A 71,334-nucleotide genomic window follows, 5' to 3' on the forward strand; every position below is an offset into this window, starting at 1 on the left:
TGCCATGTTTATTGACTAACAATACATGATCGTTATATGTATGGTGAACCCCTTGAAAAAGGGATTTACTATAATACCTGTTATAATTACTTTAATACATGTATATGATATGTGTAGCCTAAGTGTTTGATAAAAAGCCTGAATGTGAAAATGATTATTTAAAAGCTTGTAATGAGGGTGTTGAGATGAGATTCTCAACTCCTTGCTTATAGAATCCTTCGTATAACCTATTTTACTACTATGTGAATTAAGGATGAAATGCTATTGTACGATACATGTGTAGTATGTATTTTGTTGAATTGCTTAGGGTAAGATTTTTATTTAATTTTAGCTTTCACATGCCGTCCTTAGTTAATACTTCGTATTCTGTTATTTGTATTGTGTTTGGGGCTACGATGTTGCCCACACAATCGGTAATGATTTTCGAGTTAGTGGCTGAGGATTGTTTCGCCACACAGGGCATGTTCGATGAATCCGAGCTGTACGTTGGATGTCGACAGTGGTTAGGCCACACGGAGTGCTAACGCACTTCATGTCGATCATCTCGATGTGCGCCGGTACCAGTCGAGCTCGTTAAGTAACTTGATTGACCCGATGTATGTTCACCATGTATGGACGCTACTGCTTGAATCTAAGGTATCAAACTCACCAGTGAAAATCTGTTTAACCTTGGTACCTTGATCCGCTAAGACTCATGAGCCAAGCATGGTGGTAGGGACACTGTGGTCGAGCTGTCAGCCTACGCTGGGGTGACGAGCCTCCCCGTAGTCTCCAATGAGCAACCCAAACTTGTGAGCCGAATACGGTTGTATGAGACACTATATTCGAGCTGTCGGCTTACACTGGCGCAGCCTAGATATGGTCTCCAGTCGAGTTGGTGACGAGCCTTTGAAAATAGACTTGCATTTGGTAGGGCGTTGGTGGAGTGACCTCGAGCATACTCTGAGACTGCGTTGAGGCAATGAGTCTTTTCGTAGCAACTAGAGTATAAACTAGGCCTACTTTGATCAGGTGACGAGTCCTTTGTAGTGACCTAGAATCGCAACATCGTATGAGATTTACTAGGACTGACGACCCTAAAATGGATCATTATTTGAGAATTGATATAAGGGAGGTACCTTAGCTTCCCAACCTTGCTGTATGAATAAACCTAACTAAGAATTTGAATAACACAAATCATGCATTGCATTGCACGGTGCTTTGGCGAGGAAGTGCACGTTTACTAGGAGTGGTGCATGCCGCGATCGTTAGATGTTGTCGTAAGAGGGAGTGCAAGCGAGGGCATGCATCATTATAACATACCATACTTGCATTAACAAGAATACTTAGGACATGAGTGTTTTACTGCTTGACTGAATTGATAACATGTTAACCTTTGCTTCATGATTCTACTGAGTTGATCACTCACTCCCATGTTCTGGGACGGTGCTTTAAACACCAACCAAACCGTGTTGTAGATGCAGATTATGGCGATGCTCACGAGGTAAGCCGGACTTCTACGATAACGAGGAGGAGTTCTCCTACATGTAGTTGTTAGGCGGGTTTATATAGACCGCTCTGATCGACGGGGATTATTGGGTTGTTGACTAGATGACATTACACATTTTGTATATTTTGGGAACTTTACATGTAACTATGATCATACTCAGGAGACTTACAATCGCTTATATACTTTATATACTTATCACAGTCTTCCGCTTGCGTAATTAATTGTCTCTGGAGTATAATATGTTGTTTGGTATAATCTCACTCATGTTTAAGGCAATAATACAGACAATATTTAATCATCATTATCTATGTTGCATAAGTGATGTTTTGGAACTCGGGACTTGGGCTCCTGCTCGATCCCCGATTTTTAGGGCGTTATAGTATACCACTTGGATGAAGGGTCACTCTTAAGTTTCAGCCTTATAAAAAACTCAAGTGAGCCTCACCAAGTGGTTTTAGGTATTCCAGGAATAATTTTGTATAACTTTAAGGGAGCGTTTGGTGCACGGTATTAGATGAGTATAGATAGGATAGAATTACATTTGGTCCCATGCAATTCCATCTAGTATATGCATATGGAGAAGATGAAAAATGTTGGGATTAGGTGGGATGGAATTGCATTTAGTCCCATGGAATTGCAATTGGTCACTGGATTTCTGTGGATTTTAAAATCCACTACACATGTCGGCCCCACATTAATGCATGCATTTATCCATGCCATCTATCTATATACACTGTTTACAAGTGACATTATGATTATATAACATTCATAGTGAATTTGGTCCATTAATTACATTTCCATGGTCCATTAAACATGATTTTGCTTAATCTAATGTTTTCTGATAGCAAAATTTTTATCTCAAACATGGGATTGGATGGCTACAATACCACGATATTTCCATACATACAATCATTGCACAATAATGATGTCGATCCCATCCCAATACAATTCAATACCATTCAATACAAGGACCAAACACGGCCACAGCTAAAGTTCGGGTTATGGCTGATTTTTGGGATATTAAGGGACCCACCAAATGTACGATATGGATGTCCGACATAGGTGGATCCACAAAGCTAAACCTCATGCGAACTTCCCCGAGTTGGAACTCGTATTACCATTTTAACATTCCAAATTTGATACTCTGGCCTATGATGCTTGATACGCAGGCACACAGAAAACGTACATGTGGATTGAACTAAATGAACTTAAACAGTATAAATTATGGAACCACTATAACTTAATTAGTCAAACTATCAAAAACAGCCTGGTTTAATGGTCCTATAAATGTCTACCAATCTCATAAATAGACTATCAAATAAGTGTTATTTTTGGTTTGCAGCGCATCTAAACGTAGAACCATAACCTGAGCAGTTAAATTTGAATCACTCATGTGCTACGTGTACAATTTCTCAGCACCTGCGTATCATTCATCATATTCTGCATAGTATCAAAGATTTCGCTCATTTCATTATTACTAGAAAAAATTAGCATGGTAGACGAGTCAGCATGATGCCTTTTTTTTTTTGGCCACCCGGAAACCTATCTTACCAAAGGACTTTAGTCATTTGAAGAAAATACCCTGCTTGTTAGGTAAGCGGTTAAAAAAAGTAAGAGTATTTTTATCTTTTAAAGTTTGTCCTTATGAACAGAGGCCGGCTTTGGTTTTTAAAGATATTTTTGAATCTAATAAAAAAAGGTGAGTAATACGTTGGGTCTATACAAGACAAAATCCCTTATTACTAAGAGATAAAAAAATCCCAACAAATCAATAGAATAGAATTTAAACCGTCCTTATAGCGAAGCCCACTCTAGGAAAATTATTGACCTAATATTGTAGTGAATTGATAGTTTACGTGGACGATTAGTAGACATATAATTATTGAAAAAAAAGCAAAATTTCCAACCACCCGAATTCAATGGAAAGGTCTATTAATTAGAGGTTGGGTTTTTCCAATCACTATAATTTTTTGTACAGTGGGTCCCACAAAACGGACGGTTTAATTTAATATAAGCCACATGGGAAATTTATAAGTGCACGTGGATTGAACATAATTCTTCCAGGCAACCAGAACGTTCTCTGGTCAACACACTTATACGCGGTTTCTCCCATGGCATTGATAGAATTATAGATAAAAGAGAAACACATTAATACTCTGGCAGAGTACGATGGATGATACACTGGCAGTTAGATGTTGCATGAGTGGCATACAATTAACGAAAATTAAGTGTTCAAAAATTTGGAAATAGCTTCAATGTCTCATGAACCAAAAATAAAACTTATTTGATAAGCTAACTATCAGATTAATGCACATTTATTGGACGGTTCAAACAAGTATCCACGGATTAGAGGTTATAACCATCCAAAATATCTGAATTTGAATTTGAAATTGTAACTTTGGAACAGTTGTTTTCGCAAGTTAGTCAGTTTAATTGAAGTTAATATATGCCACGTGTGTAATTACTGATTGCCTGCATGTCAAGCACCACCAAGAAAATCAGGGCCTACGCATCCATGAATGAGGAGCGGATTAGGGGCTGCCCCGGCCTCACCCAGCACGGTGCAGTCCTGAATGTGAGGCCCACCATGATGTTTATATTGTATATCCCTGCTGTCCATGCCAAAAATGATTCACATAAAAACGTGCACCACACACACACACGCTCTCTCTCTCTATATATACAGAGAGAGAGGGAAAGACATGCTCATCCGTCCACCTATGCCCATGCGCACCTTTACACACATGTCATGGGCATCTAATTCGAACGGTCCATATGTTGCGGAATCCCATAAAATCTCAAATGACAAATTTTCACCCTGATCTAAAATTCCTATGAGTCATAGCAAAGAAAAATTTAAACCTAGGGAGGAAACTGTTTTCATTTTTCATGGCCAACCAAAGTTTTGAATCAAAGTAAAAATTGGGTCGGGGGTCTCATGAGGTGCTGCTTCACGTGAACCGTTCAGATTTTGGAGTCACATCATCGTATGATAACTTCTCATATAGATGTGCTGCTACAAGTGGTGGGTTCATATTTTGGAGTCACACACACACACACACTTCAATCAGGTCAATGTGATCTTATTATTAGGTAGGATGGAAAATGAACATTAAGATGGGCATTATGGTGGGCTTGAGAAGTTTTTAATGTTGGCCATTTAACTACCACTATTTCTTATGGTATGGCCCACTGGAGATTTTAATCTACTTTAGTTTTTGCCTCATGCTTTAGAATGATCTTTTAAAACCGATACACGGTGTGGATATATGGTACATCAATTAAGGTGAGCCCTGTGCTTAGGACCACACCATGGATATATGAGAAAGCTTCGATAGAAAGGTACCAAAGACAACGGAAAGTGGTGGTTAGTCTGGTGAAAGAAGCTTCAAAAAAGAAAATTTTGACAGTGGTAGTTAGTACAAGACAACGGAAAGTGGTGGTTAGTCTAGTGAAAGAAGCTTCGAAAAAGAAAATTTTGTCAACGGTAGTTAGTACCGTGGAAAAAGTTTCTAAGAAAAAAAATTTCGGAGGTGGTGAGTCTTATCAAGAAAGCTTTCTAGTGAAGAAAGAAATTGCTCGATTTCTCCTTTTAAAAAAATAAAAAATTTCAAGTAAAGAAATAGGGGCATTATTATTCCCAATAAAATCTCAAAAGTTGCACTTGCAAGGTGTGATGGATGATACTAAGTCACTTAAAAACTACACATGTGACAGATGAGTAGTCAGATAAAACTAGTCAAATAATAGTTGCAACTTAGATTTATCATGAACAAAAAATTACTTTATTTCCTACTAAGCTTGGTTTGCGTTTACAAAATCAAAATTATTTAACAGTACTCATCTCCACGACAATTGATTGCATGCTGACCCTACCAGTACCAACGTTACTACTGGTTCTTTGACCATGTACTTGATCATGATGTATGTCTTATCCATGTCGTCAATCCTCTTTTTTATCCATGTTGTCCATCCTCTTTTTTTTTTTTTTTTCTTTTGTCTTGGTTTTCAATTTATTTCAACACATGAGATAACAAAAAGCATATCCAAATCTTGGGTGGAACTCACCACGGGAAATGATGGTGATTGAAAACTGTATATCATTAAAACCTTCTTAGACCCCGCAAAAGTTTTGGAACAATTTGATATTTGTGTTTTACCTTAATCGAGGTCTATGTGGCCCAATTTATGGGTTGGATGTCATATGGCAAATAAAAATAAACAATCGGCCTTAGGAAGTTTTCAAGGGTCGATGATTAATCATCGCTATTTCCTAAGGTGTGGTCTACCTGAGATTTGATTCTACCTCTTTTTCTGGGCTCATGCTCTAAAATGATATGTAAAATTGGATGAACCTTATGACCACTAGCAACGTTGGTACTAACAGGGTCTATATCCAATCTGCCTTTCACTAAAAAGTGTCCACCAATTCAGCGGCTAGGATTACTTAACTCGTCTTGACTTGAATTAATATTAGTCACGTGCATAATTGTTGAGTTTCAAAGTGATCTGGTATCATACAACTCTTGGTAAAATAATGTTTGGGTTGTCATATCAATCATATAAAATGTTGTATTTGTTTTATACCATTTGAAAAGCATCGATGGAGATTCCCTACACCTTGCAGGTGACAATGATTTAGAGGTATCTTAGGCCATCTAAACTAGAGGTCCCATTGTAGAGAATAATATATTGTTAGGAAACTCCATAATTTTTCATTTCATGTGTAAATTAATGAGACTACCAATATAAAATATATAAAATATTCAGTGGTTGATAATTACTTTCAATATATATATATATATATATATATATATATATATATATATATATATATATATATATAGGAAAAGGTACTATACGCTCCACCTCACGATTAGCTCCCATGAAACCGAGCTGTGTGGGCTCCACCGTGATGTGTGTCAACCATCAACATCGTGCATTTGATGGGTACCCTCTAAATTATGAGATATCCCAAAAATCAGCCGTATACTAAACTCAGGTGGACCATCCCATCTAAAATCATGTGAAACACCGTTAAAACATATAAAAGTACTTGGTGGGGCCCACCTGAGTTTTGAATGCTTCTGAAACTTGGTCTGAGCCCTCATGAAAGTGGGACACACATAATGGATGGGCTGGATTTGCAAACCACATCTCGATGGGCCCAAAAAACTGATTATGAATATTTTAATGGTGTATGGCCCTCTCCACTTCTGTATGTGGTGTGGACTACACAAGTCACGGATTGACTTATTTTTGAGACCCAGGCCCACGATGGAATAGTGCATCTGACTTATGGGTTAGATGTTTGAAAAGCATCACAGTGGGGCCCACACAGCTCGACCTCATGGGACGGTCTTGTAAGGTCGAGCGTGTAGTACATTTTCCATATATATATATATCATTAATTATTTAAAATGTAAAAGGTAAAATTTTTATAAGAGAAACCCTCCATGGTAAAGGAAAAAAACCTTATAATAAAAATAATGAAAGCATAATTATTAAGAGACATCTCTTACCCGCTTAAAACTGTAACATTTAAAGGTGGATTATAAGCAACAATAAAATAAATTAAAATTTCACAAACACTTGGACAAAAAATTAAAGAAATCCATTTTGTTAAAGAAATTCCATGAGTTTCAATGTAAAGATTTAGATAGCAGAAGACTCATTGTTTTTTTTTTTTTTTTTAATTTTTATTCCTTTAAATACAAAAGTTATTCTTATTATTAATATTATTTTTTTCTTCTTTTTATCTTATAGAAAATTGAAACTCTGAGAGTTATTATAAGTCTCAATCCAAGGAAAAAAAATAATAATAATCCATTTTTATTTTGTTTTGGCAAAATACCAAAATACACTTTTACATATAAATAGATTATTTAAGTCCACACACGTGGGTCCCACTTCCATGTGAGGAGGTACCCCAGTACATATATCTAAAATTCCACTGATCCAAGTAATCATAACCCTTCCAAATAGTGTTTGGTTTAAATTTAAATTAACAAAATCATATATATATATATATATATATATATATATATATATTCTCGGTGTAAATTTTCGGTTGTACTCCATACACGGCTGGACCAGAGATTTAGACGATATGGATTTCCCCAATACCGTGAGAGGTGTAGGTTTGATGAGTAACCACTATTTTTTAAATGGTGCAAAACTAACATAGGAGTGTAAGCTACCTTTTAAGGCCTCTCCAGTCCCACTCGCTCACTCCTCTGCAGTGCCACTCCCTCACGCCTCTGCCGATTCGAATGCTGTAGAGACACACACACACACACAGAGGGGCAAAAATGAAAAAATTCATGTCAGTTTTCGCCCTTGGTTTGTATTGTATTTACCTTTTCTGCCAGGTTGAGAGGTCCCAAGCTCAGGCCAGGACAGACCCATCTGAAGGTATGCCTTATTACCTCTCTTGTTGACTTTAATTCTACTCCTTCAAACTGTGATTTCTAATTCGTTACACGTACCATCCTGGGACACGTGTGCAAGATCCAATCCATCCATCAGATGGGTACCAGTATGTAGATGCCTTGGCCCAAAAATAAGGCCAGTCCAGTAGTCAGGTGGGCCACAGTTTAGGAAAAACATGTACATCTGAGAAAGAAAAACTTTTTATCACCTTGGCCCACCTGATGAGTGGACCAGATTTATTTTTGGGCAAGAACATAAACGACGACCGGACATGCCTGATGCGTGGCTTGGATAATTAGGAAACTTACAGACTCTAATTGATTGATCTGGACCGTCCATTAGCTCGAACATGCATTTCATGCTTTTCCATTAAAAAATCGTACCGATCCAACAATCTTGATCATCTGATCTTTGGGATGATCAATATCGTTTGCATAGAATAAGTTCAATCAACAATTTGATCTATCTGTCTCTGGGCCAATCATGGATTGATTAGTATTCACTTAAGCAATCCTTACCATTCCATCCATGGATTCAAGAACAGATTGTTAGGGGTTGTTTGGATGGTGGTAAATGGTTTAAGTTGTAAATGATTTACTATTAAATCATTTACTGGCTGTAAATGATGTATAACCTGTCTGTTTGGCTTTAAGTTGTAAATAATTTACTAGTAAATCATTTACAGTGCTTGGATATCCTGTAAATGGTTTATATCCTATAATTGTGTATTCACAACTGAGATAGTTTAGAGAAGTTATTCATTAAAAAAACATTCAAATGGCATATAAGAGTGGATTTTAAAGTGGATCATTGGGTTAAGCTCATCTCACTAAAGCCTAGGGTTGATCCTCACATAAAACCAGGCAGTAGGTGAGCCATAGAAGTGTGATGAATTGATGATTGTGTGAAATCCATATAGCACATCTGTTGTGCTAGCTCATATTATGATGTCAAGCCAAAAGGAGGCATATCTAATGGTCAAGTAGGCCATAACACAGGAAAACATGGAGATGGGTTACTGACTGTTGAAACCATGACTGCCCTTCTCTCTTTCTCCCTTTGCTCGTAGCCCGCACCTTCCATACAATTTCTCCCTTTTTTCCTCCCCCTTCGATTTCTCCTACCTTTTCTTTCCGCCATCCTCTTTTTTTGTGCATTTAACATGTTACTTCCTATAATTTTTTTTAATGGCAACAAAAATTTTATTGGAAAAAAGCCAAAAACTTCAAATGAGGAAGAAAGTGATGATATGAAATCATCCCAATTTGGCCTCAATTACAGAGGATCAAAGCTCTAAAAGAAAACCCGGAATTTCTTCCCAATTGCATCCCTTGTAGTGAAGGTTTCCAGAAGCCCAAATATCCTCCTCCCTTTTGCCCTTTGGAAAATCACTTCAGCCCCTTCCGACTTCTTGTTAAAAATCCTAATATTTTGTTCTCTCTGTAGGTACTAGGGACCACAACTCTGACAAGAAAGATATGCCCCATAGGACTTTCATCATTTTTCCTCTAATTCTCCATTAACATGTTTGGGAAACTCCCTTAATGGACCTGGGTTACATTGATGAATAGTAAATATATTAAAGGAAGAAAGTGGCTTGGTATCTATATCCCATCCATCTTTTTGCCTATTTGGTTCCATTTCTCTGTAAAATACACAAATTTATCAAACCTGGCATGCAGTGGACAGTCCTTAGTTGATGGTGAGTCAATCAATCTATGACCAACAGATGGCCCACCAATACATTACTTATCATAATCCCACACCTAAGAACCATAACCATCTGCACATTGACAACAAAATAACTTAATGTAGCAAAAATTTAAGCACTTTGGGACCCTGAAATGCAACAACAAGAACCCTTCAAATTCCAATCCCTAAAGAATCCACCAATGACAATTTTGTCAGAAATGCTTCTTTGTCCACTGGATGCCTATAAAAAAAAAAAAAAAATTTGTTTGTGCAGATTGTCTTGCATGGACAGGCTGCCACGAAAGACAGACTCATCGCACATCACCTACCAAGTAACCTGATCCGTGTTCTGTATGACTTGGAAGATGAAAATCGTATGCATATTTTATATTGCCATGATTTCATTCAATGAAATTGTTATTTCGTTACTTTGTTCCAAAATTAGTTGCAGGATTCTTCTAACTAGGCGCTACTCCTGCTTCATTCATGCTTCAGAGTTTGGACTCTTGCTCCCACTCCCGCTCGCTACCTATTTCTACTTGTTTGCATTCTAAAATAGACACTTGTCCACTCCCATACCCGAATTTTTTCTGCTTTGCTTCCTGCTTTGTGCAACTACGGTTCCAAATACACTTACCAGACCTTGAAAACCTTCAATCCTTCTTCTCCAATGGCATATTGCTTAGTCAGCTCAAGGCCACTCTAATGCTACTTTGAAAGTTTTACCTTCCACTCTATGGATCTGGTTAGAGAGAAACAACCGTATATTTTGAAATCAAACCTTTGACCATGAGCCAGTCCTTTTAAAAGGAGAATGCAATGTATGTGAATTCTGTTCTTGATTTAACTAGAAGAAATCCTATTCAGAGCGTATTTAGTCATCCATCATCCCTAGTCAAACGGTAATTCCTGATGGCCCTGATTCTTTGAACTCAAACTTTGATGGTTTGGTTTCAATTATGTTGCTCATGCAGGAATCGGTGGTATCATCAGTTTTCAATTATGTCGCTCTGAAGGAAAATTTATTGCTTGTTTTAGACTTTTAGTATGAGATTATAGAGAAGGAAATGCTGTAGCAGATATTCTGGCAAAATCTGCTACTTTGCACTAATTGAACAGATTGCCGAATTCCCACCTTTTTTTACTGTTTTGTTAATGTAGATATTTCTGGTTGTATCGCTGTAAGACTTTGTTCTTAGCTAATAGAAGTTATTACACATAGACCTTTTTTTTTTTTTTTTCTTTTTTTTAAATTTTAAAAGAAAGAAAGAAAAATAGCACTAGGCTCCTATGGTAGTATGCCGCCATTTTAAAAATAGTGGTGGCCCTTCTGTATGCATGGCATAGTTGTACAACAATCCAGATTGTCCAAATCGATGGCACAATCATGGTTGGGTTATAGCCCAAAAATCACACTGAGAAGATGATAGTAATCATCTGATTTGGCCCTGGATTTGGACCATTCACTAATTTACTTTAACCACCTATTTGATGGGCATCAATTAGATGGTTAGGATTGCTTGGTTTATGTGATTTTAGAGATATGCTCCATCTACAGCGTGCCCACAATTTGGATGCATTGGATAGCGTGGTACATGAATGCCATATGTGAGGAAGATGAGTCGCCACCAAATCATAGGAGTCTATCCCCAAAAATAACAGAGGAAACATAGGATTTTTGACTTGAGGATATGCACAGGATAGTCGTTTTTAGTTTGGATTAGTGGGCCCAAGGCTAGCAATTGCTGGGTAGTGTGATGGGCTTAGAAGGCCCAGCCATTTTGGGCCATGCTTGTGCTTAACTTATAGCCCACAGGGTGGGCCTAAGCATAATATGTCTCATAGTATGTTAGCAATGAGGTTTACTAATTCTACATGCGTGTGGGAGCTTTGCGTGTCCCACCCTCAGGTAGAAGTGCCAAACTGCCAATACAAAACATATGTGTGAGATCTGAGCCTTCCATCAGGCGGGCTACACTATTAGGTCTCAGGTCCTAAGAATCAGGCCATGTGACACCTCTGGTGGTTCATAGCATAAAAAACAGATGGATGGCCAAACAAAATAGTTATTGTCAGTTTACTTTGTACATTTTTGCCCACCTGATGAGTGATATGGCCTGATTCTTGAGGCATAAGATCTAATCTTGTTTCTGTTTAGTCACTAACACCTAATAAATATTTTTGTTGGATGGCAGTGAGGGCGCTGAATGCCATATTTCAGAAATTTGGTATTTCTTCCGACCCTGCCTGGAATATTACTGGTGATCCATGCACCGGAAGCGCCATCGATTCTACAAAGGTAGACAGCACCAACATCAATCCGGCTATTAAGTGTGACTGTACGTTTGATAGCGGGACCACATGCCACTTGAAGGAATTGTACGTGCATACTCTCATTTGCTTAATTTTCCATATCGTGTCATTTAATGGTCAATGTGGATTAGGTGCTTTTAGTCTTCGTGACTGAGTGGGCTGCACTGCATCTATGCTTCAAAACAATGGTTGGGCCAGTCCACCACTGTGTGCGCCATGGTTGCCTTCGAATCTGTAGTTCTAAAACTTGTTATCTTGACTTGAATCAACTCAATTTGACAAGATTTCAAGAGTCTCTTAGGAACTCGCTTGTCAGTTTCAAATTGACGAGTCTCATGGTGACTCAAGCTGAATCACTTGGAAGTGAGTTTCAAGCTGCTAATGAAGCAAACACCTGTAATCACCGTACCGCTGACTGTGGATTTTCTTAGTTTTGCTATTTCATATTCCTTATTTATTCAATACTATTTATTTTTTTAAATATTTAATTTAATTATTGAATATGAAGTTGATTTAATTATTAAATATGAAGTTGAGTAAGATGAAGACTCGATCGAGTTGACACTGGTGGAGATCAGTTCGAGTTGAATTATCGAGCATTTGAGCTGTGGTGGAATGCGGACTGTTATCCTTCCTTTCTGAACCTTTGTTTTTTCTTTTCTTTTCTTTATTTTTTTGGCCTAAATGATGAGCACATTTGACTGATTTTAGGTCAAGGAACGTTACAGACTTATAGCGAGGCCCTGGTTGATGCACAGTGCAGATCTTGCACATATGGCATGTGTGGGGTGGATGATCAGGCACCTATCCTGTTACTAACTACTAAGCCCAAACATGCAACTGGTGAAAACCCCCCAACGCCTTTGCTTAGGTGGCTCCTAGTTTCTGGGACCAATCACAGGTTACACCACACATATGGCCCTTGTGTACAAGAGCTGGATCATTCACTTTTCAGGCCTCTACATGGATGGTCCATTGCCTGAGACATTGAATGCGGATCCTAGGTCATTTGTTTATGACTCTCCATTTTTAGTCCTCAAAGGTACTGCTATTGTGTACTTGGGGGCAAATTTACTTCTACCCAAACCATCCAAATAATGGGTGGCACTTCAGATGTAGGTCCATAATCAGATTGAATGGAATATTTTAACCGCTTAGTGACGAGCATTTGTTTCTTGAAATTGGACCATTGACTATTTTCTATTCTAATCGTCCACTTGATGGCCTCCAATTGGACAGTTATGATCATCAGTTCAATGTGCTTTTGAGTCATGACCCATCTACAGTGGTTCCAATTTTGCATTTCTTTGACTGAACTACAGATATGCCACATCACAACCCTTTTTTTTTTTGTGTGTGTGTTTATCGACTAGGGCACATGTTGTCATGTGTAGAGTTGTTGTGCACATGAGTGTGGATCATCATACTCTGCCAGCTTATCAAATTATCAACATGGTACTTGACTGCTCCGACCAATTTCACGAAGATTATGCGAAAGGTGCACATTTAGCATCATGTGCACTATACAGGTACTCCCCAGTGTGTCAGATTTCATGCATGTAGGACCCATTCTTTCATGATCCAAACTGTTGATATAATGGGCAGAAATATGGATGGGAAATGCATCGGACTCTCCCAAAATTTGAAGTTTCTGACCCTTTCATATTGTGACAAACAAAGACATGGTTGGAGATCCATGGCCATCACATGTGTCTCACTGTGAGCATTCCTGAACGCAAAAATTAGGTTAGAGCATTCATCAAGTGGGCCATGATATGTGTTGAATATAGGCCGTCAGTCATGACTTTCCTATTCTTCCATCTTCTCTTATAAGTGTCTCTCGTAGTCGTAATAAGTGGATCGGTCTAATTTTTAACTCTGGACATGTTCATGGTGGTCCCCCACTAATTGATGGTCTGGATCTCACATGCGTGTGCTTTGCTGATCGCCTCCCAAATCTCTCCTCATCATAATTACATGGTAAGCACACATGCAAACGCTATACCTTGTTGAAATCATTAGCCCCACTATGGATGGAGTATAGGCACAAAGTCATATTGATTGGATGATACTAAGCTCTGTTGAATTGGCATCATTTGTTGATTTTGAACTTTGACCATCTTTCACTTTAGCTGTTCATTTTAAGATTGTTCATTTGATTTGCTTTCTAAGTAATATCCTATCTAAAGTGACACCTGCTATTTGGCTGTTTGGATTGAACAAATATGTTTGTGACATGCACAGTGGTTGGCTGCATCCATTAGTTCATCAATCATCAGACTCTGCCAGAGTGTAATGTTTTTTTATTCTTTGGATTTCTTTCTTTCTTTTATTTTTCCTTTCATTTTTTATTTTCCAGGAAAATGTATGAGTTGAACATAAATGGGCAAATTCCAGAGGAATTATTGAATCTGACTTACGTCTATAATCTGTACGTACGGTTTCTTTACATTCCTGATTTGCAGTTTCAATCTTGAAATCGAACATCATACATGTAGCACATTGATCTAGCTGCACTTATATGTTGGACATGCAATAGTTTGATCAATGATCAGGACACTCACTTGGTGGGTTCCTCTGTGGTTGGATCACTGTCTTTGAGGCGCACGGATTGGATGATTCTGCCTTTTTGAATGATGTACCTTTTAACTATTCACTCTGATCATTGCAGATTCTTTTTTACTGTACATTTTTTAATCTACTGATTGCATGGTTAAGGTTTTCCGATCAGTTTGATTTATCTACCCTGGTCCATTACATGGTAGGACTTGCCCAATGAACTGCCAGAGTTATGGTCTATTGTGCCTCACACTTAATTTTTTTGTGCTTTCTCACATTGATAATCTCAGAGGACGGAGGCTCATTCAACTATTGCATATTGCTGGGCCCGTCCTGGATGGGCCACGGCGCAAAATTTGTACTGGTCAGGTGATTCTAACTGTCGGAGCAACGGACTTTTCCCCTGCTGAATATAAACCATGTGCTGTTGTTGTTTTTATAACAATTCATTTACTGGCCATGAACTGACAGGATTTATCTGTTGGTGCATCTTGCACCATGCCCATCCATGGTGGGGCCCATCAGATGAAATTGTTCCGGCAGCATTTGGTGGTGATTGGTGGCCCCTCTATTGGGGCAGTGGGGTCTATGAAACAGTGCCTGACTGTACCATGTAGTAAATGGTGCAGCCCCTACAATGAGAATGTGAAGTGCACTGCCACCCTTACACTTTCCAAGGTACTCATCCTCAAATGTTTTAATCTGCAGAACATTTGTAAGGAATGAGCTACTGAGATGGACCCTATCATGTAGATGCACGGGACAAAATCGAGATGGTCTACTCATCTAATTGACTGAGGTGGTTATCAGGCAGCCCACATAATGACCAGATAGGCCTCTTTTGGGCCAGGTTATTTGCATGGTGGGGCCTGTCTGATATGTGCCTTTCGTCTGTCACTTGTGTGCAATATTGGCACATGTGAGCAACATGGACCAGGAAAGCACCTCTGCCAGTGCACTTAGCAGGTCTCCCCCTATAACTCAGAAGGTCTACCAAGGTATTGGGCAGTCCAAACCGAGCACTTGACAGGCCACCTCACGGCTGGGACAGTCCTAAGAGATCATAGTCCTTGGGTGTTTTTAAGCATTATATGAATCTATCTATTTTCTTTTTCTTCTTCTTCTTCTTCTTCTTCTTCTTCTTTTTCTTTTTCTTTTTTAGCTTTTTTCTTTTTTAGTTGGAGCTGTTGCTCAAGGATTTTCTCAACTGTCCAAAATTAGTGATTGATTGGATGGTAAATGGTAATGACTAATGAGTTTCCAATTGGTGCATTGTTTGGCTATAGCTTATCTTAGAGGTGGCCCACAATTGGATGGTTAGATTCATCACCATATCAACTGATCCAATCACACCATACAAAAAATAGGCAACCATCCAAACATTTCTAAACCCATTTGCTGGCTTGGATTGGACTGATTTTTGGGGCGTCCCATATTCATGGTGGGCGACCCTGCTAGATGGATTGGACGCTGTTAACACACCACAGTGCACCCCACAGCAGCTAGTAACACAAAATTCTCATCTACAACTAGTTACTAAAGCATCTTCTTCTTCAGGAATATGGCCCGAAATTACTTAACAGGTCCATTGCCTGCATTCATCGGCAACTTAACTACCTTGCGATACTTGTAAGTTGTAAGTGACTTTGTTCTTGAAGTATTAAAAAGACAAGTTCTTATCTATAACTCAATTCTTTAGTAACTTGCCATGCATACCAGCCTTTCAAAATCTCAATTCTGGGCAAACTCCCTCCCTCCCTCCCTCCCTCCCCTAAGGCTGATATACTTGATAGGAATATGGCATGTCACCGTACAGTGGGTTTTAAGTGAACATTCCTCCATTAAAAGCTCATCACCATTGTTTCATTAATACCAATGTGGTGATTAAAGAATCCCAACGTGCTCTACTATCTCAAGATCCTTTCAAGTGTGGGCCAGCGAATCATTGCCTATACATCAAATAGAGTTAGTTTATGCACTTGATGATGTATTTATATTCATCTTCATTCTCCATGCTACTAACATTTTTTCTTCTTCGTAATCTTATCAGGACCTTTGGTATTAATAAATTATCCGGGACCATCCCAAAAGAACTTGGAAACCTTCGAAGTCTGATGTCACTGTAAGATATCCTTTGGTTTCATAGTACTTCTTTTATGACATGAAAATGGTCTAACGCTACAGGATGCATGGATTTGCTATTACTGTTACAAGGATTGCTATAATACAGCTCACCGTACAGACATGGCAAATTTGTGTGATGGTTGGGACTGTTATTGATCTTGCCGGCCATCGCATGCGTGGGTTAATAGGCCAAAAATCATAATGATTGGATGCCTCTGATCATTTGGTTGTTGTTAGTTGAAGTAGGGGATGGGGCATGTGCAACGCACATGGAGAGATTAAGGAAGAGAGAAGAGGAAAGAGATGGAGAGAGAGGCTGAGGCTACATGCAGGTGTGCAAACACAAAGTGTGAAGGATAGAAGGGTTCAACAGTGGTTGACCCATCACAACTTTTTCAGAATTTGTAGCCCACTCAAGATTTTTGATCTCCGTTGCCTTTTTGGGTGACTTCCTAACATGAGCCAGTGCAACAGATGTACCGAGTGGATGTCACAAATTCATCACGATGGGCCCTGCAGAGCCTTTGTCGCATGGCTCCTAACACAGTCTTCTGTGCAAGCTGCATGTAGAGAAGAAATGGGAATGAGCTACATTCAGGAATGAGTTAAAAAGGACACAAATACCCAGGGGTTGAAGGGCTACACAGATGACAAAACCAAAAGTTTTGTCCCTTTTCACGACTAATTATAGGGGTAAAATTGGCCAAAGGCTTCACCTGTTATATATAGCATATATGTGGACCTTTGCTCAACTGTTCCTTTTGTAGGATATTCTTTAGATGCAACCATTATCCCATCCCCTGGCTTTGGTATATGGCCTATAGACGTGGTGGCTCGCTACATCAATAATCCTAATCACCCCACTTGCTTACCATATATGATGAGGAGGGTGCTGCGGAGACTTTATATGATGCATGCTGCATAATAGCATTTCTAAGATGTCATTCCTATTGTCGTTCTTACTATTACACAGTGAGAGGAATCATAAGACGTGACCCAATGGATTTGCAAGGTTTATGCATGATTACAATTCTAATGAGTTGGGCTGATGGTTTGGTAATTCAACCGTTGGTCTCTTGCATTCCACGGTGGATGGACCATGCTTAAAAGATCTCCCAGATTGGAAGACCCTAGTCACCAGTCTTTGGACTTTCTGCATTTTGAATGTGGACCATTATAGCATTTCTCTTCTTAACAGTCAATTCGTATGCCACCAATTGAATGGCTATGATTCCCTGTTGAGGAGATTCTTGGCTCATGGTCTATCCATGGTGGGACACAATAGTTCAGGGCTCTAGTTTGTTGAACCATGGGCCCTGCTTTTCAGAAATGCAAACCCACAATAATACTATGCAAAGCCTTGGTTGTGGGACACAATGCACAATTCTCTTTTAAGATGGATCTTTGATCCATATGATTATACAACAACTAATAGGATCATTTTATAAGGTTATAAATATGCCCTTGAATTCCGTTTGATTTATCCTTTCACATTTCTAATTACTTTTTGAAGATTGCGCAATTGACCCATACCACTCATCTATGTGACATATGTGTCTGAAAATCCAATATTTGTTTACTTTCAGAAAAGCTTTGCAGGGACAGTATAACTTGGTATGGTGTTGCCTAAATGGATGTAGGACTCAGTTTATTTGATAGATCATACCCAAAACCTCCTATCAATGACTTCTATATGTTGATTGGGTGCTTTGCTGCACAATCCTTATATCCAAGTGATGCTCCCACTCCAAATCGTGCTTTGGACTCGTATGATTATGCTTGCTAACATTTTGAAACATATGCTTCTCCTCTCTTGCACCTGAATTTGTTGCTGCTTTGCTTCACACTCCATGTAACTGTATTTGGGTGTTAGATGCAACATGTAGGCAATCTCCAACATTTTAGGTGTTCCTAATGTTGGCCTATATCTTCTTTCCATTTACAAGTTTACCAATCTGTTGTTTTTGTGTGTTCAGGGGTTTGGGTAGTAATGACTTCACCGGTTCTCTTCCCACTGAGCTAGGGAATTTGGTCAGACTTGAACAACTGTAAGTTGATATTTATTTTTCTAATTTCTTTCACCATGTGTGCATTTGGATGCTCTATTATAAATTAATTCAGTAAAGTGGAAACGACCAAAGGGGGTGCGGCACCATTTTGATTCATTCTACCAAATCCCTAATCATGTTTCCATGTGTTTCAAGTTGGATTTGAAATGATTGTAATGGTTTGGTGATTTGGAGAGGCTAGTCCCTCATTATGAATGGAGCAAGGTTAGCCCCATGTTGGTCATTTCCTCTTTGTCACAATGTATCGCACCCTTGGGATACAGATACGTATCGGTTATCGCACGGGATATATCGTTTGTATCGCATAGTTTATCGCACTTTTTGGGAAACATGGGGAAACATTAGGAAAATGGTTGAATTTTTTAATGAAACTTTGGGGATTGTTAAAAAGGCCCTTAATACACACTTTTAATTCATAAAGTTTCAAAAAAGAAGTGTACATAACAGATTTCCTTTGTATAGGGTCCTAAGCTATGCGTTGTCCGATTGAACTAAGACAACTATATTCAGTATCAACCCCGTCCATCCATTTTTCCATATCATTTCAAGACATTATCCAAAAAATAAAACAGATCCAATAATTAGGTAGACCATACCATAGGAAACAATGGTGATTGACCATTAATGGGCCACAAAAGTTTTGGATCAAGCTAATAGTAGTTTTTTCTCTTCATTCAAACCATAAATTTATCTGGTAAAATGGATGGACGGAGTGGATAAAATACATGAATTATAGTGCGCCCATAAAGTTTACAAAGTACACCCCTCATTAGGGGATCCACTTCCCACCATACTAGGGTGGGGCGTTGATCGTATGCAAATTTCCTGCCATATTCCTTCGCTCAAAACTTAGGTGGGGCCCTCTGTGATGTTTATAAGAAATCTACCTCGTTCATTCATTTTTTGAGATCATTTTAGCACTTGAGAGCAAAAATGAACAGAATCCAAGACTACAGTGGGCCACACTAAAGGAAAAGGTGGGTAGGAAAATTCCTTACCGTTGAAACCTTCCTGGGTCGACAATGATGTTAACATGCCATCCATACCGTTCATAACGTTATTCCTACATGGATGAATTGAAAATACAAATATTAGTCTGATTCAAAACTTATGTGCCCCCACGAATATTTCAAGTGTGGATGTTCAATCCTCACATTTTTGGCACACTTGAGTATTAGATCCTACTCATTTTTTATTTAATGTCATAAAATGATCTCACAAAACGGATGGATGGAGTGGATTCCTCACAAACATCAATGACAGGCCCCACTAAGGTTTCAAGCGCAGAAAGGCTTTGGCAGAAAATCCTAGTATTCTGCTGACAGGGCAAGTTGTACAAATATTTCAAAGTTACATGGCCCCACAATAATGTATTTATTATATCTACACCGTTCATGCATTTGGAGAGATCATTTTAGATCATGAACCCAAAAATGAGTCATATCCAAAGCTCAAGTGGACCACACCGCAAATAGTAGTGGGGGACTGATTGTCACCATTAATATATTCGAAGGGCCCACCATAATGTTTATTTTCCATCCAATCTGTTAATTAGGTGACACGGACCTGGATGAAGAGGAAAAATAAATATTATATTATCCAAAACTTCCGTGACCACCAAAAGGGTTTCAATCGTAGACGTTCAATCTACCACTGCTGTTTGCATTGTGGTCCAATTGATCTTTGGATCTGTCTTATTTTTCGGCTCAAGCCTTAAGAAGAGCTCGCCAAATGGACGAACGGTCTGGATATAACACATAGCTTATGATGGGACCCACAGAACTTGGTGACGTCAACACACAGCTTGGTGGTGTGCGCAGTACTGGATTTTGATTAAAAAAAAAAAAAAGGGTGGGGTTGCGGATTGGCTACTGACGGGTTGAGTAGCTACTGAATCTACATTACCAAGTTCCGTGGGCCCCACTATGATGTATGTTTTGTATCCACACCGTCCATCCATTTAGAGAGAACATTTTATGCCATGAACCTAAGAATGACTAAGATTCAAAGCTCCAATGGACCCCACCACAGAAAGCGGTAGAGATAGTGACGCCCACCATTAAAAACTTCTGAGGGCCACAAAAGTTTTCGATTAAGCTGATATATATTTTTTCCCTTTTATAATATATTTTTTAACTTATTAACGGGTTGGATCTCAAATAAACATCACGGTGGACCTTAGGAAGGTTTCAACGGTGGATGTCACTTTCTCCACTGTTTTCTGTAGTGGGGTCCATTACAGATTTTTTTCTGCCTCGTTATTTGACTCATGTCCTAAAATGATATCTCCAAATGAATGGACCGTGCGGATATAACACATTCATCATAGTGGGACCCACGTAACTTGGTGACGTTACTTCAGTAGCTATCTCGCGACTCAACCTGTCAGTAGCTAATCCGCGTCAAAAAAAAGGCTCGAACGACCTTTACTTTTTAAGCAGAGAGGGTTCCGGCTTCCGGAACCCTAAAATTTCTCCCAAATCGGCAGAACCCTAAAATTTCTCCCAAATCGGCGAAGATGTCTCGGGATTTCTCTCCAAAATCGGAGATTTTATTTGTGGAAACCTAGGAATGATGCTTCAATTCGAATGGCCCGCCAAATGGAAGCTTCCGATCATGGCGATCTCTTCTACAGGTACCGAAATCCACCCTCAAATTTTTTTTCCCAATTTTTTCGGATGATGATGTCCGATATCGTCAAAATATCGTGCGATATCGACGATATATCGGCCGATATCTAGATTTTGGGTTTTTTGGTATCTTCCGGGGGTTATCGCGAGTGTATCGTCTCGCAGGGGTGCGATAACGATAATATCGGCCGATATATCGGCCGATAGTATCGATATTTCGAACACTAGCCCCATGTTGGTCATTTCCTCTTTGTCAGCTTGGGTTATCAAAATTCCTCTCTATTGAGCATGCAAATGCATGTTTCATCTCCTTCAAATCTGTTGCAGATTTCAGTTTTCCAGTCAACAAAATGAATATATTTGGTGATATTATTTATATAAATTCTCTTCTAGAGTTCTTTTGGTATGACATTCTTGTAAAGGATATGTGTGGAGGAGTACTTATTCTTCTTCTTCTCAATGATGAGACTGCAAGAATCGACTTTCTTTTTCTTAGAAACTTTCTCAAGTGGACACTGTGTAGATGCAGCGGAGTTATGTAAGCAACAGGTAGCCACACATACGCATGTTATTCTAAAATTCTGTATCTAAAACAATGTTACATGGATCACATGTCTCTCTTGTACGTGGCACATGATTGGGTATGCAGTATGCTAATTATGATGCATGCTCATGGAAATAATTAAACAGCGGAAATAAAAGGAATAAATGATCTAAAATTCTAATAGTAATCATCATAACTGAGAAAATCATAAAGGAAACATGCAATGGAGCGGGCCATCACTACAACCATGGAGTATGGAATTCAATTACTACTTAGGTTGGATCCGGCGAGGGATGAGACCTCCCGATCTTGCATGGTCACACCCAATCGATCAATGAAGATCACTAGTCCGAAGAACCAAGAAGTTTCTCGGATTAGGGATTTGAGAATTTGGGGATTTAGGGTTTAGATCGATTCTCAAGATTTTGATCGAAGAAGAATTAGCCAAAACTGAAAAATAGAAGGAAGAAAGTTATTACCTTGAGGAAGTTGGAGGGGCACAAGAAGAAATTAGAAGAAGAAGATCAAGGGGAGAGAAGAAGCACCATTAGAGAGAAGAGAGGAAGGAGGCAACCAAAGGGTTTGCTTTTCATTAATCAATAGTTGAAATTCGTGTTTAGGGCTTTACCCCACTTAAATAAGCAAATAAAGACATAAAATTACTAAAATACCCCTAGGATAAGCAAATAAAGATATAAGATTACTAAAAGACCCCTAACTAAGTCAAAAAACGCGCAAATAACATAAGTATGGAAAAGTTTGGGCAATCGGTCTTCTTTCTCCAATCTTCCTTCACATGTGTCTTCCCTAAGTGGGGTCTTCTATATGTCCAATCACATGTGAAAGGTCTTCAGCTCCTCAATATTCGCCTATCCACAAGGACGGCACTTGTGGTTGGCGCTTTCTTCGTTGGTACACCTTGAATGCACCTGTGTTCGCATCAATTCCCCTCGGGTGAGAAAAACTCGACTCCGACGAGTTGAAACTTTTGTAGCACTCGAGTAGATCTGGACCAATACCCTGCAATGCGTCGCCCGATACGTTGCCCGACAGCCACGTAGATTCAGACGATGGTTTGTTTTTCCACCTGACAAGATACCTTTGGAAACCCCCATCTCTCGTGGATACTATCTCGTCATCCAAGATTTCCTCAATTGCTTCTTTATGGGTAATGGGTGGAGGAGGGGGTGGAAGGGGTTGGGTAGCAAACTCAGAAAAAGGCCATGAAAGGGACGATGTATCAACAATGGGAGTATGGGCACGGACTAAATCTTCCACATTAAAAGTTGGATTAATGCTCATTTCAGGTGGAAGGTCAACCCGATACGCGTTGGACCCAACCTTTTGTAATATCTTGAATGGTCCAGCACTACGCGCTTGTAATTTCTTTGCAGATCCTTGAGAGAATCGCTCTGGCCTTATTCGCATCATTACAGTCTCCTTCTTGAAATTCTTGCACTCTACGATGAGAATCAGCTGAAACTTTATAATCATCATTGCTCTTATTTAACCGCTGTCTAATATGTGTATGCAAATCATGAATAAGGAGTGCGAATACATCGGCTGACTCGGAAGACCTTTGGGTAACAGACATAGGTAAGAGATCTATGGGCATTCTAGGTTTATAACCACGGACAATTTCAAAGGACTCAACCCTGTAGATCTATTAACTGACCCATTATAAGCAAGTTCAGCAGTTGGTAAAATTAGGTCCCAAGTCTTAACATGTTCACCCACTAGACAACGTAGAAGATTTCTAAGGCTACGGTTTACCACTTCAGTTTGACCATCTGTTTGTAGGTAGTAAGCAGTAGAAAATTGCAAACGAGTTCCCATAATGTGCCACAGTGTCTTCCAAAAATAGCTAGTAAATCGAACATCACAATCAGACACTATGGTTTTAGGTAACCCATGGAGACGCACCACACCATTAAAAAAGAGACGAGCAACATGAGACGCATCTGACGTCTTCGAACATGGGAGGAAATGCGCCATTTTAGAAAAACGGTCCACAACGACAAAAACGGAATCGTGCTTTTTTATAGTCTTGGGAAGCCCGAGCACGAAGTCCATACTAATGTCCTGCCACGGAGCATGTGGCACTGGCAATGGCGTGTACAACCCAGTATTTTGCTTTCTTTGCTTTGCCAGCTGACATGTTCGACACTGCCCTAAAACTTTGGCTACGTCTCGCTTGAGGCTTGGCCAATAGAAACGATCTTCCACGAGGGCAATGGTCTTATCACGACCAAAATGGCCAGCTATCCCTCCTGAATGAAGCTCCCAGATGAGGAATTCACGAAGGGACATACGGGGAATACAAAGTCTGTCTCCCTTGAAAAGAAAGCCATCTTTAAGAACATATTCACCCATAATATGCTGGTCACTAGAGAGCGACGCGTAAGTACCCCCAAAATCAGGACATATGGGGTATTCATTTTTCAGTTGCTCAAATCCGACTACCTCTACACTCAAGGAGTTGAGCAACGCCACTCTCCTACTAAGGGCATCCGCTGGTTTGTTTTCAACCCCGACCTTGTGTTTCAAAATAAACGAATATTCCTGAAGAAACGCTACCCACTTAGCATGCCTTGGGTTGAGTTTCTTCTGAGAATGCAAATATCTCAAAGCCTCATGGTCAGAAAACAAAACGAATTCTTGCGGTAAGAGGTAGTGTCGCCAATGTCTCAGAGATTGCACTACTGCATAAAATTCTTTGTCATAAGTAGAGTATTTTTATTTTGCCTCATTTAGTTTCTCACTGAAATAGGCCACTGGGTGTCCTTCTTGACTCAACACTCCACCTATACCAACACCAGACGCATCGCACGCTACTACAAAGACTTTAGAAAAGTCAGGTAGACACATGATAGGAGCTTCCACCATCTTGCCCTTAATTTCTTTAAAAGCATTGACGGCAGCTTTAGATCACACGAACTTTTCCTTTTTCATGCACTCGGTAATGGGAGCCATGATCGTGCTAAAACCCCTAATGAACCGACGATAAAAAGTTGCTAGGCCGTGAAAACTTCGCACCTTATGAATGTTCCTTGGTTCTAGCCACTCAACTATGGCCTTGACTTTTTCAGGGTCTGCGTGCATCCCTTCAGATGGCACTATAAATCCTAAGAACACAACTTGGCTAGACATGAATGCAAATTTCTTAAGATTAGCGTACAACTTTTTCTTCCTAAGGACACTACAGACCTTTTTTAAATGTTCAAGGTGTGATTCCTTAGTGGTACTATAAATAAGAATATCGTCAAAGTACACCACTAGGAATTTTTCCATGAACGGCCTCAAAGTTTGTGTCATCACCGGCATGAAAGTACTGGGTGTGTTAGTCAAGCCGAAGGGCATGACCAACCACTCATACAGCCCATCTTTCGTCTTAAACGCCGTCTTCCACTCATCTCCTGGGCGTATATGAATTTGGTGATATCCACTCTTAAGGTCTATCTTAGAGAATATAGTAGGCCTGGCCATCATGTCAAGTATATCATCAAATCTAGGTATAGGGAACCTATACTTGACAGTAATTTTGTTTATGGCACGATGTCCACACACATGCGCCACGTGTCGTCTTTCTTTGGCGTCAACAATGCAGCACGACACACGGGCTCATACTCTCTTGGATGAAACTCTTTTGCGAAGCTCATCAACTTGCTTCTTCAACTCTGCATGCGCCGGGGTTCATTCTGTAGTGAGGAAGGTTCGGTAGAGTAGACCCGGGACAAGATCAATAGCATGCCGTATGTCCCTCATAGGTGGCAACTCATTCGGTAAGTCTTCGGGAAATACATCACCGTATTCCTTTAGGACCGAGGTCACCTCACAGGGCAACTCTAATGGAACCTCAGGTGTAATTTCTCTAGCCACAAGGGCATACACCATAGAATCCTCCTTAGCCTCTTTTTCAAACTCTCTTGCGCTGATTATATGTAAAGACTTAGGTTTGGATTTCCCCATTTCTTTAGGCTCACTTGCCTTCTCATCCTTCTTCTTCCCTAGTGTATTCTCAGGTGGCATGGGATTAAGTTTGATCTTTTTACCATTATACATAAAAGTACACGCATTCGAACGGCCAAAGATCGTGACATCATTATCGAATAGCCACGGTCTACCTAGGATAACATGTCCCACATCCATAGGTAAAACATCACACCACAGGGACTCTTTGTATGACCCAAACTCAATGGGGACTAGACATTGGGTGACAGGTAGGGATGTCTTGTCAACCCAAGAAACTTTATACGGGTCTGGATGAGGTGTGGATTTCAGTTTTAAGCGATCTAAGGTGCTAGTGGAAATCACATTCTGACAACTTCCACTGTCCACTATCACCTTACAATTCTTTTCACCACACTTGGCAATAGTGTAGAAGATAGTGCTTCGACGCCAGTCAACACTACTTCTAGACTGAGCTAACACACGCCTGACTATCGCAAGCGTTGCTTCTCCATCCACTTCTTCATCAGTAAGTCCTCCTTCGGGGTGATACTCTTCAACTTCATAATCACCCTGGTCATCTCCACCCTCGTGGGACTCGCCTATAACTAAGGCTCTCCCACGGCTCTTCGTAGACACGATTAGACATGTGGCCAAGGTTGCCACACTCATAGCACCTCACTTGGCTCATGTTACTAGGACCGGCACCAAGAACCCCTTTGCCCTTGTCCTCCCTAGGCCTAGACGGAATGGTCGCTGTGCCCTAGGTTGACCACCAATATTAGGTCTAGTTCCTTGGGAACTAGATCTAGCATCTGGAGTCTCGGGACTCAAAACGACGAACGACAAGAGCCTTCAGATATTGCTCTAACTCCTGTACGACTTGATATGCTTCATCTAAGTCCGTTAAGGGCCGAGTAATAAGCTCGCGCTGAAGATCCGCACAAAGGCCCGTCTTAAAACGCGAGAGCGTTACTAGAGGGTCTTCTCGGATATCACATCGCATCACATACTCTTCAAATTTAGCGATGTAGTCAGCGGCAGGCATTGACCCTTGGCGTAAGGATTGCCATTGGTCAAGGAGCTTCTGACGGTATGAGAGAGGAAGGTACTTCTCCTTCAACTTCTCTTTCATCTCATACCAATGTGTGATAGGGGCTCTACCAACTCTCTCTATCCTACACTCGGTGTTGGTCCAGAAGAGCTTGGCTTGACCCACAAGCTTCATCTTAGCAAACTGCATTTGACAGTTTTCTGACATGCCATACCACTCAAAGTAGTGGTCCATGTCAGCAACCCAGTCAAGGAATGCCTTGGGATCCAAGCGTCCATCAAAACTCGGGGCCTCAACTCTCACACTCTTCATCGCACGCTCATCTGGATCATAACGGTCTTGATGACCACATGTGGCTCGTGCCTCTCGCACCACACCACGACCGTTACCACGATCTCTATCCTCACTACCACCACGTGTGGTAGCACGTTCTTCAATGATTCCTTCCACTTGGGAGTGCGCATCTTCCCCTACAGCGGGGTTTTCCTTTTGGGACGCCTCTAGTTGCTCCACCTTAGTCATGGTAGTGGTAATTTGGTTCTCAAGGCGGGCAAACTCACGCCTTTGACCCGCTTCTAGGGCGGTTATCTTTTGTATCAATTGAGCAAGTTGCTCAGATAACTGCTCGTTATTCATGGTAGGTTGAAGTCCGAAACCTCTACCTCTTCTCGTGGGCATACAATGAAGACTTGAACCAAACTCTACCTAACTAGACTACTAGGTGTTATGACTTTCAAGATGAATGCGATGAATGCAAAACTACTATGAACTGACACAATTAAGTTGAAACAGGAAACAACTCAAATCTGAAAATTTTCCAGATTAGGAACTTTCTAAAATTGAAAAGTTTCTAAAATTGAAAACTTTCTAAACCTGGAACTTTCCTAAGTTAAACCTAAAAATCGAAACCCTAATTTGATAACTCGATCTAGACAAAAACCATGCAAACCTGTCTCTGATACCAAATTTGACGCAGGACAGCCCTAATTATGATGCATGCTCATGGAGATAATTAAACAATGGAATAAAAGGAATAAATGATCTAAAATTCTAACAAGAATCATCATAACTGAGAAAATCATAAAGGAAACATGCAATGAAGCGGGCCATCACTACAACCATGGAGTATGGAATTCAATTACTACTTAGGTTGGATCCGTCGGAAGGATGAGACCTCCCGATCTTGCATGGTCACACCCAATCGATCAATGAAGATCACTAGTCCGAAGAACCAAGAAGTTTCTCGGATTAGGGATTTGAGAATTTGGGGATTTAGGGTTTAGATCGGTTCTCAAGATTTTGATCGAAGAAGAATTAGCCAAAACTGAAAAATAGAAGGAAGAAAGTTATTACCTTGAGGAAGTTGGAGGGGCACAAGAAGAAATTAGAAGAAGAAGATCAAGGGGAGAGAAGAAGCACCATTAGAGAGAAGAGAGGAAGGAGGCAACCAAAGGGTTTGCTTTTCATTAATCACTAGTTGAAATTCGTGTTTAGGGCTTTACCCCACTTAAATAAGCAAATAAAGACATAAAATTACTAAAATACCCATAGGATAAGCAAATAAAGATATAAGATTACTAAAAGACCCCTAACTAAGTCAAAAAACGTGCAAATAACATAAGTATGGAAAAGTTTGGGCGCTCGGTCATCTTTCTCCAATCTTCCTTCACATGTGTCTTCCCTAAGTGGGGTCTTCTATATGTCCAATCACATGTGAAAGGTCTTCAGCTCCTCAATATTCGCCTATCCACAAGGACGGCACTTGTGGTTGGCGCTTTCTTCGTTGGTACACCTTGAATGCACTTGTGTCCGCATCGGGTATGCAGTATGCTACTTCTTCCAACATGAGGTACATGGGTAGGCTCTTATGGGTTGCTCCAATACGTATATTAAGGGACTGTTTGGTAGAAGCAAAAGTTCAGCCCCTGCTTGTCTGGGACTATCATCTTGTCCCAGGATTTTTTTTGCTTTGCACCAAAATCAAGAAAACTGCGAACTTGGTCTCTCTCTTTTTTTTCCCCTGTTGGAGAGCCTTTTAGGTTCCTAAAAAAATCTGAGTTGCTTGTCTCTATTATGGTATGTGCCGGACTATTTGGTGGTGGCACACATGTACCACACATGCCAATGGGTCTCAAGTGACACCATCCATCTTCAAGTGCCACAAATGTGACACAATCGACCTTCAAGTGCTTTTCATGTGCTGCATGTGAGAGCCGTACCGAGCCGTGCATGCGAAGAATATGCCATCCATGTGTGCTACCATAAATCATCAAGCGCATCACATTTGCCACTGTATATCCTCAAGCACCACCAAATGACCACTTTGGATATCTTTGGTCAATAATTCATGAGAGTGGAGAGATGAAGAGGGATGTTGCCCATAGAATTCAAGCGGGGTAGAAGAAATGGGAATGTGCCTCTAGTGTTTTATGTGATCGTTATGTACCACTGAAACTGACAAGGAAATTTTATAGGATGGCTATATCACCAGCCTGCTTTATGGGACAAAATATTGGGTAGCTAAGGAATACCGTGTCCATAGGATGAGTGTAGGTGAAATGAGGATGTTGAGATGGATGATTTACTAGATAAGGAAGGATAGAGTTAGAAATGAATGCATTCGAGGGATTTTAGGAGTAGCACCAATAGGTAATGAAATGAGGGAAAGTTAACTTATATGGTTCGGTCATGTGCAATGGAGACCAATAACTGTGCCGGTTAGGAGTGAGTCGGTACAAGCTGAAGGCCCAAAAGGATGTGGGTGGAGGTAGTAAGAAAAGACTTGATGACCAATGGTAAAACTAAAGTTATGGCTGGCCCCAATTAGTTGGGATAAGGCTTAGATGATGATGATATCCTTGAGCACCCTGCATGTGCCACCCACCATCATACATTTTCAAGTGCCCGCACACCCAATAATCCTTGCTTATTCCAAGTGCTTGACAAACAACATCAAAATAGTTTGTCTAAGACAGGTAGCTAAGCCCAAATTGCTTAAATCAAATAGTTTGTTCAAGACTAAACTATTGTTGCTACCTAATAGGCCCTAACTTTGTGCAATATAGTTTTATATATGAACTAATATTGCAATATTTATATGAAGTGATGAATGTTACTGCCATACATCTTGCATAGCCGACCCTAACTAATTAGGACAAGGCTTAGATGACGACGACGATGATCCTGCATCCATAATGTTATATTATGTGTGCTATTGCCTGAATCAAAGTATAAACCTCAACATTTTGAATTTGCAAATTAGTCTACAATAAGAGTATATAGCCAGAATTTTGGGTTTGTAGAAATAGTGATCTAGATAGCAAATGACCTATAATCCTGATTGCATGAATCAGAATGGAAAAGGTAGGTGTTTTGGTGGTTAGGTAACATTAATCTAAAGTGCCCAACTGTATCCATACATGTATTGGTATTTACATACCCACTCCATATTTAGTATCATGATGAAAAGGAGAAAATAAAAAACATTTAACTGAGCAATTTGTTTGGCTGAACAAATTCTAGAAGTGGTATGCCTTTGGCAGTCTAAACCACTCATGTGGTGGGTCCATTAGATAGAAGACACACCAACGATGTCTTTGCTTCATGATCCTAACCATTTGATTTGGTCCCCAATAAATGCGGACCATTGGTTATAATTATCCACTTGTGCACCCCCATTTCTGTTGCTTGGATCATTTGAGAGGGAAGATGTTTTGGCTTGGCATATTCCATGATAAGGCTCTTGATAATTGTTTGAGTTTGAGTTACCCAAAGGGGGGACCCATATATTACCATTTCTTGGTAGAAAAATTGTTGTTTCCTATGATCAATCAAAATTTTCTTGTGCCAAGGAGCCTTAATGAAAAGGGTGTCAGGGACTTGACATCTCTACTCATTTTATGAAATTCTAGAAATCTTTGCAAAATGATATCTACACCCACTGTCTACTCATTCTTTCTACCTTAGGTGACACTATATTTGGTGCTAACTATTGACAACCTTGAGGGTGTTAATTATTGACAATCTTTAAAAAGGTTATTGGTGCTTCACAACATTTGCGTGATGTGCTTGAATGATGCAGAATCAATTAATCATCTTTTCATCTATTGCCCATTCACTCAAAAAGGTGTGGTATATGTTCGTTGCCTTTTTAAATATGTTGTTGGTTGTGCCGAGGATAATTGAAGACCTCATGGCTTGGCATGGAGGAGGGCTTGGGTAGCAAGGTTTGATAGTGCGACAGCTGGCCTTTGTTGTAGCATTATGGGTCATTTGGGGGAAAGAAATAATCAGTGCTCCCTCAAAAGAATTCCCCTAAATGGGATTCGAGTCTAGTACACCCATTCTTCTCCGCTATGACATTCAAGTTGGCCATACGCATTGCCAACAACCCGGTCTTTCGTGAATGGGCCAAACAAATAGAAGCTGATCATCACTTTTTTTTTGGGGGGAAGAAGATGACAGGGAAATTACTAACCATGCCGTTCATCCAATCAAAGGATCAATTAGCCAAAAATCTTCATGAAGGCTTCTAGGGGTATTTTGGGCTAGCATCTTAGATATACATCAGCTTGAGGGTGTGTGTTAGAAGTGTACCTGTATTTGTTGCTTCTGCACAGCACCATACTATTCTGAGGCACCAAATAGTTAGTTGCTCCTCTAGCGCACTGTATCTAGCGTTTATCTTTTATTATTTGTGATCTCTTTTTAATCTCCCTGATCTCTCTTAGCTCTTATCCATGTAACTTCTGAGCAATATTACTAAAGGGAGGGAGGATACGAACCACCTCACTAATTCTCTCTCAAGTTCTTCATTCCTTCAAATTCTGTAGTATCCAATCTTTTGGGCAACAATTGGAGCATGTGATCTTTTCTCGATACACTAAGCGTTGGCACTAGATCGCCCCTATATAGTTTTCAAAGTTTTCAAAATGAATGAAGAGAAATCACAGGGAGAAATCTTACAGTCAAATCCATGATCTGCTTTCACTTTTACAGTTACATTGATAGTTCTGGACTGAGTGGTGAAATTCCTTCAACGTTTTCCAACCTAAGAAACTTGCGGATCTGGTAAGCGATTGTGATTATACCATTCTTTCAATTCATGAAATTATATTACCCCAGAATTTACATGGAAGTTCTTTGGTTTCAGGCGGGCATCAGACAATCAGTTCATGGGCAAGATACCTGACTTCATTGGGAAATTGACAAATCTTACCTCTTTGTAAGATAGTGTTATGAGATTTCCTTTTATCTTCTCCACTTTTCGTGCTTTTGTTATAGAAGGCCTACATCACACTATGAAAGCGGAGCTCCCAGCTGCACAAGCTGCTACATGTTGACCGACTAACATATTTAGCTAGAGTACCTAATCACCTTTATATGGATAGGAGTCCTTGGTCACTATAAACTGATTACTAATCTGGATTTAAACCTCCATGCTGTGTTTATATTCTCTGTAGGTCCTACTTCTTGTCACATTGCAATTGGATTCTTAATGGAACAAATGATAGCTTTAGTTTCTAACTATAGAGAATCAAATCTCTTTCTCTAATTTGATTTACTTTCCATGTATATGTTTTACATCTCTACATCAACCCTATTGGGGCAAAGCAATGTAGAGAAGAGAAAACACAAAGGAATTCTCCAAAACTTATCTTTGTTATCAGCGAATAGCTGTGACAATTAAAAAATGATATTTTTTTCATGAAATGCCATCTAATCATTTTTTAAGGACATCCACCAATGGATCCAAACCTACGAAACTATCGTTTTGTTTAATGAATTCAGGACATCTCTTTTAGGATAAACATAATGTTAATCCTTGTAGGTGGAGAGTCTGATGAAGTTTCTGGTATTGCAGCAAAAGAGGGTGTTAGTTTGTCGATTCTTTATATCAAGAATTCATGCCAAGTGATGTCAAAATCCCACGATTTATAATTTGAGTCGAATCTTAAGCAAAATGATTTGAATCCCTTTTCATATGAATCCTACGATTCTATGATTTGAATCCTATGATTTACAATTCAAATCCTGATTTATGATTCAAATTATACTTGCTTTTTCTTCTTCTTCTTTTTTTTTTTTTTTTTTTTTTTTTTTCTATTTTAAGCGTCACTCAGCTTTCGTTTGTTTATAAATTGGTGGGGCTTTAAGAATAATTTAGAAAAACCCTTTCAAAGAAAAACGAATCGTTTAGAAAAGGTATTATTTAATTTGTTCTTTTTAAGAGATTAATTGATAGATATTCTCTTCAATGTTAAATCCTAGATCTTTTTTGATATAAGACCGATGCATGAACCAAATTACATGTGAGATCAAGTAGCAAAATTAAAACAAATAACAAAGAAACACAAGCATTTTCATAATCATCCTGAATCCCATGAAAATCAAAAGAACATCATGCATGATCCTAGCATAAGTTACCAACATCATCACACAAGATCATTATATAAAACGAAACTAGGATCTAATGAATGTAGGGACATCTAATTAGCATAAGATATAGTCTATTTCAAAGTAAAAGGCCTAATACAACCTAGGGTAAAAATTAGGGTTTGGGTAATTTAGGAAAGTAGGAAAATTAGGGATTTTAGGTTTAGGGTTAGGGTTTTGGGAATGGAAGAAAGGGGTTTTGATATAAGGATGGTGGAAAGCCAAAGGGGCAAGGCGTTGCCATACGGCTAACCCACAGGATTCACACGTGTGGCCGTAAAATCACACGTGTGGCGTGGGATGGACGGTTAGGTCGGTTCAGGTTTGGGATTGTAGATCGGTAAGGGAAAGATGGGTTTATGAAAAGATGAAGTTTTAGGATGGGAGAATCGAAGAACATGAAGAAGGTACCTTGATGGAGGGGAAGAGAGAAGATGGTGTGAGGATAGATGGAGACCTCGCACCTTCGTTGATGAAGATTAGCCTCGCACCAATCTCCATTCCAAATCGCATGGAAGTATCTTCAAATCGCATGAAGATGGAAAAAGAAAGCAATAGCTTTTTTTTCTTTTTTAATCACAAAATCCAATGAGGGAGAGGGTCATACGCCTACTCTCTTTTATGGCTTCATAAAACTCCAAAAATTACAATAAACACATAACATTAACTAAAATTAAAATTAAAATTGCTCATAATAGCCCTAGTCTAATTAAAATTAACTAAAAACACTTATAATAGCGTACAAACATAACATTAACAAAACTAAATCTTATAAGTTGATAAAAGCTGAGAAAAACTAATGTGGACGATCCACAATCAATTGCCCGATCATGTGATCCAATGGCCCGATCGTCACGTCCCTTCAATCTAACGGTCTGGATTACTCCATAAAGCAACCTATGTGCATATTCCCAGTGTGGGGTCTTCTAGATGCTCGCACATGCACATGGGGTCTTCAGCATGATCACAGATACTCGCCTAGCCACAAGGAAATCAGTGTGGCTCGCCTCCTTCTCTGATACGTATGCAAGGGTATACGTGAAATGATGCCCTCATCGTTTTTATTTTTTTTTAATGATAAATATTCTCTTCGATGTTAATTCCTAGAGTTTTTATTTATTTATTTTATTTATTTATTTATGATTTCTTACTTCTTCATGGCTCGAAACACCAAATTAATATATGACTTATCTAGAATGTTTTGATGGATGGTTATGATCATGTTGACTTATGTATTGCGGAATGATAGTTAGAAATCCAAATATCTTTTTTCACCGGTCTATGGAATCAAATGTTGCTTTTCCAATGTGATTCTACAAAAAAAAAAGGTCACAACAACATAAATTATTAAAGGATCCTTCTGTTTTATAAGGAAAATTTCTAGAAAGACAAAAAACAAAAAGAAGAAGAGGAAGAAGGAAGGATATGAATCATTTAATTTTTAAGTAATACCATGTCATGAAAGTGTTAAAGTTTTATTTTTTATTTATTTATTTATATTTTTCATATTTTAAAGAAAATATAAAAAATCTTATGATTTACGATACAATTTGTGATAGAATAGTAATTTTGACAACAGTGTTCATACCCATTATCTTTTTTTGTGTGTCATATTATTAATATTTGAATAGCGCCTAGCAAGCTCATCTTGCATTGCATGGTAGACGAGGGTGTTAGTTTGTTGACTCTTTATATCAAGAATTCATACCCATTATCCTTTTTTTTTTTTTTATTTATTGTGTCATATTATTATCATTTGAATAGTGCCCAACAAGCTCGTCTTGCATTGCATGCTAGAGATCTTGAACTGTTTGAAAAATTCCTTTAATAGATGACGTCGTGACGCACAATAATTAGGCTAATGCGAATTATTGTGCATGAGTGTGTTGGCATGTGAGTGGTGTTTGGTAAACATATATCGTTGAACTCCCACTGTTCCTTGCATGCGACTACTTGAGCATGCGCTTTCCTCTTTCGTTCTGATGGTGTAATAGTTGTGTGCCTTCATGTTTTGAGATTTGCCTGACAACTACCCCTCCATGACCCTACCTTGCTTGCCACTCATTGAGGCAAGAGTGTAACAGTTGGACTGGGCTTGACACTGGGCGGATTCGTGCTAGCATGTTAGTCATGTAAATGCGAGCCTCTACAATCTCCAGTTTCAAGAGACCATTGAAAGAGGAAGGTTGAAGTCTTGTCGGCAGCCAATCATATAAGATGATGAACCCAAATAGGATGATAATGTTCATGATGGAGGAAGGAAGGTAGCAAAACTAGGGTTGGAGAAACCCTAGCTTTGATACCATGTTATTGGAGAAGAGCATGAGAAGGGAATTTGGGGAAAGTTGATAGTTAGGGAGCTAACAACATCCGTAACTATTTTATTAAGAAAACAGTATGGTGTCCTGAGGAAGCACTGAAAGTAAAATATACAACATTTATTTCTTTCTAACTGTCCTAACTCTGCAGTTAGTTCTTTGTGCAGGCGGCTTCAGGGGAACTCTTTTGAGGGTCCAATACCTTCTAGTTTATCTAATTTGACCTCATTGCAAGATTTGTGAGTATTTATATTCCTTGTTGATTCTAATTCTTAAAATATTTTTGGGCCATTACCTCTCTTATTTTGCTGACTTTACAGTATAATCATACAGGCGAATAAGTGAAGTATCCAATGGGGGCTCTTCATTGGATTTTATCAAGGATCTGAAGGATTTAAGCATCTTGTAAGATCACATGGTCCTGATAAATGTATCAATATTATATACTTAAAAAAATTTATTATTCTCTTCATTTTATGAGAGTTGGAATGATGTTTCACAAGCGGTTTTCATGTTTTCTGCAGAATCTTGAGAAATAATAATATTTCCAGTATTATTCCATCCAACATTGGAGAGTACTTAGCATTGAGGCAGCTGTAAGTCATTCCTGTTATGTGTCTTGTGGCAGTACTCTATAATTTTCCATTTGCTGACTGAGTGATAAGATCCCCTTAAGTAGGTGGGGCCAATGCTTCAATCAAAATTCTCCCAGATCAGACAATCCTAATCCCTCAATCAGCTGCCTTTTTTTTTTTTTTTTTTTTTTTTTTTTTGTTTTTTGAAAGATATGCTGCAACAGTCTACATTCAATGGGGAAAGGGACAGATTTATGGTTATGATCTTTCAATTTAAGTGTTCTTTAACACATCCACCATTTGGAGTTGAACCCATCAGACCATTGAAAGTTGAAACATTGGCCCCATTCATACAGTTGTGGCCTGAGGATCATATATTGATACTTTATGTAACACATCTCACCTTTGTTATTTCCACCATTCTTATTTTTGTATACTGGTAGGGATTTGAGCTTCAACAATTTCAGTGGCCAAATTCCAGCCTCTCTCTTCAATTTGAATTCTCTCGCTTACTTGTAAGAAACTAATGTGCATTGACCATTGAAGATCCTAACATAGAGAAATGATCCAGTGCTCTCAATGCACTACAAGTTATGGTGCTCCTAGTTACATTAGGACATTTGGGCAGTCCAATAATCTGGAGTATTCATTGGGATCAGAACCCAATTTTCATGGGCTGCCACCTAAACAAAAAGAAAAAAACAATCAGATGGTTCAATCCATCGATAAGCTGGCCTTCTCTTTTGTGGTCATTCATTTCTAAGCCATGGTTGGGATAATTAGGATGCCCAATAAAAATGATGCTTTAGAAAGAAGGTGATCCTTGGTGGTCCCCAACTAATGGATGTCCCGAATTGTTGATTGGACCTATATTTACATGAAAAAATTAATCTTGGCCTGTTTTTTTTTATAGGCTATTGATCATGTGTATAATTATCCAATCGGTGTGATATTTGCATGGTACCCGTAACATGTGTGCCATATCTAATGGACAGCTCGGAGCAATTTGTTGAACTCTTCAAGTGGCCTGAAGCAACTAGGACTACTATAACTTTTACTGGATCATTTAGCCCTAACATATAGTCTGTACTTGATTTTTTTTGATCTAATCTTTGTTTGTTATCTTCTCAATGTGTAGATTTCTTGGAAACAACAGGTTATCTGGTACACTGCCTGCTCAGAAAAGTTCAGGGCTCCTTAATATGTATGTATGATCACTATGCTGGCCCTGGTGCAGATACTCATGACCTCCCATGGATGGCAGGTGGGCCCCACCATGTATGTCTTGTGGATGAAAAATCTGGCTGGTGAAAACGTTGGTCAAGAATAGGCGTTATGTGTGGTCTGCCAGCTGATTTCTTTTGACCGTCCTTTTAATTTTTTTTAAACATGTGTGGCCCACCTGATGTCGCATGTTTCTCTGATTCATTTTATTAACTTGACAGTCTTGATTATGTTTACTCTTTTAGGAAATTGCTTTGGGTCCTTATTGCATATTGTTAGATCTGTTGTTGCTTTTTATAGATCTGTTCCTTACCGCAATTTTATTCAGTATGCCTAACAGTACATGAGGAATTATAGGAACCTCAATACAAGATTTGCACGATATACTCCACCTTTCAGTTTGTATGTTTGGGCCCCATCATTCAGTGATGCAGACCATTTATTCCATAGGGCCCATCCATGGATTGACCATTGCCCAAAATCTCCCAGATTGGAATATCCTAGCACCCAATCTTTTTCCTTCTTTCAGTTGAAAGTGTAAATTTGTCTTCTTAGCAGTCTATTTGCAAGTCAAATTGAAATGTTTGGGTTGCAATTCAGGATACTTTTACGAGATGACCCATCAATGGTGGTACCTGATAGACCAATATTCTGGAATCTGGATCATTGAAACATGTCCCTACTTATACAAACTGAAAACCCAAGTATTCTTTGTGTAGTATCCTATAATTACTCTCTTCTAAGATTTCACTCTTCACAAGTTCATCAATTTCTTTTCTTCTCTATCAACAAGAATACCATTTGTTATCCACTCCATTCTTTGTTATACCCTCTTATCCATTGTGGCTGCAGAGATTTATCATACAATGAATTATCAGGAAGCTTTCCCTCTTGGGCCAGGGAAGAAGGTTTACAGCTGTATGTCTCATGACTCTCATCCTTCTCATCTTCATTTTTTGAGTTTCATTGCAATCCATTTTCATCTCCGACGACTAATTTATCATTCAATGAATTATCATACTCTGTTTCCTTCTTAGAACGTAGAGAAGTTTTGCCTTTGGCACATTTGGTCAAGAGGGACCGTCATTGCACAATACATGTCACGTGGGGGTGGTGGGTCCTATCCGTGGGTGGCCCTTGGTTGAAAATTATATAAGAAGACTACCCAATCCAATAAAAATGGTTGTCTTTGAGTGGATGATTAAGACAAAAATGGATTCAATTGGAGGTTGTCTAGGATTGTTCGTTCATAGTGGTTTAATAGTGGCCATCTATGGAAAGGACCCAACTTGGCAATATATCAACATGGTTTGGATCGTGTGGTAGCCTTATCACTGTATTGGGTGCCCGGTATTCTGCTGATCCCATAGCTAACTTTATACACATTCATATGATCACACATGCTGACCTGTAACTCCTGCAGGACATACAAGCTGTGTATGATGCAAGCTTGACCAAGTAGATGACCAAGCCCTGCATCACACTCATCATGTGACCCTCACATGTACATTGAAAGGGGACCCACAACAATTATTTTTAAGCTGTCCATCAGTGCTGTACATGTGTGGCCCATCTGATGATTCGGGTTGATATTTGTTCCTCATGATGATCTACACGGTGTGGCCTGCCTGATGCACGGCTCAGATTTTGGTGTATATGTGTGTGTGGAGAGGCATTTGTGAGGCTTAGCAAAGATCTGGGTGCCTAACTGCCTATAATAGTGGTACTGATTAGTGGCTCCTGGTGTGTTCTGTGCAGGAACTTGGTGGCCAACAACTTTGTCCTCGATAATTCTAACAGCAGGTTTTACAGACTTCTGTAAAAAATTTCTTTCTAGTCTTTGGGGAGTCTTTGTTTTGTTGCACTTGAGTTTCCATTGCCTTGGCTTACGATGGGGCATCCATGATGCCTGGATAGAGTCAGATAATCTAAACCATCCATCTAGTGGGTCATCCACAAGACAGTGATGGGACAGCTACTGGCTGCATGAGTTGTCCATGTTGATTATGGACCATATAACATTTTTGTTTTTAACTCCCTATTTGGGGCCATTTATCAGATCTATAGATCTGTCCGTGTAATATGTTATTTACCCAGAAGCCCATCTATGGCAATGCCTATCAGATGAATGGTTCATATCATCTTTCCAAGGGGTTACATATGCCCGTAACGAATTTGCCAAGGAAAAGATCCTCCAACCTGACAGATCTGGGCCACAACCTCTTTATCTTATAAAAGCCTTTGCAAAAATATAACTGCACATAGATACCAGCTTTTTGCGTCCATTGATTGTAACTATATTGTGGTGTCTTCCATGGTCCACTTGAGATCATCATTATTCTATTTGTTCAGATGAACACTGGTAGATCATGTGGGCATCGTGGAATGCATGATATGAGTATGAAGACACCAATGCATGTCTCAGGATATTGATTTTGTGGTACACCATGCGGATGGGCCATATCCCAAAATGGGGGATTGGACTGTGATGGTCCTCCATGCAATGGCATGAAAAGGGAATGGTTCACCTAAAACAGATAAATGGTCCACCTTCATGAGAATTATCCGATCACTAACACATAGGCCTATGGTCTGTCCACATGGTGGTCCACTAGATCAGCCTTCCCTATCAGAATACATATTTGCCATGTATATGGTGAAAAGCGAACTTCCTACTACTTTGCTGCACACATTATAATAGAATTTTGTATCTGTTAACGGCTTCTCAATGCATGATATTTCTGCATTCAGTATTTTGCCTCGAGGGTTGAATTGTCTTCAGCGAAATTTTCCATGTAATCGGGGTTCCCCACGCTGTAAGCCATCTTTGTTCTTCTCCTTGTCTTTTTAAAGATGGATATGTATGATCAGATGGTGATGCCGACCACCTACCTGAGGTACCTTTATGAGGTATGTACTTGGTTGGCAGCACCATGTGATCATGATCTGAAGAATCATTGTTCAGATTATTAGACTAGTGATGCTGTTCTTTTGTCTTGTGTAATGTTCTGCCTTTTCATGTCTTTTAGCTGACAGTCTATGATTGCATTTTAGTCCTTACATAATTCATGCATTCTTTATGTTGTTGAAAGGGAAAATTACAAAAAATTGCTTCTTTTAGGGTGCATTTGGGTTGCACCAAATATGATGAAATTTGGTGCAACCAATCACAACTTTATAAAACACCGATGGTGCCTAAAATGTTGGTGTTGGCTGCTGCTTACGTTGTTGTATTTGCACAAGGATCTTTAATTCATCAAGAATAAAATAAAATAAAGCGATTGAGAAATCCATGCATAATGAAACTAGCGGGTATGGCACATGCAACACACGTGGATAGATAGACAGGAGAGAAGTGAGCACCCCCCAACACACACACACACACACACAAGTAACTTACATCACGGTCTAAACCTTATCCCAAGCTAGCGGGTTTGGCTACATGAATTCTTTTCTGCCATCCTCTCTATCAAGGATCATAACTTCAGTTAGACCAACATTTTCTTACTACCTCCACCCACGTCCTTTTGGGCCTTCCCCTTGCCCTTTTAGAGCCTTCAACTTATACCAACTCACCCTTTCTAATCAGCACAGTTCTTGGTCGCTGTTGGCTGTTGCACATGACCCAACCATCTAAGTCTACTTTTCCTCATCTTATTAGATATTGGTGCTACTCATAAATTCCCATGCATTCATTTATAACTCTGTCCTTGGCTTGCCAATTCTCCATCTCAACATCATCATTCAGCTACGCTCATCCATCATCATCATCATCATCCTATGAACTTAATTAAAATGGTAGAAATGCTCCTGGTTGAAGTCACAGGGACATTCAAATTACCTAAACACACTTTCTTTGTTGGAAATCCCAATGAAGATACGAAAACATCCAAATTACCTAAATACCCTTTCCTTTGTTAGAAATTCCTTCCAAAACCCATAGTTCATGACTCCCCATAGACTGATTCCGTAGTAAAATTGTCCATTGGTACTTGTGTTATATATAATAGAAATTATAAGATTATACTGTTAAACAATTTTTTTTTTTTAAAAGATTATACTGTTAAAAATAATTTCATAGATGCCCAAAATTTGGACACTAGCAAAAGCTCTGTTTGAAATGGATGAAAATGCCCTTACTCTCACCCATTATTACTTGTAGCGGGTTTCAAATGAAATATCCAACTCCTTGCTAAGGTATGCCAAATTGGTTACGTAGTGGCCATTACGCGTTACAAGGTCGCAATGGCCATAATGGCGCTATTACAAAAGAAAAAAGGTTTATAAGAGTCCCGTTATGGCCTGAAACAGAGTTTTTTTTTTTTAAATTTTTATAAAGGTTGTAATGGTAACGGTGGTGGCAATGGAATACCTTGCTCTTTGCTACTAAAAACACTGTTGGGGTTATGCCTTAGAAAACCAATGTTAGACTCTTTATACCTCGGTTTATTATGTGATGTACTCCTTCATTATCATTAATGTGTGTGGAACATGGAAATTATATTATGTGAATGGGTTAAAGAGAGGGATTCGTCTATTTGTCCACGGAAGCCTGAGATGGGGGGAGAGTTGTCAACTATGGATCTTAGTATCTTATTTAGCCATGACAAATTAGCAGGTTGTTGGACAAATCTGTGCTATTCTTATCGTGCTCATCCCGTCTGTGGGGACTGACAACAAGTCAAGATAGAATGTATCCACCATCGAGTACTATGATGAGTTGGTGTGCCTTGGCCTGACCACACATAGGAGTGTGAGTGTGTCATGGTACAGGCTCCTAGTTTGAACCTATTGAACACTTCGGTAGGATCGTTGACAAGTCTGTAGATTTGGATACCCATTCTACTTGGACTAGATTGACTTGTGGATGCACTAGCTTCGACTAATCTCCAGACATGAGGATGTGTGGGCCAAGAGGCCCTCATTACATGTGCTTTGCTCACTTTACGAGGTCATCTCATTGCTAATAAAAGCGGTTATAGTTTGGCGCATACATCAAGGTCCATTGAAGCTCATGTGATTCAGCAAGGGATCCACTTGGTTACCTGGGACATTACTTGTGGGTTGATCTCATGGTTTGGACCATTCATCAAGTGTTTTAAAGTTTTACTAGCACATCAAAGTTCTCTATTGGTTAATCGAAGGTTTTCAACCATTAACTTTTAGCTTTAATTGTTAATTTGTTTTAAACTAAGCTTGATGAACATCTAATTGTTAAGATATGATGTTCCATACCTTAGGCTAACATGGGATATTTGTTGAGGATGGTGGCCATGGTAAGAGGAAGGATTTGATCAGTTGGATTGCATGGTTAAGACAGGATCATAGGCTTTTGATTACCAAAGCTTGTTGGGTGGTAGAGTACCATAAATGTTTTCTCCTTTGATACCCTAGCTCTTTATGAAAAGATCCTATACCAAAGGAAGAGGAAATATAGAAGAAAGAGCCTTTGAACACCCTAACCCCCTATGGGCATCACCTTAAGAAAGCAAAGAGAGAAAAGAAAAGTGAGAAGTGAGACAAAGAATACATCTCCCTCCCTCCTTCACATCACATGTGTGACACATGTAGGGTCCACCCTATAGACAACTCTAACATTTGGCCCAGCCCTACTCCGAGGCTAATGTGTGGTTCTCTTCCTCTTCATCTTGTGTTTGGTCCGGACCTTTTGTTTCTGCTCGTAGATATTGCGTTTCTAGTTTCTATATTTTGTTGTTTTAGAAACTTGAGATTATCAAAATGGGGATCCAAATAGTTAATCTCATTATTTGAGCTTTTGAAAAACTTTTGAATTCTATTGTGTTAAAAGAGAGAAAAAAAAAAAGAAAAAAAAAAAAGAAAAAAAAAAAAGAAAAAAAGAAAAAAGAAAATTTTCTAACAAAAAACTAGTAGCAAATTGTATCCTAGAGAAACAAAAAAGTGGCTACTTACCTAGCAACTAGCAAAAGTAGTGGATATGGTTATCTATATTGCAGGGAAATCTAAAATATGCTACTTGTCTAGTTGCTATAAAATGTACCGACCAACTCTACTCTAAATAACCTGAAGGAGGGTACTTGCATAGTTGCTGCAAGTAGATGCAGCTAATGGGTAGATTATGGACAATTTTCTCTACTTCAAGCATAACTATCACTAGCATGTTGACAATATTTCCAAAAGGTATTAATCGGTGTTTTAAATTACTTGCGCTAGCATGTAGCTTATGCTACGTAATGTGGCTTAGTCTTAATGTTACGTAGTGCGGCTTAGTCTTAATTGCTACATAACTCATAAAATAGGTTTAGTCACATCTCATCTTCCTTTCTTGTGGATCGAAACTCCCACTTGGGGGAGAAATCACCAATCGAAAGTTGCTAGGCCAGAATTGGGAAAATAATTTTTTTTTTGGAAAAAAATAGGAAATTTGATTTTCTTTACGATTTCCTTTTGGGATCTACTTGGGGGGTGGATTTCAAACTCCTCTCTAGGTTTTTAGAATCAAATCCCAAATTGTGGGGGAAAACGTCCATAAATAAAGAGAAATTGTGAAATAATTATAATGCACTTTCTTGAGTGTTTTCTCTAGATCTTTCTTTCTTTCTTTTTTTTTCTTTTTTTTTTTTTGGGGGGGGGGGGGATTTTGGCACTTTATCTTCCTTATGGATCAGAACTCCCATTTGGGGAGAAATCACTGACCGAAAGCTTAGTGTGTCGGAATTACGAAAATTAGAACCAAAAATAGGAAATTCGATTTTTTTTTTCTTTTTTAGAAATTTTTTCAAGGTTCTAATTGGGGAGTGGATTTTGACCACTCATCCATTTTTGAATTTTTTTAATTATTTAAAATTTATCTAAAATCTTGAGAACTGTAAAAAAAATATTTTATTAAAGAAAAGAAGAATGCAATTTCTTTTATTTAGATTTATGTTTTCTTTTAATTTGTTTTTTATTTTTATTTTATTATTATTATTTTCTTTTTATGGTTCAAACTGTTGCATTTATCGGTGGAAATCAATTGGATGGATCATCGTTCATGTGTGTGTGTATGCATGGATGGTTGGATTGATGGGCAGTTGGATGGATGGATGGATGGTTTGCTGGCTAGATGGATGGTTGGATTGGACGGGTGGATGGATGGATGGATGTGTGTTTATGTGCATGTGCGTACATATCTATGCATGCATGGATGGATGTTTGGATGGTCGGATGGATGGAAGTATATTTGTATGCATGGATGGATAGACATGCATGGATGTATGGTTGTATGGGTGCATGCATGCATGGATGGATTTATGACCTTTTTTGAATTTAAAAACATATTTATCTGATTATTTTCTTCCATATGATATTACTGGTACGAAGTAAATTCATTTTGGTTACTGTTGCACTGATTCTTTATGACAACACGGCCTTCTAGGCCCCCATCAAATGGAAAGTCATTATGTATGCGTCTTTTTTGCAAATTTTTTTACTCCTAAATATGCAAATATGTGTATTTTAACATCTCCTGATGTTTCACAGAAAAATTCCACCATTTTCCCTATGTTTCCCTAATATTTCCCTCAGTTAGTGATACATCTCCGGGAATTGGCGATATTATCGGCAATATCGCTGCTGCCAAAGATATTTGTAACAACACCGCTACTATGAACACTCAATACGCCAAACTCTATGTAGCTTACGCTACTAATTATTTTTCACTAAAACAAAGATCAATCAATGTTTTCAATGATTTGTAGCATTTTCTATTTTTAAATAAAAATTAGTTAATATTTTCAGCAGTTTTAGTAAAATAATAAAAGTAACAGTCTGAAATCAGCTTTGTTGCTCTTTCTTTATCTTTATAGTTAATTTTTGCCATATTTTCCTATTGTTTTAGGTTGTGTTTGGTTGCTCTAGATATCATGAAATTGCATTTTTATTTAGTCTAATTTGGTGCAAAATATCATGAATTTTTTCATGATATTTTGTGTAACCAAGTGACCTTAACTAAAAATCCAGAAGTAGCATGTAGCTTACACTACATGCTATGCAGCTTACACCTTATGCTTTAGTAGAGTGAATGCTATCTATGCACTATTTGCTATTTAAAACACTGATATTAATTTATATGAATGCATGGGATTCTCAGTCCCTTTCCTGAATAACTTATAAAAGTAGCACTCTCTTTGTAATTTTCCCTCCAATCAATGAAGTAGCAATACGTCTTCTCTCTCGACATTTTCTTCTCTGCTAAGTTCTTCTCTTCTTAACAAATTTACATGCTATACAGATTATTCCTTTGCAATAAACTGCGGTGGTCCAGAAATAACAACTTCCAGTGGCACCAAGTTCGAAAGCGACAATGAACCTCTCACCGCCACATCTTATTACGTGGTTGACACGAACAGATGGGCTGTCAGCAATGTCGGAAGGTTTACTGAAGGCAGCAATATAGAATATACTAGAAACACATTAACCCCGTTCACAAATACTTTAGACATAGAGCTGTTCCAGTCGGCAAGGCTATCACCAGCATCACTAAGATACTATGGTTTGGGGCTCGAGAACGGAAACTACACTGTACACTTGCAATTTGCGGAGAGAGATTTCCCGGATGCACGTATTTGGCATAGCATTGGAAGGCGATATTTCGATATTTATGTCCAGGTATTCTGTTGAAATTGCTTACAGTCTTCTTTGCCATTTTCTCAGAAATTACCAATTGACCATTGCACCCAAAATTTGAAAGCATTAATATTGCATTGTGCTTGAACTATAGTATTAAAAAACGGTTATGTAATGGCAATTATGGCCATTATGTAATGTTAATGGTTTGACTCATCATATCCTTCAAAAGAAAAAGAAAACAAGAAAAGAAAAGAAAAGAAGAAGTTGTGACTCATTATGCAGTATGGGGTTATAATGCCTGTTCTTAAAAAATAGCCTATGAGGGACCTGTAATAGCTGTTACGGTCCTGTAACAGGCCGATACAGAGGCCAATACATTTCCTGCTTCTAAAAAGAATTTTGGCTTCATGGGGCTGTAATGGCCATTATGGTCTATATCCTAATAAGCCATGAGGCTGGCCATTCCAGCTACTGTTACCATTATTGAATGCCATGCTCTAGTGTGGGGCTTATTCTATCTCTTAACATAAAGCATCATTTGCTAATAAGATACTACAGTGAAAAGATGACAACCAGAAACGTAAAAAGAAAATCCTGCAGTTGCTCCAACTTATTTGATCTTCAATTAGAAAGAGGAACCATAGATTGAAGAGGCTCTGGTACCACGAATGCTGACCAGAATCTTAGTGATTTTTTTCTCGTAAGGAAACAGTCAAACAGGTTACAAGCTATAAAACAAAGTTAAAGAAAGGAAATGACCAAAGTATCCTTAAGGGCTAGATGGTTGACCCTAGCCTACCTATAATGCACAAGTTATCAAGCAAAAATCACAGAACTACCATTTCCTTATTCTTGCAGTTCTAAATAGATAACCAGCTATTTTGATTGATTACTGATGGTTCTATGTCACAACTAATAGTATTTGAGTAAATTGAAAAATCTATAAAACTTCAATTTTAAAAGAAATAATGCGGAGAGATCACAAAGAGGACTACTAATGTAAGTACATAGCCAAAAAACATCATGCTGAAATGTTTGAGCTTTAATTACTGATTCGATTCATGGGGAGGGAGGGAGGGAGGGAGGGAGGGCATTCAAATATCAGACGTTGTGATATTTTCACAGACATTATAAGTGCAATCTGGGTTCCATTGCCTAGTACCTGACATATGGAAGGTAGCGAGTTGGATCCGAGCAATCCATCTAGTGGGTTATGAACATTGGTTTAACAACTCATCAAACGGGTGATCCTACCCATCTGTTTCTCCCATTGAATCCATTTGTGTTCTGGCTACCCATTTGAAGATTGCTAGTGCATGTGGATAGGATTGTTTTTGGTGTGATTCTCAACTACAGGTTATCCATTGACCGGACTTACTAGATTGATATTTACAGATCCTGTCGCTTCTGCCACAAGTCAGGTATTGGATAATAAATGCCCCCTTCTGCATAATTGTGAAATCCAAAATTGTGATATGACTATATGAATTCCTGATGCCTTTAATCTCCATTGGTTTTGAAGCGCTGTTCATTAACTCTCCAGGGAAATTTGGTACTCAAAGACTTCAATATAAAAAGGGATGCAGGTGGGGTTTCCTTTCGTGCTGTTCAGAAGGATTTCAAGGTTCGTGTATCTGAGAACTACCTCGAAGTTCATCTCTTTTGGGCTGGAAAGGGAACGTGCTGCATTCCTCCTACTGGTGGTTACTATGGACCATCCATTTCGGGTGTCAGTGTTACGCCAGGTGAATTAAGTTCCACTGAATGTTTACAATTATTTTTAGTCTTTGTTTCGACACATTTGAATTCCATGAAGTGAAAATTATCAGAGTGGGTCTAGCCCCTAAAAATTGATTCTGATAATTCCGTGTCCAACTTCAAACATGTTGAATTGCAATTAGGGTTTGATTGTAATTATGAATTAAAATATTGGCACCTTCATTTTGTTAATTCTTCTATATTCAGTTGAGGTATTGCTACTTAGCCCAACAGAGTACCAAGGAAACACTTGAAGTTCCCAAAGTAGTTCAACACTGACCACTGTTTGTTTCTTTTTTCTTTTCTTTTTTTTTTTTCAGATTTTATACCGACTGTTAGTAATCTTCCACCAACGATCAGTTCGGCAAAGAACAGGACTGGATTGGTTGTTGGGATATCAGTTTCCGTTGGAGCAATGATCATATTAACCATTTTTGCTGCTTATATTTTAATACGAAGAAGGAAAAGATTGGCCAATGATGAAGATGAAGGTATCTTTAATGTTAATAAACAACTAATACTTGCAAAGGCTTGAATTCAGACATGCTAAAGTTACTTCGGATGTTTGGATGACTATCAAATTGAATTGTTATTATTAGTCTAATAAAGTCGAATTAGCCAGATTGTAGCTTCCATAGCATTCAAATTGAGGGTCCGGGCTCCAAAATGCAGTTATGTTGGTTTCTAGTTTGTATGCTGTGAAACGTTACTGCAATTTGGGGGACTACCTCAGAGGAAGCCAAGGACAGTATCCTCAAGCTTCTAGTTTGTACAAGTGGGACCCGTGTCACTAAATCTGGGGCATTGATCTTGTGGGCTCCAATGTGGATGAGTGATTCCCAATAATTTCCCTATTTGGAATATTGTAACACTCAATCTTTGGCCTCATGTCGTTTCAATGTGGAATGCTGCTGTATTTCTTCTTAACCGTCCATTCATAGGCCACCGACCAAAGGGTTAAGATTGTTCTAATGGGGATTTTTGGGTGTCACATATCCATGGTGGGGCCTTTTTGTTATCCACAGTGTAGATTACTAAGCCATGGATCTCACTTTGCTCAAAGTCAGGTCTTAAAAACACTGTATATCCTCAGCTTGGGTATCATATAATTGCTTGCTTCCTCTGTATGGATCCTAGGGATGATCACTAGTTTCTGCCAATTCCTCTTTATTAAGCTGACTCTTCACAATAAAATTCACCTTTGCATCCAAACTTGCAGTTATCGTGATTTGATTTAAGAATACATGACGGGCCAGTTTATTAATTGGGTATGATGGTATTGCTGTGTAATTATAATTTTAATTTCCATACTTCTGCTAACTTTCATTTAAAATCTTCTCTAACACAATAAATAAATACTTAGAACATGGTGAATGAACTTCGTTAGTGGATGGACCATGCTCCCTAAATCTCCAAATTTGGAAGATCCTAGCCACCAATCTTGGATTTTTTTTCAGTCGAATGTGGACCATTGTTGTATTTCTCTTCTTAACATTCTATTTGCCAGCTACAGATTGAAAGGTTAGGTTTTCAGGGTATGGTACATCCACTGCATGGCCCAATTAATTAACAGTCTGGATCATTGATCCATGGGACCCACTGCAGAAACTGGAGACCTGAGTATTCTGTGCATATCGTCTTCAGGTTGATGAATGTATATCCTTCGGAGTGAATTATGAATGAAATCTGCCTTCTTGATTGTATGCAGATTTTCAAGGAATGGGCACAAAACCCAACACTTTCAGCTATGCCCAGCTCAGGGTTGCTACAGAGGACTTCAATCCTATGAATAAACTCGGAGAGGGAGGATTTGGACCAGTTTACAAGGTAAATTAGCATCACAATCAGATGGTTGAGTTATATTGATAGAGTAAGAAGAACAGCTAAGAAGTAATGGTAGTTATTTCCTGGCGATTTAGGCTTACATTTGGATGCACAAATGAACTGAATCATAATAATTTAGTAGTTTAATCAGGATGTAATGATAGAAATTAATTATGATTCCTAGCATTTTATCAGAAAAGTGCTAGGTTGATTTGCGTGAAGAGAGTCCAAAGAGACAGTTTATGGCACACATGGGGACATAATACACATGAGAGATATGGGCCATCATCTGGTGGGTACTGCCATCCATGAACATGCCTGGCCCAAAGATTAGCCTGGTCCAGTCATCAGTTTAGCCATGCTTGTTTGAGAAAACTAAACGGTTAGAAGGAAGATGACCAATAATCTGTGTCACCTATGCCATGAAGGCACAGACCGTGTGATACCCCTCTTCAATCTCACCTTATGGAAATTGCCTCAGCATTTTTCATTGTATAATAAGGATTCACCCTCAAATTGGAGTTATGTTTCTTTCAACTCCAACATTATGTAACGAAATTGCAATTTGGAGCCTAGATCTTCAATATGAATTCTAAGGAGATTACAATTGGGCTATTCTATTTTCAATTCATTAGACTAATAATCGCTATTTAATTGGTAGTTCATCCAAACGCACCCCTAGGGCGTGTATGGATACAAGGAATCCAAGGTGTGGATTAGGAGATTATAATGATTATGTAATGATTGTTTCCATATTTACTGTAGAAAATAGGATTCCAGAATTAGTGGTATGTTTGGATGCAAGTGGAAATCTAAGTTTTATTTGACAAAAGTCACCTTGTATCTTGTGCTAGGATGGACAAGTCTAATGATCATACTTTTGGAAGCCTGAGTCTTCTTGCTATCTAAACAGCCCTAGCCATCTTTTCAATGGGAAAAAAAAAAAAAAAATCCCCTTTCCCTTGGATTCCTGCTATCAATACACACCCTTAAACTTGTTTAGCAGTGTGGGATTGAGCAAATATGTGTGCATTTATCAATACATAAAGGCATGCCTACTTACATACATGCACATGTGAGTATTCACTTGGTTTTATTTGACTGTGGTATTCTTTAGGGTACACTTCCGGACGGGAAGGTGGTCGCTGTCAAGCAACTATCGGCGGCATCTCGCCAGGGAAGGAGTCAGTTCATGGCTGAGATTGCTACAATATCTTCAGTTCAACACAGAAACCTTGTAAAATTGTACGGATGTTGCGTTGAGGGAGATAAGCGACTTCTGGTTTATGAGTATCTGGACAACAAGAGCCTTGATCAAGCACTTTTCGGTATGAGATCTGTCGGGTGTATTTGGATGTGTACTATTGAATTGAATTTGAATTATTACCACCAAAAAGTGCAAATAACGAAACAGTGATTTCTTGGGCACTGTCTGGTAGATGCCTAAAAATGAGTTCATCTAATTTTAGATACAACAATTATGCATTGGAGATCATAATTACTGTTAACATGATGGCGGTTAATTAAAATGAGATGAACTCATTTTTAGATGTTTACCAGGCAAGGCCGTAGCATTCATATTGAAGGCCCGGACTTCAAATTGCGATTGCATTTTTATTTTTTTATTTTTTTATTTTTACAAGTTGGACTTTAAAGAAACTTAACTGCAATTTGAGGTTACTTTGAAAACATCGCTGGCAGGAGCCGTCTTGATGTTTGTAAGGCCAATGTTTATAATCTGGTTTCGTTTTGTCTCCTATCTGATCAATTGAATAGGGTCACCATATCTGATTTGAATGACATTAAAGGACTCACCATCTCTCATGTGAAACAAAAACAGATAGGGCCATCCGGTCCAAATCAAATCACGGTTAAAAGATTGACTCTTCTCATTTCTGAAACCAAATGGACACGACCATCCCATTGATTTAGAATTCATGGTTTCCACAATATAATTAATGAGTTTTGTAAAGTTTAATATATTTTTTTTCGTAATAGTATTTGGTTCTATTGTTTTAAAGAAACAGAAGGTAATTGGGAATCTTTTAAATAATGTTATAGAGTTATGATCAGTAATTTAAAATTTTAAATATCTATATCAGCTGATACTATTGATATCTTGTGGCTGATAATATACAACACAATTATTAAATTCCCCTGTATTGCACAAAATATCACAATGTATGCCAAAAACTCTCAATAAAATTCCCCTAATTTGTTGATACATGCGATACTCCCCTAATTTGTTGATACATGCTTTACTCCCCTAATTTGTTGATACATGCGATACATTGCAATACATTGTGATATGTATTGGCGATAGATTGTGATACATTCCCCCACTGGAAATAATTAAAGAAAAATGCAAAAATCCCCACAAAATCCATTTGCTCCCCAATTTGTTTGGGGGAATTTGTTTTCATACTTGTATTGTATGACTTATGAATTCTATGAATTCATTTTCGATATAATTGCATCACTTCTATTAGGCAGCACATTTTCTATACAAAGGAAATGTGTTGGGCATGCTTGTTTTGTGATCTTTTCACTTGTGTGTAATCGTGTCTCTTTCAACATATCTTGAAGTTTTATTGAAAAATACCATCATTTTCCCAATGTTTCCCTTAAACAGCAATACATCTGATATTTGTCATGTGATGTTGATATGTTTCCCTATCCTAAGGGTGTGATACGTGCATCCATACCGTTATTTAATTCACTAGTTATGATCTAGTGGGCTAAGTGCATGTAAACCTTCTTGTGCACATGGTTGCGTTTGGACTTTTTGGCATTCATATCACCTACCTGAACCAGCCATTAGGTCCAGTCCCCTCATTGTGTTACTGCGAAAAAGAAATATGACAGCAATCAGATGGCTCTATACATCCGTGACTGGGCCTGTCTTCTATGAACAATCTTGTACATCTATTTTGTATGCCACTAACTGGCTGTTTGGATCATCTGACCAGTATGTATTTTTCAAGGTGGCTTATGAAGAGCGAACTAGACCTAATGGATGGTCCAAATAGGTGATCTGGATGCCACTGAGTCCAAATGAAACTATGTGCACGGAAAGGTTCCCATACACTTAGCCCACCAAATCATTAATCAAATGTTATATTCTCCACATAAAATGTGGTGGGAAATTTTTATGGTGCGTTTATATATCATGGAATTTAAATACAATTGAACTAAAAGATTAGGTATTGTGTATTCATGTTGTAATCTGAACAAATCTGACATGTGCTCTTTACTTCTAGAGAATTCGTTGCAACAATGGGCAATTTTCCATTCATGTTTCCTTTCTTCTATATCAATCAATGGAATCTATGGGCAAGTATGTTGTCCAGCATCCATGTCAGACACATGTCAGACACAAATCAACATTTCTATTTGGAAAAACCTTAGTTTACCTTTTCTTCCTGTGTTTTAGTGTTATTTGTATGGTTGTTTCCCAGGTCCTAGTATGTTTTTAGTTAGGTACATGCATGTCTTTGTCTTATGCATATACACAGCAATATCTATGTAACAGTCAATATCATTATGTATTCAAGCTGGGGTGTTCTCTGAAAGCGACACACTCAATTTGAACCCGAGTGCAGTGAGAAATGTGCAAGGCCCTTGATAGAGTGGAATGTTGGAACATGATTCATGTAGCCAACCCAGTTAGTTGGGATAAGGCTTAGATGATGATAATGATGATTATGCATTCATACAGATGTCTTGGTGTGTTGGATTTTTCTTGGTCCCCATGTTTGCTACCATGTGTTAATATCCAACACTTGGTTGCACAATCTTTCTAACTAGGTGCCACTTCTGCTCCGAGTCATGCTTTGTATGCACACTCTTCTCATTTCCTAGTAGTTGATACTCAGTAACATTTTGAAGTATGTGCTTCCACGCTTGCACACCTGTATTTGTTGCCCCTTGGTGTCCTCATGCAACCATAGTCCAACACCTATACGTGTTTGTGACCAAGTTGCACAAACAGGAAATGATGTGAAACATGTTCATGTCTTTCTGTAAATGACTGTCATTGCCTTGCAGGAGGGAGCAATTTGCATCTTAATTGGTCGATCCGCTATAGTATTTGCTTGGGGACAGCAAGAGGTCTGGCTTATCTTCACGAGGAGTTGAGACCCCGTATCATACACAGGGATGTCAAGGCCAGTAATATTCTGATCGATGCAGATCTCAATCCAAAAATTTCAGATTTTGGTCTGGCCAAGCTGTATGATGAGAATGAGACCCACATTAGCACACACGTTGCAGGGACGACGTAAGCACTGGTGGACCCTTTCCTTGATTCGTTCCACTCCAGAAGCAGTAACATACATGCAATCCAATCCAGACCACCCGAATCACACACCCTAACGTGGATGGACCATGGCATATGAGTCTTTCTAACTAGATGATCTTAAGTTCTTGGCCATCTAATATCAAATGCAGAATTTGGTCTGCAAACCATTTTCTTTTAAACTGTCCATTTCATGTGATTTTTGGATTAGGGTCCATCAATAATGGAGACAACAATTTGGATGGTCTGGATTGTAGTGCAAGTTCTCTTAGATTGGGACTAACATTGAAATTTATTTTGGAATGCTTGAAGGGGTTATCTTGCACCAGAGTATGCCATGCTTGGGCACTTGACAGAGAAGGCTGATGTGTTTGGCTTCGGGGTTGTCGCTCTCGAGATTCTCAGTGGAAAGAGAAATTCATACTATAGCTTGGATCAAGAGAAGATATATCTCCTTGAACAGGTATGCCATTTTTTATTACCTTGGAAGAATAAGATAGGGAGTGCAACATCTCAATCATTTCAAGATAGAAAAGTACGCTCATACCATAATTTTGAAGGTCACTGACTCAACTCGAAACTTGGCTGATTTGCAACTTGACTTGTCGAGATTTCAAGCCGAGGCATTGTGAAACTTTTGAATGTTACTCGGCCGAGTTGTAGAGAGACTTGTCAAGTGCCCATTCAGGCAGCTATTTTTAATAAAATATTAAGATGGAGGGAGATTCAAACGCCTAAGAGAACCAAGGTATTAAACCAGTGAACTAAACATGTTTTGTAATTGCCTTTTGATATTTCTCTATCTTTTTTACCATATTTTGTAAGCATTTATTAGTGAGAAATGATCGAGTTCTCTCAGAGCACTGTAAGTTACAATGCTACTAGCTGCAAATGGACACTTAAATGGTCCCATCCATTGATCTGTTCCATTCATCAAGTCCAACACACATTTAATGGGCTACCTTGCCAACATCGCACCAACCTGACAATCTTAACCATCTGTTCAATATCCTTAATTATGGGTAGTCAAGATTGTTTGCACAAAAAGAGGTCAAATTAACTGTTCCATCCATCTATTAGCAATCTATCATCGATTTCTTACAATTCTAAAGAATCGCTTTTGTCGGGCAATCTTAACCAACCCATCCATGGATTGAAGAAAGGTTGGTACAAAGCTAAGGCCAATTCATGGATGGATTGGATCATCTGATTAGTATGGGTTTTTTTTTCCCTTTTTCTTCTTCTTTAATAATTTTATTTTTTATGCTAACCCAAGAAATATGTTCTGGACTTAATAGACAGTTCAGAACTTCAGATCGATCAATTGGACTGTCCAAGTGATACAATGCAACTAGGAGCACTATAACTTACAGGGCTCTAAGAGCACATGAGCATCTCTCTTTATTAATATCCCTAACGTTTTAATTATACTATTAAATATTGAGTCATGTGAAGACTAGGTTGGGTGTTTGAGTCAACCCAACCTGGATGGACATTGAGTCGAGTCGAGTTTTTTGGTTTTGAACTATCATACATATACTGAATTGAAAAATATTTTGAGCCTTCATATGAACTAGCTGTAGACTAAAAAACTTGGGCTGCCTATTGTATTAGCTGCCACAACAATGGCATGCAAATTGATGGTCTGAGAAAAGCTGACCAAAATATCTGCATTTCAAATGGGTGAAAGTCAACTCACAATGATGTAATAGCTTGGATTGTTCAATTGTAGTTTTTTGGGCTATGGCACATCCATGTGGCGGACACCAGATCAACAGTTCCGGAAAATGATTGTCATGTATACAGTTGAGATAATAGAGAAGGTAGAGCAACCCCCAAAATGGATTGCCATGTGTACAGTGGAATTATAGAGATGGTAGAGCAAAAATCTCCAGCAAAGGTCTGAAACCATGCTAGAAAACTCTAATGTAAATCCCATTTGGTATTGAATTTCTATGCATTATTATTTGAGATATGCTGATTTTTCTCTTGGTTGGGCTCTATTCTATTTTGAGGCCGGTTCCTCTACTAGTTTTGTAGAATAAGCTTATTCTACAATTACGTGTGGGGCCCACTGTTATGTGTGCATGATGCCCGCTCTGTCCATCATGTGAGCCTCCTTATTTTCTTCTTCAAGCCCCAAAATCAGGCCGATCCAAAACTCAGGTGGGCCACACCATGTAAAATCATGCCTTAAACCTCTAAGTGTGATATGCCCTACGCGTTTTGGAATAGCCTGATTTTGGGGTGTCCATCCATCCTGGTGGGCTGCATCTTATGAATGGATTGGATGGTATTACAAAACATGGTAGCCCACGCACATAATCTGGAAGGTTTTAATAGTGGTCATCCCATCCTGACCCCACCCATGTTTCTTATTGGCCTGATTTTTGGTATGTGGGGTGAACTTTAAGGGGCGCATCTCATGGACGGAGTGGATGAGGTCCCTACACAGTTGTGGATTAGGTCGTGCACAAAAACTTACTGTATTCTGAAATATTTACCAAAATAATGCTACCTTGTAAATTATTGTTTCAAATATTCTCTTAACCTCGTCATCAATGTTTCACACATGTGCAACATATACTGTTCATCTGTTGGGTTCTACAGAATATGTTCTGTAGCCTTAAAATCAGGCAGGTCCACACATGAGGTGGGCCACAAATGGACATGAAATGTTTGTTAATTGTCTTTTTTATATACCAGCCATAAATTTCTTAAATTGGTTGCCCACCTGTGTGGACAGGACTGATTTAGTAGAGAGTTCATCCGCTCATGATCATTGGATTTCCTTTGCATCTGAACTGATCCTTTGTCATTCTGTAATCTCTTAGGCTTGGTATTTATATGAAAACAACCGTGCATTGGAGCTGATTGATCCTGCACTATCCAAATTCACCGAAGAGGAAGTGGTCCGAGTGGTCGGAGTGGCTCTTCTGTGCACTCAAGCGTCGCCCATGCTACGCCCGCCCATGTCGCGAGTGGTGGCGATGCTATCAGGGGACATCAAGGTGGGCATTGCTACATCGAAGCCTAGCTACTTGAGCGATTGGCAATTCAATGATGTGAGCAGCCTGACGAGTGGAGACGATTCAAGGGCATCGATGGGAAGAAATACCAACAGCCAATGTCACACGTCATCTAGTGCGAGCACGGTACTTCCTGCGGACCCTACGCCACCGACCACACTGCCATTGATGCATGAGATCATCAACAAAGGGCACTAATGATTGTTATCCAAGCTCTCCATTCATGATATCTAAGAACATGCGTGAGTACATTTGTACAAAAGTACATAAATACAGGGCTGGCAATGGGTCAGGTCAGCCTGCAGGGATTATCCAGACCGTTGGTATGATGGGCTTCACTGTGGATAGCCCATGTACCAAAACATACCCCAGAGATCTGAAGCACAGAATGCTTAGCCTTTTCTTGATTGAATGTAAACTGCCATTGCCTTTTCTTTCTTAACCTTCTATTTGTTGGCCACATGTTGAAGGGTAAGGACCTCTCCAATCGGAAGGATTTCAATTGCATGGGCCAACCATGGTGGGCTATCATATCAACTGTTCGAATGACTGGACCGTGGGCCCAATTGTACCAATAAAAAGCCAGAAATGTACTATACAAACATTCTACCCCATGTAGATGGATTATAACCCATAGAAAATAATGAACATAAAAATAATGCTACATGTGCAGTAATTTTTACGGACGTAACTGAGGATGACCTTCTTATCACTCACTTGATCAAGAATGTAATGATACTTAATCTCAATGTGTTTGGACTTCTAGTGGTGTTTGAGGTCTTTTGTCAAGTCAATGGTAGAAGCATTATTTATTCTCAACAATATACGCTCACGAACGCTTGGTATAACACTAGGCCTAGTAAGAATTTATCAACCCATACACACTCCTTAATTCAACACATCGCGCAATGTACTCGGCTTCCATAGATGAAAGAGTTGTGGACGTTTGTTTCTTACTCGACCATGAGATAGCTTCCTTTCTAAGTAAGAAGAAATCCTAAAGTAAACTTTTACTCGTCGGCGTCATTACCTCATGCGACATCAGAATATCTTTTGAGCTCGAGACTCGTGTCTTCATAACACAACATCATATTTTTTATTCCTCTAAGATAATGGAATATACATTTGACGGCTTGTCAATAAGAATATCTCGGGTAATTATGATAATGGCCGACTATGTCCGGTCCGGTGTAAACCATAACATACATTAAGTTGCTTATTGTGCTCGCATAAGGTATTAATATCATTGTCAATTTCTCAGCTTCAGTTTGGGGACATTATTTCCTGTCTAACTTAACTTTGTTCATAGTGGTTTCAATAGCTTTTTAATTTTTCATCTTGAACTGTTATAAGATCTTTTATATGTAGGTGGCTTGATACAAGCTTAAGAATTTTTTAGAGTGATTGTTGATTATTTGTACCTTGAGAATAAAGTTGGCTTCGTCAAGATCTTTCATTTCAAAACTCGAGAAGAGCCAATATTTAGTCAACATTAATAATTGCATGTCATTACCAGTTAGCAGGATATTGTCTACATATAAAGATATTATCAGAAAAAAGTTTCCAGATCGTTTTATATATACATAATGATCTTTTTCACTCATTGTGAATCCGAAAGTGGTGATGGTTAAGTATAACCTTATGTACTATTGTCTTGAAGATTGCTTCGGTCCATAAATAGATTTCAACAACTTGCAAATTTTTTTTAAATGTTTTTAATTTGTCTACAGAACCCAGGGGTTGCATGTATATCTCTTTATCCAAATTACCATTTAAGAATGCAATCTTTATATTCATCTAATATAACTCTAAGTTTAAACTTGTGACAATGAAAAAGATCATGCGGATCGATGAGAATTTTGCAACAGGTGAAAAAGTCTCATCATAATCAATGCAATCTTTCTTTGTAAAACCTTTAACAATTAATCATGCTTTGTACTTGTCTACTATACCATGTGTGTCTTTTTATCTTGAGTGCTAACTTATTACCTATCGCTTTTCAATTGGAAGACAGATCTACAAGTTCGAAGACTTTATTCATATCTATGGAAGCGATCTCTTCATCCATAGTAGTTACCCAATCGATTGAATTATGAGACAATAATGCATCTTGATAAGAATCAGGTTTATCATCGTTAACTGCAACGTAAGAGAATGATCGACCCTCAATATCGAAATATCTTTGGGGAATCAATCCTTTTTCGCTTCGACGTAACTCAAGAGCCTGTTGAGATGTACTCCTATTGTCCTGATGAATTAGATGAGTATTTTCATTTTAAGAAGCAGAACTTCCACTCCTGACATACATTGGGAATTTCAAAAAGTTCTATTGCAACATTTTTCTTCTTTCGGCTAGGGTATGTCTTCAATGAAAGTTATGCTCTGAGATTATATATCAATCCATCCTCCACAGTCTTCATAAAATAAAACATATTCCTTTGAGTGCATGGGGTACCTAATGAACATTCATTTAATAGTTTTACTATCAAGTTTACTTTTATGCAGGGTATGCATCAAAATATATCTCAAAGATTCTCAAGGGCGTAGGTTGGCTAAAAGAATCATCCCAGTCTAAATCTCATATGAAGTCTTAGGAATGAATTTGGATGAGACTCTATTAAGGACGTAAATGGGAGTCAGTAGCGCGTCTCCCCAGAATGTGGTAGAAAGATTGGCTTGTGCCATCATCGATTTAACCATATCCAAAAGTGTCCTATTCATTCTCTCTACAACTCTATTTTATTATGGAGTATAAGCCATTGTGTATTGTCGGACAATGCCAACGTTTTCACAATATAATTTGAACATTTGATATGTGTACTCGTCACCTCTCTTGGAGCGAAGGATTTTAATTTTTTTCTATAGCTGATTTTTCACCTTAGCTTTATATTTGAGAAAACAATCAAAATCTTTATATTTATATGAGTTGAGATACACATATCCATAGCACGAGTAATCGTAAACGAAAGTGACAAAGTATTGTCATCCATTTCTAGTACGTACATACAATGGTCCACAAATATTTGAATAAATTATCTCTAGCAGGCACTTAGACCTAATCACTTTAGGGAATGATTTCTTTGAGGTCTTCCCGAACACATAATGTTCACAAAATGACAAATCAACTTTGGATAATGAATCCAACATATCAGAACATGCTAGTTTTGTCATACTATACTTTCCAATATGGCCTAACCTCGCGTGTCATTTTAGAGATTCAAATATTAGACATAGCAGATAAATTAAAATGTGCATCATCACTATCTATGTTTAGAATAATTAAATTTGATATTAAATGTCCTGAAAAAATGAATATCAAAACCATCAACTAACAATCTAGAAACAAAAATTAAACTCCGACGCATGCCCGGTTTAAAAAGAGAATCACAGACGATTATTTTTTGCCTTATACGTGTACGAAGACAGTAAATGTCAATCCCTAGCATGTTTTCAGCAGCATTATTTTCCATATGCCCCTTGTAACTCCCCGTGGCTATAGGTCGGAATTCCTCGAGTCTTCGACGATCTCATGTCATGTGTTTTGTTTTGCCTGAATTCAAAATCCACTCGTTAAATAGAGTATCGATGAAAAGGATTTCAGAATAAACGTCTACATATAAAGTATTAGTGACTTAGGAATTACCATCTTTTTATGGCATACTTATGGGCATGGTGGCTGGAGTTTCCACTAACGAAGCAGGTTACGTTTGACCTTTTTTGCTTCTTCTTTCCTTTTCATATCTTGAAATGTTGAGGGGGTGTTGCGGACTTCTATTCTTAGTTATTCTTTTTCGCCTTCTTGCGAGCTTTGGACTGTCTCATGTTAGCATTCCGCTTGTGGGTCTCTGCTGCAAAGGCCTTAACCAAATACGACTAAATTGCATTCATTTTTACCTTTCGTACCAAATGGCTACAAAAGTCTCTGAATGTAATGATAGAATCAGTATGATTTAGAATCTTTTTGATTGGGGCTTAAGATTCGGGCAAGGAACGATGCATTGCTATTATCTTTTGATTTTTTAGTCAATTTGCACCCCACATTCTGAAGGATGCTTATCATCAGCTCCATCTTGCGAATATGATATTTGATAAGGTAGTCGACTAGCATCTCGTGTTTTTAGAACTCTAGTTCTATTGCCCGAACTTTTACAGCCGATTTCTGCACATAAGCATTTGCTAGTGCATCCCAGATCCTTTTAGCGGTGTCATGCACTTCGTATGTCGGCATGAGTTCTTTGTGCATTGTGCTAATTTGGACATTACAAGCAGAATGATTTTGTTTATGTCACTTGTTATAGTGGTTCATTGCAGCCATATGTTCTCTTAAATTTTCATTCTCAATCAATATAGGTTCCTCTTGAATCTCATTTAATGTATGGATTGTGTCGTCCTTGTCCAGAAAGCTGCGCATCGTGCGGGGCCAGTTTTGGTGGTTTTTACCGTCGAATTGTTAACTTTTGAGCTGTTTGATGATTAATGCTTCGGTAGTTATCTCTACATTGCATCAAGTATCACTACTTAGTCATGATATAAGGTATTGACACTAATCATCAACATTTTGTACGTGTTATTCAAATTTTCAATGTATAAAAAATAGTCAACTCATCTTAACGAGATCTAAAAGTCCACATATCCGAATGGGTGGTATAAATCAATCAAGTTCTCTTATTTAAGATGAATATGATGTTATTATAATAATATATTTGTTTAACCTGCAACCTTCTATTACATATTGCATGTATCATTTGGTGGAGATGATTTAACTCCCACTCAGGTTATGCACAACCTTTATATATGGAGCATCTTAGCACTAAGTTTTCTATTTTCTAATGAAAATTGGCCTTATATCTAATCGCATCAAGCATAATTATATCACACATATAAACATTATCATCATATTTCGAGAAAACAAGTGCTTACATATTAAGAAAGTTATATCATTACCAATGATTATGTCTATTCGTGATGGATCCAATAATTACCACTAATGATCATCGTTGATGATGGAACCTCTCATCAACGTTGATCATCATGATTGATGATGGTTCCGATCACTAATGGTACTTTGATCAATAGTGAATTGTAGGATATAGGAAGGAATATGCATTCTCATGCATGCATACTTACATTTAATAATCAAGAAACACGTGAGATATATGTTTTGGTTGTCGAACTTCAAAAGATATAGCCCACCTAAAATGATTACAATCATGGTACTAATACATCATAATCAAGATTACATAAATTCAAAATTTTATCATTTTGAGTTCTTTTATTTTAATACATATATGATCATCACCGACATAAGAGATCTTAACTGTTAAACACAAAAATGGACCACGCCATCGATTAGATCTTGTTGAAAAATTCCAAGTCACTTTCGAACACTTTGCCTAAATCGGCCCACAAATGGTCGATTGATTAAATTGTCGTAATCAAGATACACTTAATCTTGAAGGGAGGTGGTTTGGGCTTTTAATTTGGCTCATTACTATTTGTTCATACTTGTGGGGTTCATATAGGCCATTCACCTACATATAGATACCTTAGAAAGGTTCTCAAAATTCGTAAAAATAAAAATAAAAATGGATATGAATTGGTTTATAGAAAACAGACAATGATAGATCAATGAATAATAATGAGCCTGAGTTTAGATTTGGGCCTACTAGTTAATAGAAATGTGGACAAAAAAAAAAAGAAAAAAAAGATAGAAAATGTCCACATATTTCACCAAGTGCAGCTCATCATTAGTAATAATATTGGGCCACAAATGGATTATTCTATTTGACTCATTAAATACCAAAATTGAACAGGCCCACTACATTCTCACATAAGGCCATTATCTTAATACGTGGTTGCCTTATTATCTTCCGAATTTCTCTTTTCCCAACTCCCTTATTATCTTTAAAAAAATGATTGTTTAATGAGTCTACAAAACCCACATGAATAGGCCCATAAATAGGCAAATCTTTTAGGGTTTCAAAAAACTTAACACCCCTCTTTCTTTAAATTTGTAACAAATTTCTAAATTTCTCTTATTTTCTTTCTTTAATCAATTTATAACACGCCATTATTTTTTGGGTTTAATTAAATCTCCAATGTCTGGATTTTACCATTCCTCAAAATTGATCTACTCGACTCTCGGACCAATAGAATGTAAATCCAGATATCATACATTTGATTTTGCTCTTATTATTATTATTATTATCTTTATTTAATCCTCATATTTTAGAAAGAAAATAAATAATAATAATAATAATAATAATAATAGATAAACGATAATTGATTGATGTATAATTAAAATAAAATACAAAATACAATGAAAGGGATACTGAACTTTCGTGATTGAAACATTAAATTGAAGATTCGCCGTTAACCCGCTTTGATACCACTGAAAGTTTGTGCAAAAGAGTGGGCCCTCAAGATCTAGCGGTTTATACAATATAGGACCTCCACAAAGCCAAGGATGAACCACTACTAGAGCAGATGAGTCTAACCACTCCCTCTAATTATATTGTATAGATGGCTTCAGATTATGATTTACGTCTTAAATTGTTTAAGGGACAAGTTAATTGGACAATATTATTCTCTTAATTTTCTCTGTGTACTCTCGTTGTTTCTTAATATGATATTCATGAGAGGACTTCGACCGAGAGTTTGGATGGTACTAGAGATTATTGGGTCTTATCCTTATCTCTCCATCTAAATCTTCATTTAAAGTTGAATTTGTAATTTAACTGATGGGGTTTTCCTCCTCAGTTCAGAGGAGAGGTAGTGCATTCAGTTGTAAAAAGGATGTCTTTCACCGCACTGCTCAACCGGTCGAAGGGAGCTACTCGACTGGTTGAGGCTCGCTCGACTGTAAGTCCAGTAAGTAATATTTTTTGGGCTCGACTGGTCGAAGGGGTCCTTCGACTAGTCGAGGGTAACATAGATTCTGCACGGATTTTGTGCGGACTGCGTAAATTTGAGGCGGTTTCGCAGAGGTGCAAAAGAGGAGTTGTCTAAACTATAAATAGGGGTCTTTAGGGCTATTCTAGGGTATACTAAGGTGTTTTCACTACTAAGGTGAGAGAAAGAGAGAAAATGGAGAGAGAGGAAGCTTGTGGAATGGAGGATTCTGCTCGTAGAGGTGATCTACTGCGCAGTTGACGTCTCAGCACTTCTACGTCCTCGTGATTAGTGAGATCTCTTCATTTTTTCATTATTCTCTTATTGTTCATCCACTCCTACATGAGTGAAAAAGGTTTGATCCAAGCGGGGTGTGCTTGTGATCGGTTGTAACGTTCTACTTCATAATGAATTGTTGCTCTGGACTAGGTCCTGTGGTTTTTACCTCTTCGAGAGTTTTCCACGTAAAATCTCTTGTATCGTGTGGTTTGTGTTTTGATTTATTTCATTGTTTTATTATATCCCATAATTCTAGTGTTTTTGGGAGGCGAGATTCTAAGGTTTTTGTGCAATACTCCCAACATTAACTTCAGACGAAAGAAAGAAAACGGATTAATAAAAAAATATGCTAAGCCTTATGGGACCCATCCACTAGTGATTGCCCGTAAGTGGGCCCCACGGGTCCAACATATTTATGATCATAGATTTATATCATGGATCTATATAGTCACTTATGTTTGGTGCATATTTCATAAATGTCATAATTAATGTGTGAAAAACTATTTTATGATTATATGAATTATAAAGAGAGGTTCCTCTAATTGTCCTAGTGAAAGATGAGTCTAGCCCAAATGTTTGAGAGTTGCACGCCATCGATCTTAGTATCCCAAATGTCCATAATCTAGTGGGATTGAGCAACCAATGATGAAGTCCTATGGTCATCTTGTGCTACCAATGTTCATTGGCCAGAGAAAGTCATGTGCCATTGATCTTGGTACCCCAAATGTCTATAACCACTATAATGGGATTGGGCAGCCAGTGATCAAGTCTTGCAGTACTCTCGTATGATCAATCTTTTTCCCTCAGGAGAGAGTTGTGTGTCATTGATCTCAGTATCCATAATGTCCATAACCGTTATAGTGAGATTGGGCAATTAGTGATAAAGTCCCGTGGTCATCTTGTGTGATCAATGTCTATTGGCCAAGAGAAAGTTACATGCCATTGACCTCAGTACCTTGAATGTGTATAACCACTATAGTAGGATTGGGCAACCAGTGATCAAGTCTTGAAGTAATCTTGTGTGATCAATGTTCATCGCCCAAGAGGGAGTTTTGTGCCATTGATCTCAGTACCTAGAATGTCTATAACCATTATAATGAAATTGGGCAACTAGTGATCAAATCCGGTGATCATCTTATGTGATCAATGTTTATCTCTGTACCCTGAATGTGTATAACCACTATAGTAGGATTGGGCAACCCTTGATCAAGTCTTGCAGTAATCTTGTGTAATCAATGTTTATCGCCCAAGAGGAAGTTGTGTGCCATTGATCTCAGTACCCTGAATGTCCATAACCACTATAGTAAGATTAAGCAACTAATGATCAAGTCTTGTGGTCATCTTGTGTGATCAATGTTTATTTCCCAAGAGAGAGTTGTAAACCATTGATCCCAGTACCCTGAATATCCATAACCACTTTAGTAGGATTGGGCAACCAATGCTTAAGTTGTGTGGTCATCTTGTGTGATTTCACATATACAACATAGTAGGCCCTCTCGATCTTGGGCACATAAAAGAGGTGCAGTCATAGAGGATTTCACTCGACTAGTCTGAGCTGCACCCGGAGGCGGCTTTGGTGGGAAGTTCCTGTGCGAGGACGCTGGGTGGGGCCCAATGCTGTGTTTGTGGGAAATCCACCCCGTTCATCCATTTGGAGAGCTCATTGTAGGACAAGAGACCAAAAACGAGATGGATCCAAAACTCAAGTGAGCCACATGAGAGGGAAAATTGGGGAAAGAAATACTTACCGTTGAAACCTTCCTGGCCTCCACCTTAAGGTTTGCATGCCATCCAAACCGTTTACAAGGTAAAATTACCACTCGGATATAGTGAAAATACAAAAAAAATTCAGCCTCACACAAAGCTTCTATGGCCACAAGAATATTTCAAAGGTTCTCACTGAATCTTCATTGTTTCCTCTCGTGTGGCCCACTTGAGTTTTGTATCCACCTCATTTTTGGTCGAATTTCCTGAAATGAGCTCGCAAAATGGATAAAAAGGATAGATTTCTTACAAACATAGCGGTGGGCCCCACCCATTATCCTTGCGCATGAACTTCATGCCAAAGGCTTTCGCATGAAATCCGCGTCCGCTGCACCCGAATGGGAAGAGTACTCGAACCATGCAAGCTGACTTGATTAGTCTGAGCCACACCCGAATGGGAAGAGTCCTGGAACCATGGATATCAAAAGTCTATATTTCAACTTTTGACTATCAGGCCAAGTTACAATCTTCCAATCTTTAAGATTTTGGATGCAGTCATCATCAGCTATGTATCCATTCACACGTGCGGTTTGGATTATTGATACACGATCCCAGATTCGACGGCTATAATTCTAATGACAAAACCTTTTCTCTCAAGTCAACGAGGTTTTGTCAACCGTGGATTTTCTTCTTAAAGCATCATAAATAACTACCTACTAATTTTAGAATTGCGGTGCCTACGTTCAAATGGTTTTCATACCACGTTAGATTTGTCAACAGATGTTGGTATGCCATAAGGGTCTGAGGATTAGATGGGTCCTCTATGATGTTTATGTGAAATCCACCCCAACCATCAGGTGCAGCACCACATGTTAGTCTCATAGCTAAAAAAGAAGCCCCCATTCATGATTCGGGCGGGCAACACAATTGAAAACAATGTATACAGTAATGCTCACTTTCTAAACTATTTTACTAGGTGTAGACCACTTAAATTATCGTATGAGCTTAATTTTTAGGCTCAAGGCCTAAATTTTGGTGTGACATCCAAAATTTCATATGATCATCATAGTGGGCCATATAAAATCAAGGGCAGATGTCTCTCCGAATTATTTTCACAAGTCAACCTAACGTTTTAGCCCTACACTTAGTATGAAATTACACGTCTAATGGTCAAAGTAGATTTCACATATATCTTGCAATAGACCCAATAAAAAGTCAAGGTGGCGGCATTCCTCTCACTATTAGCACAAAAAAGACTACGAAACATTCATTCTCCATCTTTTCTGAACCACACTTGTTGTGTATGCAAAATCTAATTTAATTATATATAATCATATACTAAGCTTTAAGAGAAAAAAATTAAGGCGACTCATGATTCAGGTAAGCCATGCTAACGAAACCAATGATGAGAAACATTCAACCTTAATTTTTAAAGGACCAACCATGAAAGATATAAAATTCCCTTCAATCACTAGATGATATACTAAAATTTAGGTTAAGGACCCAAAAAATAAAATAAAATTTGAGGTCTAGGGGCAAAAAAATTCACCCTCCATCCTACATTCAAGTCGGCGGCATTAAAAAATAACTAATTTGAAAAGTAAGCATTGCCCTGCATGCGGTTTTTGATCATGTGGTCTACTCAAATAAAAAAATTAGCTGTTTTTTAGGCTGTGACCTAACATGGGGTGACGCACCTGGTGGTTGGAGGGCCCACCTATATGCCAACCCATTTGTCAGCACATCAGCTGCCCAAAGAAAGAAAAATCCAAGAAAGGTACTCTTAACTATGATTGATTAAATTATTGTAGTGGTTTTGAACTTTTTCAAAAACCTTGGGCAAACGTCTGCTGGAATGGGGTTTCCATAATGCGTAGGTGCTACTTTTTTATTCAACCGTCCTTTTCTTTTCTTTTCCTGTCGTCGGTAGCAGCGTCACAAGCATATCCGATTTTTGAAAATATCTTCATAATATCACGATAAATACACGGGGTGGGTATTGGGTCAATAAATTGCTCGATTTTCATTGGCAGCTTTGAAAATATCGCAATAATAACTTGAAAAATAATAAAAGTCAAGGAATTGTTATAAACACCTGCTTTGAAATTGGAATTTATTTAATAATTTTCAATACAATTTTTTAATAATTTCATTTTGGGCGATATATTTCCGGTAATATCTTGATAGGAACCTCGAAACTTTACACTCTGACCATAGCCAAGTGGTAGACTGTGTGAAAGATTCAATGCTAAGTGAAGTGTGAACTGACAGCGCGGTGTACTAACAAGCTAACAAAAAAACACCCCTACAACATTGAAAATCTCCCGAAAGTTTTCGAGACCGAGAAATTGCCGAGAACGGTATCTTGCCATGTGGGTATGGCTGGTAAGTGGTAACACGTTTGGTAATCTGGCAGCGTATGACACTTGATACGCGGGCACTTAGAAAACGTACACGTGGATTATTTTAAATGAACTTAAACGGTCTAGATTATGGAATCACTGAAAATTAGTCGCAAGGTCAAAATCAGACTGGTTTAACTGTTCTAACCTGTGATTAACGGACACTTGTTTGCTGCAATATGGCGGTTGGATTATGTTTATTCAATGGTCCAATAAATCTCTATCAATCTTATAACTAGACTATCAAATAAGTATTATTTTTGGTTTACGAGGCATCAAAAGGTAAAACCATAAGTGCCGGTTTGGCCGGGCGTATTAGAAGGGATTGGATGGTATTGGAAGGGATTGGAAGTTAAATCCCGAGATTGGCCCGGCCAAACAGACTGGGTAGACTGCCTGATCTGATCCTGGATATAGTAATCCCATGGATCTTAAGACAATCCATTGACAACACCATCGTTACCTTTAAATCCCATCCAATCCATCTTAATTTGTTCAAATTTGCCAGGGACGTGTTTGGTTTGAGGGACTGGGAGGGATGGGAAGGTTTAATGCCGGGATTGGCCGGGTGTGCCAAACAGACTCGATATTGCAATCCCAGCAATCCCATGGATCATAAGATAATCCACTGACAACACCATCATTGCCTTGAAATCCATGCCACCTACCCTAACACCATTCAATTCCTTCCAACTCACCCATCCAAACGGGCCCTAATCTTGACCGTTCAAATTGAATCAACCATATGCCACGTATACAATTTCTTAGTACCTGAGTATCATCTATCACTTTCTCCGAACCATCAAGTTTTCATTCCTTTCATAATTACTCCTAAGAAAGTATTCCCACCAACTCCATTGGAGAGAAACCTGGATACTCTGCCAGGATGTGAGGGTTCATATACATGCGCTCAGATATAGTAAGTGTCGAATCCATAGGATAGAAATCGAACCGCCCATATAGTGAGGCCCACTCTAGGTGAATCATGTACCAAATATTGTAGTGAATTGATAGCTTAAGTAGTCGATTGGCTGAAATATAATGATTGAAAAGATGAAAAATTTCCAACCACCAGAATTCAACCGAATGGTCCATTAATTAGATGTTGGGTTTTTCCAATTACTGTGATTTTTTACAGTGGGTCCCACAATATGAACGGTTTCATTTCAGATAATGTAAGCCACGTGGGCAATTTACAAGTACATGAATGTCAACAGCATGATTTTCGAGAACACCACGTCATTTTCCAGTCAATACAGTTGTGCGCGTTTGTCCTATTGATTTGCCAGTATTAGAAAAGAAAAAAACACTGATACTCTGGCAGTGTTTGATGGATGATACACAGGCAGTTAGATATTGAACGAGTGGCATGTAATTAACTTAAATTAAGCATTCAAAACTTTGGAAGGATTTTTAATGTCTCATTAACTAAAAATAAAACTCATTTAATAAGTAATTATCAGATTAATGGACATTCATTGGACGGTTAAAACAAGCATCCACGGATCAGAGGTTATAGTCATCCAAAAATCTGATTTTGGGATTGTAACCTGACGACAGTGATTTTCATAAGTTAGTCGGTTTAATTTGAGATAATTCATGCAAGTATACAATTTGTGAGTGCCTGCGTATCAAGCGTCATGGGCAAGAGCAGAGGCGGAACATCCATATCCATAAATGGGAAGCGGATTAGGTGCGGCCCCGGCGTCATCCGACACGGTGCGGCCCTCAACGTAGGGCCCACTATGATGTATGTATCATATATCGACGCAGTCAATACGTTTTTTCATATTATTTTATGGCATGATACCAAAAATGAAGCATGTTTCAATCCCAGGTGGACCACACAAATGTAAACAATGGTGATTAACCATTAAAAACTTATCATGGGGCACAGAAGTTTTGGATCAAGATGGTATTTGTTTTTTTTTTTTTTTTTTTTTCCATCATTCGGGTCGTTGTGACTTATCAAAATGTTAGATATCAAATGAAAATTACGGTGGGCCGTAGTATGTTTTTAATGGTGGGCGTTCAATCACCACTGTTTCTTATGGTATGGTCCACTTGAGATTGGATCTACTCCAATATTAGTTCAATGGCCTAAAATGATCTGTTAAAACAGATGGACGGTGTGGATATATGATAGACACATTCAAGTGATCCCTACAGTTAAGGCCGCACCGTGTTGGGTGAGGCCGGGACCGCACGTAATCGACTCCCGAAAACTTTGATACTAGCATTCAGAAAGGAAATGGATTGGCTACTTCCCCTGACACCAGCTCCGTGGTTGATGGTCGGTGCTCTGTGAGCCCCACCATGATGTATGTGTTTCATCCATTCCGTTCATCCATTTTTACAGATCATTTTATGCTTGAAACCAAAAAAAGTTAAAGGTATACAAATCTTAGGTGGATCACACCACATGAAAACAATAGTGATTGGATATCCACCATTAAAATCCTCCTAAGGCCCAATGTAGTGTTTATTTGACATCCAATATGTTGATTAGGTCATTCAGTCTCAGATGAAGGTCAAAAACAAAAATCAGCTTGATCTAAAACTTTTATGGCCCCAAATTGTTTTTTAATGGTCGACGCTCATTCAACACTGTTTCCTGTAATGTGGTCCACTTAAGACTGGGATATAGCTAATTTTTGGTTTCATACCTTTAAATGATTTGTTAAAAAATATGGACGGCATGGATGAAACACATACATCATTATGGGGCCCACAGAGCACCGACCACCAGCCATTGGCTACTGTCAGGGGGAGTAGCCAATCTGTTTCCATTTAGAAATTGCATACGTGGCAGATAAGCTGTTAGATTAAACTAGTCAAATAATGTCTGCGGCCTAGATGTACCATCAACAAAAAGTTTCATTATTTTCCTGATATGATCGGTTTGCGCTTACCGAAGCAATCGTATTCAACGGTCCTGTCTCCACGGATGCGGATTGCATGCTGACGCTGCATGTACCGACGTGGCTACCGGTCGGTGCTCCGTGTACCCTATCATCATGTACGTTCTTTATCCAGTCCGTCCATCCATGTTTTCGGTTTATTTTAGAGTGTGAGCTAAAAAATGAGCCAGATCCAAATCTAAAGTAGACCACACCGAAGGAAAAATTGGTAATTGAATGCCTACCATTAAAAAC

The 71,334-nt window shown here is 38.6% G+C and overlaps 1 protein-coding gene across 12 annotated transcripts; it reads left to right on the forward strand.

The window, feature by feature from the left end:
• Positions 1-7,732: 7,732 nt before the first annotated feature.
• LOC131220909 (probable LRR receptor-like serine/threonine-protein kinase At1g56130) lies at positions 7,733-57,589 on the forward strand. Of its 12 annotated transcripts, none has more exons than XM_058215832.1 (24): positions 7,733-7,903; positions 11,809-11,992; positions 14,286-14,357; positions 16,043-16,114; positions 16,536-16,607; positions 18,586-18,657; positions 31,853-31,924; positions 32,007-32,078; positions 35,775-35,846; positions 35,941-36,012; positions 36,132-36,203; positions 36,626-36,697; positions 37,321-37,386; positions 38,259-38,324; positions 39,165-39,224; positions 40,158-40,222; positions 45,658-46,034; positions 47,518-47,740; positions 48,074-48,244; positions 49,462-49,580; positions 50,695-50,905; positions 53,625-53,856; positions 54,187-54,337; positions 56,709-57,589. In XM_058215832.1, exons 1-24 carry the CDS (start codon positions 7,801-7,803, stop codon positions 57,099-57,101), a joined length of 3,141 nt encoding a protein of 1,046 aa, XP_058071815.1. In that variant the 5' UTR covers positions 7,733-7,800; the 3' UTR covers positions 57,102-57,589. The 12 variants fall into 12 exon arrangements, with proteins under 12 accessions (XP_058071815.1, XP_058071819.1, XP_058071820.1 ...); XM_058215834.1 differs by having other exon boundaries at positions 7,734-7,903; positions 47,539-47,740; XM_058215833.1 differs by having other exon boundaries at positions 7,734-7,903; positions 39,165-39,209.
• Positions 57,590-71,334: the final 13,745 nt, after the last annotated feature.

Source organism: Magnolia sinica, chromosome 12 (genome assembly GCF_029962835.1).
Source record: "Magnolia sinica isolate HGM2019 chromosome 12, MsV1, whole genome shotgun sequence".
In the NCBI taxonomy this organism is placed as follows: domain Eukaryota; kingdom Viridiplantae; phylum Streptophyta; class Magnoliopsida; order Magnoliales; family Magnoliaceae; genus Magnolia; species Magnolia sinica.

Bases quoted from the DNA above. Each gene is read 5' to 3' on its own strand.
- LOC131220909 (XM_058215832.1), top strand. From the start codon at position 7,801: ATGAAAAAATTCATGTCAGTTTTCGCCCTTGGTTTGTATTGTATTTAC. The intron at 47,741-48,073 runs GTGAATTAAGTT...TTTTTTTTTCAG, and splicing joins GGGTGTCAGTGTTACGCCAG to ATTTTATACCGACTGTTAGT. The intron at 54,338-56,708 runs GTATGCCATTTT...GTAATCTCTTAG, and splicing joins AGATATATCTCCTTGAACAG to GCTTGGTATTTATATGAAAA.